This window comes from Gymnoscopelus braueri, assembly GCF_963280865.1.
Source record: "Gymnoscopelus braueri genome assembly, contig: SCAFFOLD_35, whole genome shotgun sequence".
NCBI classification, from domain to species: Eukaryota; Metazoa; Chordata; class Actinopteri; order Myctophiformes; family Myctophidae; genus Gymnoscopelus; species Gymnoscopelus braueri.
The window spans coordinates 823,545-895,633 of record NW_027660596.1 but is presented as its reverse complement, the minus strand read 5'-3'; the positions used below and the strand labels follow the sequence as shown (position 1 = coordinate 895,633).

At 42.4% G+C, this 72,089-nt stretch overlaps 1 protein-coding gene, 1 long non-coding RNA gene and 1 pseudogene across 3 annotated transcripts in view; all 3 read right to left on the bottom strand.

The window, feature by feature from the left end:
- Positions 1-3,476, bottom strand: part of LOC308081399 (piggyBac transposable element-derived protein 4-like) — a gene marked incomplete at both ends in the record, with an annotated part of 9,745 nt that extends 6,269 nt beyond the window's left edge. The window contains 4 exons of the mRNA XM_080457772.1: positions 309-1,726; positions 1,855-1,920; positions 2,449-2,517; positions 3,173-3,476. Of these exons, the coding sequence (XP_080313898.1) occupies positions 309-1,726; positions 1,855-1,920; positions 2,449-2,517; positions 3,173-3,476 (1,857 nt within the window). The remainder of the gene's footprint in view (positions 1-308; positions 1,727-1,854; positions 1,921-2,448; positions 2,518-3,172) is intronic.
- A 37,878-nt stretch (positions 3,477-41,354) lies between these two features.
- Positions 41,355-58,597, bottom strand: LOC308081398 (centrosomal protein of 57 kDa-like; annotated as a pseudogene). Its single transcript has 7 exons — positions 58,574-58,597; positions 45,272-45,346; positions 44,682-44,776; positions 44,172-44,294; positions 42,660-42,764; positions 42,071-42,215; positions 41,355-41,736 (listed from the first exon to the last, which is right to left on the bottom strand). The product of its transcript is annotated as a centrosomal protein of 57 kDa-like (transcript).
- Positions 58,598-58,804: 207 nt separating this feature from the next.
- On the bottom strand, positions 58,805-61,928 carry LOC308081397. Its single transcript, XR_013932843.1, has 3 exons — positions 61,868-61,928; positions 59,690-59,739; positions 58,805-58,891 (listed from the first exon to the last, which is right to left on the bottom strand). It is a non-coding gene; the product is annotated as an uncharacterized lncRNA (long non-coding RNA).
- Between the last annotated feature and the right edge of the window lie 10,161 nt (positions 61,929-72,089).

Below are 72,089 nucleotides of genomic sequence, written 5' to 3'. Positions count from 1 at the left end.
TAACAAGCCCAAATAAGCAACTACACTTTAGAAACAAGCCCAAATAAGCAACTACACTTTAGAAACAGACATTTGAGTCAGCCGAAAAACGTGGCATATTTATTCAATACATGGGAGTGTTTCCCATAGAAAAAACAAAAAAAAACAAAGAAGACATTTCACATTGTGTAGGCATAGTGCAGATCATTGTGGTACTTTGCAAAGCAGTTTCTTTTGCACAATGTGACGCCGCAAGGAGGACACCACCACCGTGACTCACGGCGTTCGCCTGATCGCTGATGAACCCTGCATTTTCTCGTAGGGCGTACTTTCCTGGGGGTGGAGGGAAGATATGTCAGCTTGTGTGCTGTTGGCACCGGTGGGACGTTGGCATTGAGCCTGCTCTGGGGGTCAGTCAGCCTAGGAGCTATCCGACGCTGTGGAACCCGTCTCTGGCCGGTCCACGCCCTCGCCACACTCATGGTGAACTCCATGCTGGTTTTGCATCTGCCCTGAGGGTTTTTCTTTTTGTACAACACAAATGCATTGGCCATACAAATTTCAAATAAATAAAAGATGAACTTGTTGGTCCACTTGGAGTTCTTCCTGGTGAAAGGGTAATAAGAGAGGGCCTGGTCCAGCTTGTCCACGCCGTTCATGTTGTTGTTGTAGTCGATAATGCAGGTAGGCTTGCCTCTGGTCACAAGGGCAGCGGGCACCATGCGTCTCCGTTTCCGCCACACCTTTACCTCTCCCATCGTGTCCGGATGGAACGTGGAGACCATTCTTACGATGTTATTGTCCCGAAAGGCCATCACCATCACCTGGTCTGTGTGACGTACCAGTCTGTCCCCTACAGCCAGTCTGGCCGTGGAAGAGTCCTGGATCTCTTGTGGTGCGCCCCTGTTGAGGCGCAGTGTTCCACAGACATGGGTCTTCTTCTTCAGGAGCAGACCACACATGGTCACACTATTATAGAAATTGTCCATGTATAGCCGGTAACCTTTCCCTTCTAGACCACCAAGAAGAGAGACAATTGTGTCTGCAAGGCTCACATGTGTTCCGCAGTATGGCCTGAGGTTGTGACAGTAGCCGGTTTTTGAGTCACATAAAATATAAGACTTTATCCCATATCTGATAGGCTTCATTGGATTGTAGACTTTGAAGTTCAGTCTTCCTCTCCAAAGGAGCGTGCCCTCGTCTATCGAAATGTTTTGATCTGGCTGGTACAGTTCCTGGAACTTCTGCACCAGATAATCGAGAACTGGCCGTACCTTGTGCATTCTGTCACGGCCAGTATCGACACTGTCACTGAAGTGAAGGAACCTCAGGATGAGCTGAAATCTATTTCGAGCCATTGTCTTGCTGAAATATGGTGTAGAAATCAGCTCATCCTGAGCCCAGTACAGTAACAGTTCTGGCTTTTTCACCAGCCCAGTAGTGAACAAGAGACCCAGGAAAATCTTGAGTTCCTCAACAGTGAGCGCTTGCCAGGCATTTACCCTTGACTGTGGCAGGTCGACCTTCGCAATGCACGCCAGCGCGTACACGTTTGTTTGTGCCACGATAGCCGTTAGCAGTTCATCAGTCATGAAGAGCTGGAAGAAATCTACAGGTTGATCAGAGTCTAGCGCTGCAGCACTGTTCATGGGACCGGGACTGGCTGTGAAGGGGATGTCTTCGGGGATCCAAGACCTATCCTCCATGGCATACCAGACAGGAGGCTTGGGCTTGCCACGTGCACGTCCTGTAAATTATAGAAATACATAATTAGAAACACATAATTATGTATGCATATAAAATACATTTACAATACAATGATTTTTTGTTTTGTTTTTGTGTGTGAGTTTGATGAAAAATAAACTTTGTTCTTACCTTTACTGGTTCTGCCAGTGCCAACATTAGGAGATAAGAGTTCCTCCTCACTCGTCATCTCAGCATCTAAATATCAGAGTAAAATATCAAATAGTTATGATCAGGGGTCATCAATGTGTCCGTACACAGACAAATGTGTCTGTGGCTAAACTTGGCATTGTCTGTGGCAGATTTGTGATTATTTACTATGACTATGTACATTTCGTTAGGTTAGGTGTCACTTTTCATTACAAATGGAATCAATAATTGCTTTGCTTTTGTTTACACTATATATGGTATTTTTTATTACAACAAATGGACCTAGGGTCCATTTGTACACATAGTGTAAACAAAAGCAAAGCAATTATTGGTTCCATTTGTAATGAAAAGTGACACCTAACTCAATGTACATAGTCATAGTAAATAATCACAAATCTGCCACAGACAATTTGCACTCTCAGAGTTGTAATAATAAATACCATATTTATGGTAAATATGGTAAACAAAAGCAAAGCAATTATTTTTACACACCAAGCTTGAATTAGAGAAGACTGAGACAGTCTTAGTTGTGTTTAGCAAATGAAAAAACAAAGCAGACAAAAATAAGAAGCTTACCTCCACTGTCTTCATCTGGTAACATGGGGACACCAGCCATTGCCTGTTCCTCACCATCTGACTCAAAGTCTAAAAAAAAAAATCACAACAAAATAGTTTGGTATGTGATGTGTAGCCATAGTTCACCTGACGCTCAAGCGTCATGAAGCAACCTTTTCCTGTTTTTTGAATGGTCTCCATTTACAACCCAAACATCTACATAAACGTTTAAATTTCAAATATAAAGTGCTGACCCCACGGCCACAGATATAACAAGTTAGAACGCCTGGGTCTAAGTATCCGTATCTTCCGTATTGTTCATTAGAAAGCATTTTTAATCTGATCGGCGGCCATTTTCTCACAGAGTTATAACAAGTACAATACACCTTCCAACCGGTAGGGTCGCGTAGTTGAACGCATATGGAGAAAATGACCACCGATCGGATTTAAATGCTTTTATTGATCAATACGGAAGATACGGGTACTTAGACCCGGGCGTTTTAACTTGTTACATCCGTGGACGTGGGGTAAGCACTTTATATTTGAAATCTGAACGTTTATGTAGATGTATGGGTTGTAAATAGAGACCATTCAAAAATAAGGAACAAGTTGCTCCATGACTGAGGGCTAGTATGTGATTTAGTCACACGAGATGTACAAAAAAAAAACACAATCGATTTACAATTAGGCATTTAGCAGAGACTTATCCAGAGCGACTTACAGTATAAATATAAAATGTACTAACCAGGAATAACTCCGGATGTCTGCTCAATGCTGTCGGTTTCCTCCGGCCTCATGGGGGTCCAGTCTAAATCGTCAAGACCACCACACTCTGACGAAGCGCCGTCTGCAGACAGCCCACTGAGGCCGGACACTGAGTTGTATGGGCTCTCCACGACCTCCCGACGGGTTACAGCTCTGGTACTGCGACGAGGACCTGGTGATGCTGGGTCGATCCGTGCCGTGTCCTCACCATCTGTGTCCTCCCCATCCGAGTCGGACAAATCAGACTCCGTCTCCGGCCGGAGCGCCTCGACACGGCAAAACATCTCGTCAACTCGTTGTTGCCCTGGTCCAGGTGTTGGACGACTCCGACGACGACCGCGCGCGCCGCTGGGTCTGGACCTAGGACCGACGGCGGAACGACGAGGGTGGGGGTCGATCAGGGGGGGGCCAAGACCCCTGAGGCTGGATCCTGGGAGTGGATCTACCGTAGATCCACTACTGACTACTGCTGCTATCTATGACTATGAATGACTATACAATACTTACTGACCAACAAAAATACTATACTACTGACTATACTGCTGCTATCTACTATACTTACTAAAGACTATACTTACTGACAAAACAACAACTCAACTCTCCTCACCTCACCTCACCTCTTTCTCAACTCAACTGGATAACTGGACGACTTTCTCAACTGGACGACTTTCTGCGACTGTTTGCTTAGGTTGATCTCTCAAAATGCGATACCAGGTAATGTTCCCGGCCTGCTTTTATACCCAAAGCTTCTGTTTTGATTGGTGTCCTTTGATCGGCGTTGTTTATCATTGTTTTTCTGTGATCGGATCGCTTGTTTTGGTTCACAGAGAGTCCAGAGAGGACCACACTATTGAAATTGGTGAGAAATAGCGCCATTGTTTACATGGGGTGAGGTCGGGTAGCCCTGAACAGCTGTTGTTTGATCACGTGGTTGACGGCTTTCCTCAGATCTGCATTTGTTTTGATCGTGCACGTTTAGGGTCACCTGACGGTCAACCTACATGTTTAGGAATATTAGCTCTATTGTGGTTGATGTGGTGATTTTGGCTTTCCTTTGATGAAGCCTTTGTTTTGATTTCTCGCTCTGATTTTTTCACAGGACCGCCAAACTCAGTCAGGAGTTGGGGGAGGGTCCCATATAGCATATTCACAAAAAAAGGTTTAGTCGTTTTAGTCGTTCTAGGCAGTCGGGGCTTATGGGCCAAAAGTCGTTTTAGTCGTTCTAGGCAGTGAATGAGTTAACAGACGACGTCACACTGATAAGAACCAGTATGTGCACGCAGGCCGGCACCAAATGAAACCCATTCTGTCTGGTCTTGCTAGGACGCTTCTCAGTAGCCAACCCACAAGAGGAAGTTGAATGAACTGAAACCAGTGCACCCCGAAACAATATGTTGGGAATTGATCGCATGAAACAATCACCTGTGCGTCCAGTCTCAATGTTGGTAAACAGATAATTGGTCTATTGCTACACTCATTATTAATATGCATTAGACCTGGGCCGTTACAGTTTAAGGTTTTACATAGATTACATCTAAGCTGGTCAAAATCTATTCACATGTTTTGGTTTTGTCCCAAACTGACCTAATTTTGGACAGATATATTCAATAGTTTTTCATGTATGTGTAACACTGTTATAGATCCTGATCCATTATCTGCATTGTTTGGGACAGTCCTGCAGAAACATTCGATACTAAACATAAACTATATTGTGTTTGTCCAGCGCAATTGTTATACAATATTGTCAAAAATCAATACAAATATTTGTATAATAAATATATTATTATTTGTTGTAATGGTAGCAGCAACAGAAGCTGTAGCAGCATTGGTCCTCTTGGATATGACGTTGTGTAGTGTACACATCATATTGCATTTATTGTAATTGTGTTTTAGATAAGTAATCCGCCATACTTTTCATTAATTCAACCTTTATTTAAGATTCTCGGAGAGATCATTGAGGGAGACCCTCATTTACAATGATGCAGAGATTACACACATATAAATAACATAAGAACAACAACAAGAAAAAAAATAAAGTTAACACAAACAGTTAAAACAGTTGCATGTTAACAGCAATCAGTTAAAACAGTTGCATACAGGTAATGCACGGTTATTATATACATTCCTAAAATGGCCAATAGATGCTAGGGTATTCAATTTAAGCTCTTGTTGCAAGAGTTTCCAAGACTCAGGTGCACCAAAGCTGAAAGCAGTCTTTCCCAGTTCCGAACTGGCAAAAGGAACCAGAATGACTAGCCAATCGCTGGAGCGAGTTAGAATGTGACAAGGTTTCTGACGTAGCATGGAAGATATATAAGGTGGTAATTTTCCAACCAGGGCTTTATAAATAAAGAGGTGCCAATGATTATTGCGCCTCTCAGTCAGAGAAGACCAGCCCACCTTGTCATACAGGGCACAGTCATGATTGTTGTAGCTATCACCAGTACTAAACCTCAGAGCTGAGTGGTAGACTGAGTCTACGTTTTCAAATGTATACAATGCATAGAAACCTTTTGAAAATAGCAGATCTACAAACTCACGGCTATTTTAAAATGGCCGAAATATAGGGTTGAAGTGGTTAATGTATGTTTTGTAATAATAATCTACAAAGTAACGAATAACTAAAGTTTTCAAATAATTGTAGTGGAGTAAAAAGTACAATAATTTGCCTGAATGTAGTGGAGTATGTAGTGGAGTAGAAGTAAAAATACTGAAAACTGGAAATACTCCCAGTAAAGTAAAAATACCTCAAAATTGTACTCAAGTACTGTGCACTTGAATAAATGTACTTAGTTACTTTACACCACTGCTCACTGCACTGATATCCAGATGGCTTATTATGGCATCATTTCTCTCTTCATCAACTGCCTCTCAATTCCATACATGTTGCATTTCAAACCGTCTCTTCCAGTATAGCACCACCGTCAATTATTAATTCTTCCATTATCAGCAGCGACTTGCCCGCTCTACATTCATGTGAGTTCCTCTCTCCCTCTTCGACTTGCGCGGGTCTGAGAGACGACCCTGTCCACTCATATAGTAGATATGACATAAATTAACCCATTAAGACCTGAGGCCGATCCTATAAAATTTTTCATGTCAAGGACCCCCCAGAATTATATGTATTCGTTCGCAGATCTTCCCCGCATCTCAAAATAGTTTGTTCCAGGGAAACAAAGATTTTTTTGTTTTGTTTTTACTTAAACTTTTATCCCACGATTTTGTAACCCCATTTTTTACACCGAGTGCCAATTGTCTATGTAATCCTGGGCACTACACTCCCTCTGCCAACCTAGGGAGGCCAGGGCCGAGCTCATGCCTCCTTCAATGCATGAGAGCCAACTGACCTTCTTGTCATCTGACAGGGGGGAGTTTCCCCGGTTGGATGTAGCACGTGGAAGGAACATGTTATTCCAACCAGTTCCTTTCCCCTCCATCAGGCGCCCCGGCTGGCCAGGGGGAGGCAGTATAGTGACCAGGATTACTGCATGTTTTTGTGAGGGTAACCTACCCTAGGGAACACGGGGAGAACATGCAGGGAAACAAAGATTTAAGTTAAAAATATTTCGTTTAAAAAATATATATATATATGCTTTTTTTTTTACACACACACACACACACACACACACACACACACACACACACACACACACACACACACACACACACACACACACACACACACACACATGTATTTGGTCTCCCTGCTCTTCTGTTGAATATTCAAAGATTTGCCCACAAGTGACGCGCTATGAGCTTGTATATCTGCTCTATTAGACAAAGACTGTCACCTTGGACTCCAAACTTCTCATTCCTCTCTCAGTATAAGAGAACAGTGATGGATTGAAGAGGGTCGCACTCAGTCTTCTATAATTGTAGCTTTTTATGAAAAAAAATGACTCATCTCTCCTCTCATTCAGCCTTTTTTCTGTCTGTCTCTCACTCATTGTGATTATATTCTATCATTTCTTTACATTGTGTCAGAAATGTTGGAGTAAAGAACCTCTACATTCAGATACTTAAGCCCTAGAAACCAATGCACCACCCAACTTTTTGTAGTTTGTTTTTCGCAAAATTAACACCTTGATCATACTATACAGCATCACACAGAAGCATCAAAAGTAGCAGATCCGCAAGCTGGAAACGGGGTGCGAAGCGAAACGTTTTTTTTAGCTTGTAGATCTGCTACTTTTGCCGTTTTTAAGTAACAGTTTTGGACTGTATGAGGTTTCCCCCCGACAGAGACGATATGTTAGCCTTCACAATCCTCCTGCGTTTAAATGGGATTCAGGCCTGGGACTCAGACATGGAAACTGCAGCGCTGAGAGACTGACTCAAGGGTCGTGTCAAACAATACACAGGATCTTAATGTCTCAATAGAAGAGCAGGGACAGTTGTGGACGTGTGTGTGTGTGTGTGTGTGTGTGTGTGTGTGTGTGTGTGTGTGTGTGTGTGTGTGTGTGTGTGTGTGTGTGTGTGTGTGTGTGTGTGTGTGTGTGTGTGTGTGTGTGTGTGTGTGTGTGTGTGTGTGTGTGTGTGTGTGTGTGTGTGCGCGCATGCGTGTGTGCGTGTGCGTGTGTGTGTGTGAATAAAACGTTATGTTGTCCAATCTGTATGGGAGAGTAAAAAACCTTGTATAATGCAGCCTTAATCTTCAAAATAACTCCAGCATTGTAACTATGGAAGGCTTGGGACTCACAAACAAAGAACCATGTGTATTCAGAGACTCTTAACAGTAAGGGTCTATATTCCTAGAGCGTCTCAAGTGGTCTGTTTATACAGAGTTCTGTTTACTGTTTGAGTATCCAGGGACACAGGTTGTGGTTCAACTCTCCCAACAAGCTGCTGTTGTGTGTATAGTCATCCATTAGGTGACCTGATGCAGGAACTCATTTAGACATGATCACAAACTTTTTTTGTTGCAGTCGGGCAATATCTCCATATTTTGTTCATTTATTTTTTTCATAAATGAATGCCCTACTTGATCATTCTACAGCGTCACACGAAAGCAGTAAAAGTGGCAGATCTACAAGCTTCTGAGGATTCTACAAATGTCTTCTAAATCCTTAATAGTTTTTTGAAAATAACGTATGTTGCTATAATATCAGTGGTTCCTAAACGTTTTCATGTCAAGGACAACCCAAAATTATATGTATTTGGCCGTGGACCCCCATCTCAAAATATTTTGTTCCAGGGACCCACAGAAGTTGTAACAGAGTAAAAAATGTTGCAGTTGGGCAAAAAAAAACTCTTATCTCCATATTGTGTTTATTTATTTTTTTCATAAATGAATGCCCTACATGATCATTCTACAGCGTCACACGAAAGCAGTAAAAGTGGCAGATCTACAAGCTGGAGTCGCGACAATTAACCAGCAAACATTAATTAAAGCCAACATTAATTAATGGTGGCTTTAATTCAGGGGGATTTATGGACATCCCCCTGAAAAGTGGGTGTGACCCCCAAAAAAACCTAGCTATAGACATCTCACAAGTTGATGTTGACCCATTTAAGATGGACCAGTTTTTTTGCCTATACTGTATGTGTACATTTTGTGAATACATTGGTATATATTGGTATATAATAAAGCTATTGGTAAGCATATACAGCTACAATGTGTACACCAGCCATTCTCAACTTTTTTTCATTTAAAGCACCACCAGTTTGATATGCATTAGGTCACGGACCCCCATTTGATGCAATTTATTTTAATTATCTCTAGGACCCCAATCAACACTGAAAAATCCTCAGTGTTAATTTAACTCTGGGTCCATTCGGTTACATTTGAACACCCCAGAGTTACAGACCCATAAAAGGTTCATTTAGAACCTTTGGGAAGAAGCATGGGAAAATTCTCATTCTACTTCTCTGCCACCAAAATGTGGAATGCCCTGACACCTTCCATTAAAGTAGTAGGATACGTGTTATCGCCGTTTTCTTTCAAAACTGGCCTGAAAAGACATACATGTAAATTCCCATCGAAAGGAGGTATCATTCACTGCCGCCGTTTTTCCTTTTTCTCCTTTGCACACGGTGTTTGTATTTGAGGCTTGAGTGTGGAGGCGGCTGCATGACGGTAGATTATATGTCCGTAGTCCAGTACAGAAAGAAATGTGGCTTCAATAATCCTTTTCCTACAGAGCATGGGGAAACTAGTTTTATTCCTATATAGGCAGCCAATCTTTTGACAGAGTTTTACAACAAGGTTATCTATGTGATGTTTAAAATTAAGTATTAAAATGATCTATCTGATGTGAAATCATCTATGTGATGTTTAAATAAGGGGGGGTTTCACCTCCCTTATTTCATTAATATATATATATATATATATATATATATATATATATATATATATATATATACACACACACACATACACACACACATAATTCTAAAAACAGGCAACAATCTCAGTCAGGTAAATTGTGTATATTGATTTAAAAAAAACTGTATATGGTATATATGAACATTTCAACCCATTAAAACCGGGAATCAGTTATAGATAGGCTAGATATATTTTTTTAAAGCGAACATTTCTAACTCCAATATTTGCTTTTGGGGTCCATGGAACAAAGATATTTACTAAGAACTAAACTTTTTTTTTTTTTGTCATCATTGTCCCACAAAGGGGACAATGATTTTTCTGTCAAAATTGCAGTTCTGTCTCTCATGCAGTGTCTCGCTGAACGACCAATCTGCTTATCTTTCTCTCTTTGGAGTCCCTTCACCAAACTGGACAACTTAAAGGTCCTTACACACCGGGGCGAATTCTTCATGCGAATAAATACGTTTTTTTTTTAAACCTTATAAAGTCAATGCAAGCGTCCACATCAGTTTCGCGAAGCGAAAAAGCGTCTTTTAATTATTCGGAACAAGTCAGAATTTTGCATATATTCGCATATTCGCCGGTGTGTAAGGACCTTTACAGTTAGGGTTGTGTAAGAGAGCTAAAAATGAGCTGCTGTCCCAGTGTGTCTCGCTGCACACGGTGGTGATGAAGGGAACGCGGGTCTCTTCGGTTTTCTTTCCTCTCCTAAAGCACCCGGGATAAAGCAGAAAGCTCCCCTTCTCTCTTGGGTGGAGGTGAAACGATCCACACTGCCTGTCCATCTACGATGCCCTCCTCTTCATCTGACATTATGAGAAGCGTCTGGCTGCAGACCTATTCCACGAGACGAGCTCAACACGGACGAGGTGGTGACGTCACGTTCCAGCAGAAGAGGTCCTGCATAATTGTGTTTTAACCACTGGGGGCAGTACCGTTGAGTTCTTCTGATTCTCCAAACAAAGAAGAAGGAGACTTGGACAAAAAAAAATAAAAATAAATGTATATGCAATTAAAATTGAATGAAGAAATGTGTAAACAGAGCGGTGTAACATTGCAACTTTGCAATTACATTTATGTAGAAAACCTAAAACGAAAAGAATAAGTACAGTGGTCCCAATTTGCCAAATAAACAAACAATAATGTATTTGTGAATAAAATGTAATTTAATATAACAGATTTTTCCAAAACGTGGGAGCCAAGTTTTGTACCACCAGGTCCACGCGGTGCTTTGGCCGCGGCCTGCCACTTCACTTAACGCCCGCCGAGGGGTGCTTAAGAGTGGGTCCACGGGACCGCCTGGAGAGCCGGGTGTCCCCTGGAGGCGTGGGTCCCCCGGACTGGAGCGAGTACCCTGCTTCGAGGCTCCCTGGGCCGGGTCGAAGCCTCCCCGGGGGTCCCTGGGGGTCCCCGGCCGTGGGTCTGGAAAAAGGACAAAGTCCTGCGGTCGAAAAAGAGCAGATCCACAAGCCTGGATAGGCGGCGGCCTGTGGTGGCCGCGGGGCGCAATACCGCCGGTGTCCACAAGGCGGCGCCGTCCCCGGTCCCTGGTCCCCATCGGGGGTCCATGGACCACCTCATACCCAGGGACGGTGGCTCCCGGGGCGGGTAGAGCGGGCGAGTGTGCACCCGGCACTGTGCTCCCTGGCCCTTACCCTGTGTGAAGGGGAGAGCCAGGGAGAAGGGCCGACTGGTGCCATCTCGTAGGTAGGGACCATGCCCAGGACAGAGGCACCTTCCTGGGGCAGCGATGGGCCACGGACCGCCCAAAATCCTGGTTCTCAAAAAAAAAAAAAAAAATGTTTCTAAGTCCAGAGCTCCCAGGAAGCTTTGGGCTCGAGGCCTCTCCCCTGCTTGAAATTTCGCATGGGGGGAGAGTGGCCACTTGTACCATCGGATAGGTAGGGACCATGCCCAGGAAGAGGCACCTTCCTGGGATAGCGATGGGGCGGCAAAGACCCCAAAATCATGGTTCTCAAAAAAATAATCGAAAATGTTTCTAAGTGTCTGCGTGGGCTCCAGAGGTCCCCGGGGACCCCCTGGAGGACCCCCAGCCGAAAATCTCAACTTTTTTAGGCTTGTTGATCTGCTCTTTTTCGGGCCAAAACGGCCGGTACCGACCGGGCCGTTGGTCGCCCGGGGCCGGCGGAGGGCTCGTTGGATCCGGGCCGGGGCTGCGCACGCGTCGGTGCCCCCCCCCCGGGTCCCATGGATGCCGCCCGGGGTAACTGCGGCCGAAAAACGCTCTGGAGAGCCCAGGAGCCCAAAAGAAAAGAAACACCCCTTTAATACATTTCCGTTTCCGTTTTCTGGACGAGGTCCACGAAAGGAGGTTTCCATCAGTGGAGGTCCCGCCCCCCGGTCACGTGCTCCTCTCCAATCCCCTCCTCTCCTCTCCTCTCCTCTCCTCTCCTCTCCTCTCCTCTCCTACTCCAAGTACTTTCACATAATCAAAGGGAGTTCTCAAAGTGCCGTCCGGGATCCCCAGCGGACATTGGGGTCTTCCCAGGGGGGCCCAGGTAAATGATTGCTGACACACACACACACACACACACACACACACACACACACACACACACACACACACACACACACACACACACAGTTGCTCTGTGAAACCTTGTTAGCTTGGATATCGGCTATTCCATCTTTCCTCTCATTGGCCAGCAACCAGTGTTTATCGAAGAGTTGTCCGGGGACCATTAGGGGTCACCAAGCCCCGCCCCCTGTAGTAACACTATTTTGGGTCTCCAGCCAGCTGCAGGCACACTTTACATTTCTTAGAAATTGTGTTTCTAGTTTTGTAAATATTGTTTGCATACAGATCAGTCCAACATGGTGGAGATGAAACAACTAGTGAAGAGTTACAACCAAGTACTGGCCAACCGGACCAGAGAGAGAGACCAAGTACTGGCCAACCTGACCAGAGAGAGAGACCAAGTAGTTTACAGGAACAACATCCTGACCAGAGAGAGAGACCAAGTGCTGGCCAACCTGAACAGAGAGAGAGACCAAGTACTGGAAAGGAACAACAACCTAGAGAGGGATTGCCTTAAGAGGATGCTCTGTGGTCAGTGAGACATCATCACGTGTTTTTATTCATTGTTATATCATGTTGTTCAATATTTGTCATTACTTTCAATGGCCATCTTTATTGTTCTGTTGCTAGAAACACCTGGATGGCAGAAATTTTACAGAGGTTGCTATTACATCTCTACTGACAAGAGAACCTGGGTGAAGAGCAGACAGTGGTGTAGAGACAGACAATCAGACCTGATTATCATAAAGAGCCAAGGAAAACAGGTAGTGTGTGTGTGTGTGTGGTGTGTGTGTGTGTGCAGAGCTGCCAACTCTCACCCTTTGAGAGTGAGAGTCACACAATTTAACCTCTTCTCAGGCCTCACGCCACACTTGCCATTTCTCACGCTTTTCCCCCCCTCTCACAGCAAAAAAAAAAAAAAAAGAGCCACCGGGTGGAAAACGGAAGACTCGTCCTAAAACACACTGCCACCTTTTTTTTCGCGGACCGTGGCCGCCGGATTAGACCGGGGGCGAGGGTGTTTTAGGACGACTTTTCCAGATTTGGGGAGGTGCGCTGCGCGATGGGATGGACTGTAGCCATGGTTCACATGACGCTCGTCTCAGTCGTCTGTCACTAATACAAACCAATCAGAGGCAGCTTAAGGCGGGTCATAGCGTCTCTCTAGCCAAGGAGAAGGATTTAAGGAAGCACAAGTTTTATTTGATGGCCTTCTTTTTGATTGGCCTTTATTACAGGCCCTACCAGCCTGTAGGGGGAGGTAGAGAGTAACATTATAATACCAGCCTGTAGGGGGAGGTAGAGAGTCACATTATAATACCAGCCTGTCTACCAGCCTGTAGGGGGAGGTAAAGAGTCACATTATAATACCAGCCTGTAGGGGGAGGTAGAGAGTAACATATTATAATACCAGCCTGTAGGGGGAGGTAGAGAGTAACATATTAAAATACCAGCCTGTAGGGGGAGGTAGAGAGTAACATATTATAATACCAGCCTGTAGGGGGAGGTAGAGAGTAACATATTATAATACCAGCCTGTCGGGGGAGGTAGAGAGTAACATAGTATAATACCAGTCTGTAGGGGGAGGTAGAGAGTAACATATTATAATACCAGCCTGTAGGGGGAGGTAGAGAGTAACATATTATAATACCAGCCTGTAGGGGGAGGTAGAGAGTAACATATTATAATACCAGCCTGTAGGGGGAGGTAGAGAGTAACATATTATAATACCAGCCTGTAGTGGGAGGTAGAGAGTAACATATTATAATACCAGCCTGTAGGGGGAGGTAGAGAGTAACATAGTATAATACCAGTCTGTAGGGGGAGGTAGAGAGTAACATATTATAATACCAGCCTGTAGGGGGAGGTAGAGAGTAACATATTATAATACCAGCCTGTAGGGGGAGGTAGAGAGTAACATATTATAATACCAGCCTGTAGGGGGAGGTAGAGAGTAACATATTATAATGCCAGCCTGTAGGGGGAGGTAGAGAGTAACATATTATAATACCAGCCTGTAGGGGGAGGTAGAGAGTCACATATTATAATACCAGCCTGTAGGGGGAGGTAGAGAGTAACATATTATAATACCTGTGCTCTAAGTGAAACCTGTGTCCAAACCCAATGTTGAATAAATGTGACTAACAATAGCATAATGTAGTCGTGTTTTTCATCAGAATTAATGAATAAATGCAACAAAAAAAAACGGCGCGCGGGCGCATGAGTCTCCCCTGGCCTAGCACCAGGCCTAACTTTTTTCCTGCAGGAAACCCTGTATTTGCTTGCTTTTGTAACTTTATTACAAATCCAAGGTTTTCAAATTGATTTGGAAACGTAAAAGATTCTGACAATATATCGGTCAAAACATCGGTATCGGTGGATCATTTCTACTTGTGCTGGTCAATTATTAACACTATATAAGCATGAGGGGGCCGACAGGGAGAGCAGCTGGCATGGGGGTGAAGACATCAGTCTTAATGTTAAATTCCTCTAAATCAGCGTTAAAAAGGCCCCTTTTCTTTTTCCAAAAGTCAAAAAAAAATTCGTCGAACGCATTATGACAGTAAAGTCTCACTCCTAGAAATTTCTGAAAGTTGGCAGCCCTGTGTGTGTGTGTGTGTGTGTGTGTGTGTGTGTGTGTGTGTGTGTGTGTGTGTGTGTGTGTGTGTGTGTGTGTGTGTGTGGTCTCGCTTCGCTTTCGGTTTGCATGTCGCAGTTAGGTTTCGCTTTCGATTTGCGTGTTGACACAAACACCCGTGTTGCAATGAACGTTGACACGCTCTGCTGTCTCTGTCTCCGCGGGCCAGGCTACTAGACGAGAGCCACACGCAGCGGCTAGACGGGAAGCCACGCAGCGGCCCGAACCTCTAGTATTTGTACAGTTTGTACATCAGTAACCAAGAGTTTTTCTGTCCAGGACTTTGTTGCCAGTTTCTACATGGACGTGTGGCTGGGTCTGAGTGACAGAGACAGAGAAGGATCTTTCCAGTGGGTAGATGGAACACCACTGACCACACCATCGTAAGACTGATCATCTTCATCTTACCTTGAACCTGTATGTGTGTGTGTGTGTGTGTGTGTGTGTGTGTGTGTGTGTGCGTGCGTGCGTGCGTGCGTGCGTGTGCGTGTGTGTGTGTGTGTGTGTGTGTGTGCGCGTGCGTGCGTGTGTGAGTGAAGTCAGTAGGATGGTTGTCTTGAATCCCCTAAATCCAAATCTCTGTGTCTGTCTGTCTGTCTGTGATCCCTGATCAATATGACATCAAAGTACTGACATCATAGACTGGCCTCCAAATACTTATGATACTGCAATAAGTACTCTGACAATGGGTACAACGGATATATTGCATAACCAAAGGGTCACGTGTTCATATGTATTATGAAGTCAACATGCATATTTTAATCTTGTTTCCTACAGATCATGTTGTTTTGTATTTCCCTTTATTAAACTTCAGCTCTCTGTTTTCTTTGGGGATGGATGAGGCGTGTGTAGTGGTAATCAGCCTAGTTCTTCTAAATGATATTAAATGTTATAAAATAAAAACTATGGATGTTAACACACTCACCGCCAATACCGAGAATTCTCGGTATTGCAGTCAATGGCGTTAAACGCCAAAAGGGAGAATTATCGGCTTTAGGTCTTTTTTTGTGTTTTACATTAGATTGAGTCCTTATGCAGATCGTCAGTGAATATCATTCATCTAGACCACAGAAAAGTTGGAACATCACGTGATCTGGTCACGTGATCACATAAAACACGTTATTACAAAACACTAAAGCCTGATCGGTTTGATCCGAGCCACTCCGCTCGGATCAAACCTAAAGCTTGATCAGCACAGCACATTCTGAGTCTAGGCTGCCTTTGATCAGAGTGAGAGCAGGCGGGGCAAGCGTGTGCCCGTCACATGCTCGCGCTCGTGATCGTATGTGCAGACGCCCGGGGGAGGGGATGAACTTTTCCTGACCCAGCCGAAACCTAAAGTTTACACAGATCTGCCGGTGAGAAGTGAGGCAAGACGACTTGTTCCACACCACAGGCAGGCACGCGCACGTTACCCCTCCAGCTGTGATGTGATAGTCGCCATCATTGTTGTTTAGAAAACAAACAAAGAAAGAAAAACTCACCATCTTGCAACCATCTTGCAACCCGTCACCGCGCGCACCGAGTCCGTGGATGGAATTTTATTTCTTCATATGGAGAGATCCGTTTACCATGCGGATTGTAGATACTGAAGGTAGGATCGCCGCTCGCGCGCGCGTGCGTGTGTGTGTGTGCGCGCGGGTCGAGTGCGCGAGTGTCCGCCGCAGGCTCAACGGGCGCGCACACACCCACACATGGACTGTCTGCCGTGGATTGGACACGGCTTACTGAAGGTAGCCTCGCTCACGTTTGTGTGTGTGTGTGTGTGTGTGTGTGTGTGTGTGTGTGTGTGTGTGTGTGTGTGTGTGTGTGTGTGTGTGTGTGTGTGTGTGTGTGTCTTCTGGGATACGGTACGGCCGTTGGCGCACCACTTTCTCCGCCGTGGTGCGTATGTCGTGACGTATGGCGCTCGTCCGCCCAGGTAAGTCGGAGAAGACGTCACGGCTCCATCCCAGCAGCTCCTTGATGTCCTGGGACTGTGCGGGGGAGAGGTCCTCTCCGAGGGGAGCCGGGGGCAGGCTCGGCGGGGCGGCTGAGGCGAGCAGGGCGGGTAGGGCCAGCGGCGGGGCGTCGTTCCACTTCTTCAGGATGTTTACGTGATAGATCTGGTGACCCTTCCTCCGGCCGGGCTGGCACACCTTGTAGTCGACGGGCCCCATCTTCTCTACCACTTCATAGGGTCCTTGCCATTTTGCCAGGAATTTGCATTCGCTGCTCGGGACGAGGACCAACACCTTCTCCCCCACCTGGAACTCGCGGAGCGTGGCGCCGCGGTTGTACGTGTGCGCCTGGTCCCGCTGTGCCTGCTCCATATGCTCGCGCACCAACGGCCAGATCGCCTTGGCCTGGAGGCGCTCGATATGGTCCACGACGCTGCGGTGGGGGGAGGGTTGGCTCTCCCAGGTCTCCTTGGCGATGTCAAGCAACCCACGGGGTCTCCGGCCATACACGAGTTCGAAAGGCGAGAACCCCGTGGACGCCTGCGGCACCTCCCTGATGGCAAATAGGACAAATGGGATCAACTGGTCCCAGTCTTTCCCGGCGACATCAGTTAGTTTTTTCAACATTTTTTTAAGCGTCTGGTTGAATCTCTCAACGAGACCATCAGTTTGTGGGTGATAGACAGAGGTGCGTATACGTTTTACTTTTAGCCATTTGTACAGTAGTGTCATTACTCTAGACATAAAACATGTGCCTTGATCAGTGAGGACCTCTTCGGCTATTCCCACCCGGCTAAACATCATCATCAGTTCGTGGGCCACTGCTTTGGCCGAGGCGGTCCGTAGGGGAATAGCCTCTGGATAGCGAGTAGCATAATCAAGTATTACCATAATGTAGCGGTGGCCCCGGCCAGACTTCGGTAGTGGTCCCACGATGTCCATGGCAAGCCGTGAGAACGGTTTGATTGATTGATTGATGTAGTTTATTTAGAAAGACATGAGAATAGTACATGACAGTACATAACAGTACATGGAAGTACAAATTCACAATACAAGGTCTACTAAACTGGAAACCCTCATTAAGCACTAAGCTTGTTTAAGATGAGAACCCCATGCACACAAATCATGATGAAATATAAGAGGCAGGCAGATATACACACTACTATACAGAATGTCATACAATCAGATTTCAGGTTACTGGTATGACGAGAGAAAAAAAAATAATATATATATATATACAAAAGAGGAAAATGAAGGAGGGGGGGGGGGGGGGGGTAGGGGGGGGTAGGTTAAGACTTAGATAGGGGCCATTTTCGAATTGCAGCCTCCTGAAGGTGTATCTTTAGGGCAGTTTTGAAAGTGAGTAGGGTTTTACACTCCTTTACTCCTTTTGGTAGGGCATTCCACATTTTTGTTGAATAGCATGAGAACGAGTTCATACCCTTAGTTGAGCCAAATCTGGGTTGAACATGATCCGTGGAGCTGCCTCTGGTGTTATGATCATGGACTGCATTAACATTTTGGAAGTATTTTGACAAATACAGGGGGATCCCAATGTTGTGGTGTATCTTGAAGACCAGGCCCATAGCAAGTTGCTGTACTCTGTCCTCAACCCTAAGCCATCCAATCCTAGCAAATGAGCAGGGGTTAGATGGGTTCTGTGATTGAGGCCAAGAAGTAGCCTTACAAGTTTGTTTTGGGATGTTTGGAGCCTTGTTTTTAAGGCCTTGGAGGTGTTGTGATACCATGAAGTGCATGCATAATCATAATGACCTTGAATGAGGGCCCCTGCAAGAATCTTCAGTGTATTCTTACTGACTAGGCGATCAATCCTCCACAAATAGCGTGTTGTTTGGTTGACATTTTTGATCACTTTTTCCAGCGTTTTTGTTACCAGAGAGGTTTGCCTCCAAGATGGAGCCCAGGTAGGTAATTTCATCCTTTCTTTTGATGACATCATCACCCACTTTGATCGTGAAACTCTCTGCCTTGCTAAGGTTAGGACTGGACCCAAAGAGGATGGATTCAGTTTTACCCAGGTGTAATGAAAGTTTGTTGTCAGAGAGCCAGATGCAGATCTTGTTGAGTTCGGAGCTGAGAGTTTTCTCAACCTGCAGCCTGTCCCTGTCCGAGACTAGCAGGGCCGAGTCATCTGCGAACAGGAACAGCTTGCAGTCGCAGGCCGATGACATGTCATTCACATATATCAGGAACAGTAAAGGTCCTAGTATACTTCCTTGTGGGACACCACAAGTCACAGGGAGGGGGGGGGACTGGGTGCCGTTTACTTCCACCACTTGCTCCCTCCCTTCCAGGTAGGATCTCATCCAGTTCACTGACGTATCATCAAAACCTATTGCTTTGAGCTTATTGATCATAATTGGGTGATTGACGGTGTCAAAGGCCTTCTGGAGGTCCAGCATGACCATGCCGCAATATTTGCCCTTGTCGACATCTTGTTTGATAGAGTCGTTCAAATAGAGAAGGCATGTGTCAGTGGAGTGGTTTGTTCTGAAACCAGATTGGAATTTGTAGATTAGATTTTTTTCGGCAAGATACTTATCGACCTGTTCATAGACTATTTTTTCTACTTTCGAGATGGAGCTAAGAATAGAAATAGGGCGGTAGTTGCCAGGGTCTAATTTGTTTCCTTTTTTGTACAGAGGGGTCACCCTTGCTTTTTTTTAATCGTTAGGGACCCGTCCCTGTATGATGGAGAGGTTTATTATGTGGGTAATGATTGGAGCAATGGAGGCGGCCGAGTCTTTTAGAAATTTGGCGGGGATATTGTCGAGGCCTGTGGCTTTGTGTTGATGAAGAGCACTAAATTTTTTAAACACCTCTTCTGTTTTCACAGGGGAGAGTTTAAAATCATCTTTGCGTACACCCTGTTTTTCGTAAAATGAGTCAACATGCTCTTCACCATAGCACCCAGAGTGAGGGGGTAGTTTTTCAACCAAATCTGAGGTTATGGTCGTGAAGAATATGTTGAGGATTTTACTCACTTCATGTTTGGATGTGATGAGAGTGTCATTCACCTTGAGGCTTATGTTTGTAAACCTGGTTTTCAATTTCTTGCTGCAGACTAGTAGGTTGTTGAATAGCTTCCAAAGCTCTCGTGGTTTGCTTTTATTTTAACCTTGTTTCTTAGCTTGTTTCTTTCTTTTTCAAGTTTAGCTACGTGGGATTCGAGACCTTTGTTAAAACACCTGGCGAGTTTGATCCTACCTTTATGAAGCTCAGAACACTTTTTGTTTCTGACCTTCATGGCAGTAAGGATGTCCGAATTCATCCATGGTACCGGGCGGGTTTTGACCCTGATGGTTTTCATGGGAGCCACACTGTCCAAAATTTGAATGAATTTGGTTTTGAAACCAAGCCAAGATTCGTCTACCTGTGTGCTGTTTAGTACGTCAGACCAGTCCAGTTCCTCTAGCCTGTGATCTAAGTCCTCACTCTTATAGTTTTTGAGGTCTCTGATCGTGACTGATTTGTGGTAACCGGTCTTAGGTTTACGTTTCTTTCTGGTGCAGAAGATCATGTTATGATCAGATATGCCACAGGTAGAAACACCACTATTGAGGATTTTGTCCTTGTCCGTTGTTAGAATGAGATCTATGGTAGTTTGAGTGGAAACACACAGCCTTGTGGGCTGGGTGATCAGCTGGTGGAGTGAGTGCCGATGACAAAACCCCTTGAATGACTTATACACTGACGCTTCCTTACGGAGCATGTCTGTGTTAAAGTCACCAAGAAGTCTCCGCACACTCCACCTTAGCTAAACACTCCTCAAGTCTTTCATAGAAATCAGTCTGGTTAGGAGGTCTGTATATGGTACCGACTAGCACAGGCTTGGCATTTTCTCGACCCACACAGCTTCAATGGCTGCATCCTTCAGGTCTTCGCGAAGGATGCACTCATTGTCATTATGTACATACATGCATACACCACCTCCGTTTCTCCCATTAATGCTCCTATCATTTCTGAAGAGTTTGTAGTTTTCAATTTCAATCTCAGAGTCCTCTATCGTATGATCAAGTTTAGTTTCAGAGAAAGTTAAAATGTCAACCTTACCATCATAAAACATCTGCCTGATTTGTGTTTTTTTGTTTCCTACAAGGGAATTCACATTGAGGTGAATCATGTGCAAGCCAACACCAAACGATTTGATCATTTGATCAATGGAGAGGTGTTTGTCCACTGATATATCAAGTTGAGGAGCAGTATCGGGGGGGGAGGGGGGTGTTGTGGTGTTAGCGTCCATCAAAGCATCTGTTCCGTCGTAGGCAACCAGCTGTGGGGGTTGTGGGGGGAGGGGTGGGGGTTGTGGGGGGAGGGGTGGGGGTTGGGGGGGGAGGGGTGGGGGTTGGGGGGGACCCTGCACGGTCTCAGCTCGGACGCTGGCCCTGGAAGGAACCGTAGGTTGAAAACGGTGCTTCAGGGCCTCTGCTCCGGTAGAAACAGCTAGGTGACTCCTTGGTTCCGCGTCTTCAGCTACGCTGCGTCTCCCGGTTGATCGCCGTGGTATGTCGGTGCAAGCGTCCTCGTCGACGGCTGCGGTGGAATCAACGTGGGTGTTTCGGTTGATCATCGGGGTTGATTCGCCTAGTTGAGTTGGCCGGGAGCCATCGGTGTTGTCGACATAGCTAGCGCTGGTAGCAACGTTAGCTCCAGTGATCCGGAAGTCCTTTGTTGCAGTTTGGCTTTGTTGTTCTCCGTTGCTGATGGCAACGTTAGCCTCAGCTGCTAGCCTGTTAGCTTCAGCCGTAATCCGAAAGGATTGCCTTGTGGTTACTGGGCCAGGGTTTGTGGCAACGTCTCCGGAAAGTAGTAGTATTATGCAGAAACAAGTCTTGCGATTAAATCTACCATTCAGGGGTTTGTTTCTTCGCTTCGGGTTGGCTGTGAGGATCGAGTGGATCGCTGCAGTGCCGTAGCCAGGATGTTTCTTCTCGGATCCAGTGACTAGGTAGAAGTCACTGTGTGATTCCACCTTTTCTTTCTCGTACAATTCCTTATCCTTCTGGTGTACAGTCCATGCGGAGTTGAGGTAGGAATCCATAATCCACAGGATGAGAATAAGGAAAATGACGGGGGGACGCAGTTGGGTTCTCCTCAGAAAGACTAGTCTTTTTGTTTTGTTTTTCCTGGAGAGCTTGCGGGAGCTTGCGAGAGAGCGTTTTTCTATGCGACTGCTCATCTCGGCTGCCGGAAGCAACACACCGGAAGCATGCCGGTGTTGATGATGGGCAGCGGGACCAGTGGGTTATGAAACGTGGGTCGGGGGGGCGGTTTTCTGACACTCCGGGCAGCCCTTGCAAAAGTCCTCTACGGCCCGTTTAACACCGGGCCAGTAGAAGCGGGCCAAAATGCACTCGTATGTCTTTTTCACTCCCAGGTGGGCACCCAACTGGTGCGTGTGCGCTAGGTACAGGACTCGTGACACATATGTTTTAGGTACAAGCAGTTGTTCTATCGTTTCCCCCCCCCTTGTCTATCACCCCTCTATACAACAGTCCATTTTTTACAAGAAAGTACGGGGGATTCAGCGTACTCACCCCATCATATTTCTTCCCGTCGATGGCGGCCACGTTCTGGCGCGCCATGTCCAACGTGGGATCGACCCATTGGGCGGTGGCGAATTCCCCCCCCCCTCGGGGCTTCGGGCGTCTCGGGCCTGGGGAATTCGGCAAACGGGTCAGGGTCACTCGCCGCAGTCGAGGCGTCGCGGCCTGGCGGAGACTGGACCTCCTCTTCTGCTGCACTCGCCTCCTCTTCCTCCGCCGCTGCGGTGTGTGGGGCCTCTTCGGGAGAGGTGCCACTCTCGGAGCCGGGAGAGGTGGGGCGAAACGCCGGGCAGGCGTGTAGTGGAGCTGGGGGTCCGCTGCGCACAGCGCGGCGGCGTCGGCGATGTGGCGGTTTCTTCTGTAGGCCAGGTTTCCAGTATCGGTCGAAGAGGACGCAGTCCACTCCGATCAGCAGTGGCACGGGCAGATTTGGTACCACTCCGGCTGGTACCACGGCGTCACCCCGTGGCGTCTGGACCCGGAGCTGCGTCACCGGATAGTGGCGGACATCGCCGTGTACGCAGGACACGGCACCGTGGTGGTGGAGAGCCGGCCCGCCAGGTCGGCGCGGACCAGCATGACAGTGCTCCCCGAGTCGAGGAGCGCATGGGCGTCGGCACCGTCGATCTTCACCGGCAGGCGAGCGTGGCGGCGAGGTCCAGTCCCGGTGTGCAGGCACGGTCGGGCTGCGTCGGAGCTGGCAGCGGTCCCCATCGAGCCGCCGCGGTCCCGGTCGGGGCAGGACCAGGAAATGTGGTCGGCCTGACCACACACATAGCAGCGCCGCTGCTGTGCGCCCCGGCCGGGGCCCTCTGCGACGGCCGCGTCGGTGCGGGTGGAGGACGGGTTCGGCTGCTGGGTCCTCCGCCGGTCGCGGCTGGGCTTCTCGTCGGTCGGCGCTTTTGGTGCATCGGCCCGGGTGGACTTCATCATCTCCACGCTGACTTGGTGATTTTCTAATAGAGCTACTAGTGCCTCCAGGGAGCTCGGGCTCACCTGCGAGGCGTATCTGCGGGCGTCGGGCGGCAAGGAACGTATGCATCTATCTATGACGATTCGGTCGATTATGGGGGGCTCTCCTCCGCTCGTCAGCCAGCTGTGCGTAATGCGTAACAGGCTCGCTACTTGGGGCCGAGGTGGCTGGGCCGCCTGGTAGGCCCAGTGGTGGAAACGCTGCGCTCTGGCGGGCAGGCTGTAGCCCTGGCTGGCCAATATCGCTTCCTTCAGCTTACGATAGTCTCTAGCGTCTGCCAAGGTCAGGTCCCGACAGACCCGCTGCGCTTCACCTGTGAGGAAAGGTGCCAGGAGCGAGGCCCACTCTGCCGTCGGCCATCTCTCTCTGGCTGCGGTGCGCTCAAACACCTCCAAGTATGCCTCTATATCATCGTCAGGTGACAATTTAGTGAGCACCTCCCGTGGTGCGCGAGTAATAGAAACATCTCGGGAGATTCTGTCAATTAATTTTTGTACCGCTGTCTGCAAGTCAGTTTGGCTTTTCAGTAGCGCCGTTAAAGCGGACGCGTGCTCCATGCTGTGGGTTCTTGACGTAGATCAGTGTACCCGTATTCTCCACCATATGTGGGACACTGATCAAGCCCAAGACACAGACAGGCAGGGTACAAACCCAATAAAGGGCATTTATTGCAGGTTTGGCTCAGAGAGCATTGTTTATGTTTTTCTTTTCAAACTCAAATCATAAAATAACGCAACATTAACACAGGTTCTTCCCAGGGTCGGGGTTTCCTTTCACATTCACAATCCATGCATTTTAGTACGTTCCGCAGGTTGCCTATAAAATAAAAGAGACATTCTTTTAGTTTCCAATTTCACTTTAGCAATGTCACATAGGTAAAGGGAAATAGTGGAGTTTCTCACTTACCGCCCGAGCACCTGTCCATTTACCAGGAGAGCCAGTGGAGACTGAGAGAGAGAGGCTGTGTTTGTAGTTTGGGTGCCACACCTAGCCGGTCATCGCAGGTGCGCTGAGTTGGGGCTGATTCATGATGAGGAGAGGTAGGTACCGCCCCTCGATGACGTGGCCTAGGCTGTGGTGCTGTCTGCCAGGTCTCTCTCTGTCTCTCTCCCACTGTTTCTCCCTGGTGAGGTGCCTACCTGTCGGGCGGTTTCCCAGTGAAACTCCACAATATATATAAAGGCTAGATGACTCACCCGCGCTGCTGGCCAATGGAGTACGACGTTGCCACATGGCGGCCTTCTTGCCACAGTCATTCATAAGATTATGTCTATGGTGCATGTACTTTGAAATAACCATAGCGTGCTCAATTTTCATCCGATTTTCAAACGGTTTGGTGTGTTGTAAACACCAACGCGTGAGCTTGTAGATTGACTATTTTACAAAAAAAATACTTTATTGGTAAATGTTTTGTGAACCAGTGATCTAGAGTAGTTAGCGAAACAGAGGCTTGGTTCATAACGGACGGAAAAACCTATAGATATCAACAGACACCATTAGGGAGGCCATATCTCTAGCTCAATGAGAAGAGAGGCAGCCTGTGAATCCATAGGTCGCTGGTTTGATCCCTGTCCCCAACAATGTGTTGAAGTGATCATCATTTGGAATTCTTAGTTTTACAAATAGTGTTTCTTGAGGTTATGTCGTTGTTTTACTGAGGTTAAGGTTAGTGAGGGTGGGTATAGAAAAGAGTCATCTAGTCAGCAACCTTCCCCCTATTCTCATGGATTGGATCCACCCCTCTCACCTGCTCTCACTCATCACACCTGTCTTCACTCACAACTCATTAGTGGCCTGGCGGCTTTTTCTTTGAAATAATGTTTAGTTTTTCAAATATTTAACTTTAAGCGCCCAATGCCACGCTATTGGTCATGGCCATTTAAAGGGTAGCAACATTAACAAACAACTGAGTCTATACCTGTAACAATGCTCTATACACCAGGGAACCAGATTACTCTATGCAGTGTTGCCTTTGCCAGGATTCGACATTGCAGTTTAGAGTCAAGAGCTCTTCCAACTGAGCTACCCAGACACAAGACACAAGACACAATATACATTGACATTTGATGAACGTGCAACTTTTACACTACAGATTTTTTTACATCACTAAATAAAATTAATACAAAAATCTAAGCTGTGTGATATATACATTTTGAGTTAATACCATTAATATCAACCCATGTTCCTCTGCACTCTTCATTACATTACAGTCATTTAGCAGACGCTTTTATCCAAAGCGACTTACAATAAGTGTATTCAACATAGGTAGGGAACGAAAACTACTAATCACCAGAAGTCTTTAGTGCATTTTCTGCAAAAACAAGCAACCAAGAGTATACCTAGCGCTAAGGTAAAAGTGCAATATATCAGCTACCTATTTCCTTAAACAGATGAGACAAAATAGCTAAATCAAATGAGCATGAGCTAAAACAAACAAGCACTCTAGCAATTAGTGCACCTGGTGATACCTAGCCTGTCAGTCATTGGCTCCTCAATGGTGCTGAAAAGTGTACATGTACATTTACTCAAGTACCAATACAAGTGCTTACAAAGCACAGTACAATTTTGAGGTACTTTTACTTTACTTTCCATTTGTGTTACTTCTACTCTACTATAATTACAGCATATGACAGCTTTAGTTACTTGTTACTTTGCAGATGTAATTATTAATACAACACCTATAGTAACCACATACAGCCGATCTACAATGTGACGCGTTATGAGCTTGTATGTATATAATAAGCAACCCATGCTGTATGATTACTTACCACACATGAAATCCAATTCTGTCTATCCAATGGCTCAGTCAGTACACTGTCTACCCGCAAGTCTGTATGTCCCTGGTTCAAACCCCAATTTAACCAGTCCAAATATAATTTACTGAACAAAAATCATGACTTTGTTAATTAATGCATGTTCACTTCTTCTCTCTCTCACACTCTCTCTCTCTCTCTCTCTCTGCCTCTCTCTCTCCCTCTCTCTCTCTAACTGCCTCTCTTTCTCTCTCTCTCTCTCACTCTCACTCTCACTCTCTCTCTCTCTCTTTCTCTCTGCCTGCCTCTTCCTGCCTCTGCCTTTTCCCTCGAACCCGCTTATTGCTGCTTACAGCTATATTTATTATTTATTATTATGTGATGTATATAACTTGAGTTGAAAAATTGTTTGAATAGTAAAAAAAGAAAAAACTGACAGACTGAAAATAGTCACTCCAAAGTTCATGTTCATTCACTTTGGAGTGAAACAGAGCAATAAATGTACAATCAAAAGCTTTTTTTTTATAAACAAGTATTGTTTACATGACTGATGTCAATGAAGGCGCAAAATAAATGTCAAAGACTTTTGAAATCATTTTATACTTCTAAAGTGTGTCCTTTCACTAAAATGCTCCAATTGAACTCTGAATCTAAGGAAAAATTTCTGTTTTTAGTGAAAACAAGCTGTACTGAACTACCTCTAGCTTAAAAAACTGAAAGATGCTATCAACTCACTTCAGATGAAAGAAGACATTCTAATCTTTGTTTTGAGATATTCCATGTGTTCATAGTCATAGCACAAAATATTCTGTGGGCCCTCAAAGATGAGTCAGAATGGTCAAAATGCCTGGCAGTGGGGCAGTCTGTTCTAAAAGAACTCTGGCAGTGAATGTGTTAACAATTAATCCACTGTTGATTACTTGCCGATAAGTAAGTAAATCAAACAATTAAACAATTAATTGAACATTCTGTGGTTCTGCAAATCCATTCCTAAACGCACTTATCTGCAAGAATGTACGGTAGCCTACAGCTATCTTCCAGGACTTCCTGGAAGTTATGTGGATAGGTTAAAGATCAAAACAAGAGACAAGTGTGTCCATCTGTTTACATACTGAATGCATGTCACCCCGCTATTTTCAAGAAAAAATGACAAAAACATGTTTTTTTTTGGACATACAAGGTTTCCACCCGACAACAATGATATGAGAGTTTAATATCTTATACTGTAGTTGTACATTCATTTACAGGGACAATTGTGTTTGGTTAATTTAAACACAAGAATGTTTAGGAAAGATTATTTCAGTCTCTCATGTAATATTTATAGATGTTGTTTGTACTAGTAATAGTAAATTCAGTTTGTCAGGAAAATAATTGCTTATCAATGAATTGATGATTGATCGATAAGGTGAACCAACTATTGATTAATGTTTTAATTAAACATTTTGCATCCTTAAACCTGCTACACTGTCACTAAGAGATTATATTGTCTACTTCATTATCCAGTTAATTGTTATCTAATATCTAGAATATCACTTGAGGTCATGATTAAAAAACAAAACATTTAGAGTGAAAGACCATCCTTGTAAAAGTATTGTACTAATTATATATTCATAATTCTACAGGTACTGGGATTCTACTGCAAATACTCACCAACAAGCAGAAAGAGATTGTGTTGTTGGGTATTATGATGAGTCTAATCCTTCTTCTATCAGAGGATGGAATGACCTACGGTGTTCTATTGGTTTCAACTACTGGATCTGTGAAAGACTTTTCTGCTGAAACCATCATGTTCACAATGTATCAGTTAGCTGGTGTGTTGGTACAGCTATGGCTGTGTTTAGTCTGTGTGTTTGCTTTGGTTTGTCTGCCTTGCAGTTCTACCCAATATGCACTGTAGACATTATATTACCATTTATATTCATATTTTCATTATTTAGTTAAAGGGGAGCCTATATATAATCTAGCAGATAGTGGTTATCCGTTTTAATACCATGTTTCATGTAGATTAATACATCTTTAGTCTTAAATTCTTAAATTAATGCACAAGAAGATACTCTATTTCTCACCATTTTCTCCCCATATCACAGTTTTGCCATTCATTTTATTTTCTATTTAAATGTCTTATTGATTGAATATGTGCTTAAGAATTTTAACTGTTTCCTTTTGAACTTTCCTTTTGTCTCTTTTTATTGCAAATCACTGTTTATCTTTGATGCTTCCTTTACAAATGTATTCCTGTTCATCTCATCTCTTTAATGTAAAGCAATTTGAGTTTATGCTATACAAATAAAGTGTATTAATGCAGTTGTTGTTTTTATCATTATTATTATTATCATTATCATTATTATTACGGGGCCAGAGCTCAGCTCTGGACCTGTTTTAATATTGCCTGTATTCTTCTGTTTCTGCCACTTTTCGCAGTTCTGGCTGAACCGTGCTGTCGCTTTTTACGAAACTCGGCCATATGGTAGATGGTCATGAAAAACAAGAAAAAAATCTCACAATCTTTCGTCAAAAAAGATGGTGGCGCTATAACACTCAATTGAAAATGCCAACTTTGAACAGGTACAACTCATGCCCTGTTTGACCTACAGCCATAAAACTTCAATACACACATCGTCTACTCATGATGAACAACTTTAACCCTCTGACTTTTGACCTCTGACCTTTAGATCTCCCACCATTTTGAATTATATGAAAAGCAGCTAAAATCTATCTCCTCCTGGGATTTTTGAGCAATCTGCACGAAACGTTTACACATGAACTTTGGACCTATGCCGACAAACCTGTGCAAAAGATTTTCCATAAGTGAAAAAATGAAGCTTTAATGAGCCAATGAATATTGCAGTTTTATGACAATTATTCATCTGCCCCTAACACATACATGCAGACTCACATTTCTTTGAAACTTTGCGTTAATGTTGAGGGTCATTCCAAATATTACTGAAACCAATCTTACTCCAATTGGTCAAAGGGGGGCGCTATAGCGATTTTTTGAAAGTGCAAACTTTAAACAGGCAAAAGTCATGCCTCGTTTGGCCGACAGCCATTAAACCTGCTTACAGATGTGCCTTGACTCATGAGGAACACATGTATCACGTTGACCAGTAAGCTCCGCCATTAGATTGTCCGCAATTTTGAGCAGTTTGAAAAACACTTAAACCCAGGATTTTTCAGCTATTTGCGTGAAACGGTATCATCTGTGTGATCTCCTTTTTCACAGGTTCTTGTCTGTTGCTCCAATGGCTTCTCCCTTAAACGTGTGCCTCACGACCGCAAGGTTGCCGGTTCAAGCCTCACTTGATGCAGACTCATCTTAGTGTTAGTGTTAGTGTGAATTCTTTTTTCACTGGTTCTGGTCTGTTGGTCCAATGGCGTCTCGCTTCAGCATCAGCCTCTGGATCCAAGGTCGCCAGTTCAAGCCTCAACTCTTGCTGGCTACTTCTCAATTGTATCGCACAAAACATGACTGTATCAATTAATGCATGCGCAACTGTTAAAGGTAACATGAAATGCTTCTTGGAGAGAGTATTTTTTGCAATATATGACAAAATTGTGAAAATAGCCGATCTACAATCTCACAACTTTTCAGATAGCAACGTGTTTCTGAGCTTGTAGATCGGCTGCTGTGTTATCTCTTTTTTCACAGGTCTTGTCTGTTGGTCCAATGGCTTCTCCCTTAAGTGAGTGCCTCATGACTGCAAGGTTGCCAGTTCAAGCCTCACTTGATGCATACTCATTTAAGTTGAATTGCAAAAAACATGTATGTATCAATGAATACATGTGCAAAGGGTAAAGATAACATGAAATGCTTATTTGAGAGGGTATGTTTTTGCAATGTATGACATACTTCATTCTGAAAATAGCCGATCTACAATCTCAAAACTTTTCAGATAGCAACGTGTTTCTGAGCTTGTAGATCAGCTACTTTCACCAGTTTCAGCCAGGGGCTTGGTTCATGACAGAAGGCAAAAATGTATGATCTTCAACAGACAACTTCAGCCTGGACGAAGCTGTAGCACTACAGGTCGTGTCTCAGCCTGTGAGTCCGAAGGTCGAGCGTTCGATTCCTGTCAATAGCAATAGGTTGAGGTGTCCATGTGTGAGGTTCTTAACCTGGGATTGCCCCCCTGCGTCCTATGTATGTCCACCTCAGCTGGGTCGAGCTTAAAAGTAATTTCACCTGTTGGAATCATTTGCTTTGTCTCAATTTCAATCTATTCCGTTTCCATGTCTTATTGTGCTATTATTGCACTTTGCTTTTTGTCTGTCTGTCTCTCTGTCTCTGTGTCTCTCACTCTGTGTCTCTGTGTCTCTCTGTCTCTGTCTCTGTGTCTCTCTGTCTCTCTGTCTCTGTGTCTCTCTGTCTCTCTGTCTCTGTGTCTCTCTGTCTCTCTGTCTCTGTGTCTCTCTGTCTCTCTGTCTCTGTGTCTCCCTGTCTCTGTGTCTCTGTGTCTCTCTGTCTCTCTGTCTCTCTGTCTCTCTGTCTCTCTGTCTCTCTGTCTCTCTGTCTCTGTGTCTCTGTGTCTCTCTGTCTCTGTGTCTCTGTGTCTCTCTGTCTCTGTGTCTCTGTGTCTCTCTGTCTCTGTGTCTCTCTGTCTCTCTGTCTCTGTGTCTCTGTGTCTCTGTGTCTCTCTGTCTCTCTGTCTCTGTGTCTCTGTGTCTCTGTGTCTCTGTCTGTCTCTCACTCTGTGTCTCTGTCTGTCTCTCACTCTGTGTCTCTGTGTCTCTGTCTGTCTCTCACTCTGTGTCTCTGCGTCTCTGTCTGTCTCTCACTCTGTGTTTCTGTCTGTCTCTCACTCTGTGTCTCTGTGTCTCTGTCTGTCTCTCACTCTGTGCCTCTGTCTGTCTCTCACTCTGTGTCTCTGTCTGTCTCTCACTCTGTGTCTCTGTCTGTCTCTCACTCTGTGTCTCTGTCTGTCTCTCACTCTGTGTCTCTGTGTCTCTGTCTGTCTCTCACTCTGTGTCTCTGTCTGTCTCTCACTCTGTGTCTCTGTCTGTCTCTCACTCTGTGTCTCTGTCTGTCTGTCTCTCACTCTGTGTCTCTGTGTCTCTGTCTGTCTCTCACTCTGTGTCTCTGTCTCTGTGTCTGTCTCTCACTCTGTGTCTCTGTCTGTGTCTCTGTCTGTCTGTCTGTCTGTCTGTCTCTCACTCTGTATCTCTGTCTGTCTGTCTGTTTGTCTCTCACTCTGTGTCTCTGTCTGTCTGTCTGTCTCTCACTCTGTGTCTCTGTCTGTCTGTCTGTCTGTCTGTCTGTCTGTCTGTCTGTCTGTCTGTCTGTCTGTCTGTCTGTCTGTCTGTCTGTCTGTCTGTCTGTCTCTCACTCTGTCTGTCTGTCTGTCTGTCTGTCTGTCTGTCTGTCTGTCTGTGTCTATGTCTGTCTGTCTGTCTGTCTGTCTGTCTGTCTGTCTGTCTGTCTGTCTGTCTGTCTGCCTGCCTGCCTGCCTGCCTGCCTGCCTGCCTGCCTGCCTGCCTGCCTGCCTGCCTGCCTTTTTTTCTCTCAAGTTGAGTGTTCTATTCTTCTATGGCTTATTCTGCAAATTACTTATCGATGGCCAAAACGCAAAACCTCCTATCTGAAAAATTGACATTGTTGGGAAAATGAAAAAGAAAACTACAAAATGTTGTATCTTTTTTGCACAATGCTATTTTTTTATGATACCCATCACATAATTCACAGTTTCTGGATTTCTGGATTATATTACAATATTTTATGTTAATTACACTGATCTCATATTGCAAATGCAGATAGGAGGTTTTTCCCCACTTTTCCTGGATAATTCTGCAGATAGGAGCTTTTGCACTGTGATGTTAAGTGATTGCATAACTAAATAATGGTAAATAGTACAGGCTGTAAATACATACATTTACAGCTGCAAACAGTTGCATCAGTGGTGTGGTCTAGGTTTGTTTTTTAAGGTATACAATAATCATTCCCTGCACGAGATGCGCGTGGTCGTGGGTATACGCTAGCACATTTTCCATGGATGAAATGGTTAGTAGACTGTATACGCTTTTTTCCAAAAACAACAACAATTAGGTGGACTACAAAACAACTGGCCCAGGCACCCCTTGACATAATCCTCCCTATACCCTCAACTCCATCACCTGAAATACCCCCCCACTCCCACAACCCCCATTCCCCCCAACCAGCACAACACACCCCCCAAACCCCACCCACCCAAACCCTCATGCCCTCCAACTCCCCTAACTCATACAACTGGATCACCAACCTTGTGTCCGGTGTGGATAGTGGAATAGTATGTAAGATCATTGAATGTCTTAAAGAGCCTATAAGCAAGGAGGAAAGACGGATGCCTTGACCCTAGAATCACCACAGCCAGGGAGGAGATGAGAGCAGCACACAGGGACTTTGTCGCTGACCAAAAAGGAGAGGGTCTGAGGGAGGAATATAAGCGGAGGAAGGAGGAGCTATATCAAGTGTATGCAACTGGAACAACGGGAGCTGACCCAAAAGATCAGGGACATTAAAGAGGTGCATGTTAACCAGAAACATGGCAAGAGCTGGAAGCTCATCAATGACATTTCTGGCAGAAGCTCTTCTCAGACTTCCAAGATCTGGGGAGAAAGCGCAGAGGAACGAGTTGAAACATGGTACCAGCACTTCAAAACACTCCTAGGAAATCCTCCTTCAACCGAAGAAGAGGATGATCCGATGCTCCTGTCTTCCATGACCTTCCCAAACCAGACGGTTCACCATGGATGAGTACCAGAGGGCCAAGGCTACTATCAAGTGAGGCAAGAGCTGCGGGGAAGATGGAGTGACAGCAGAGGTTCTGATGTATGTGCCCATAGACGAGGTGGTGTTGGATTTTATCAAGCACACGACACACGTCTAGCAAGCTGCCGAAGCTGTGCAGCAAAATGATCATCAATCCAGTACCAAAGTCAGGCGAACTCACCAAGGCATTAGCCTGAGCTCACAAGTTGCCAAGACGGCTAACAGGAAGATCCTCAACCGTCTTAGACCCATCTTAGACCCTGTAATGAGAAACTCGGGCAGATACTGGTGCTGAGGAGGATACTGGAAGGAGTAAGGAGCGGAATCTTTCAGTGGTGATCACCTTCATGACTTCCAAAAGGCTTTTGGCACCATCCACCGGGGGAATCTGATGAACATTCTCCGGGCCTATGGAGTTCCTGAGAAGATGGTTCAGATGATGGAGACAAGCTACTCGAGGCAGTCCAGGACTTCTAATAACCTGGGCCTGGACTGCTTCAATGGAACAGGACCTGAAGGTCCGGAGGGCACTTGACTGGAATGCCTTGCATGGGATGAGGAGAGTGTGGAAATCAGACATGGGAGAAGACCTCAAGAGGGGGCTGTTCGTATAGCTACAGTGGAGTCAGTACTGCTGTATGGGGCTGAGACATGGACCGTCACAGCACAACAGGAAAGGGCCTTGGATGGAGTCTACACAAGAATGCTATGAATGGCACTAGGAGTCACATGGACGGACCACATCAGAAATGTGGTCCTCTACAGGAACCTACCATGGGTCACAGACAAAGTCAGAGAGAGAAGGATGAGGCAGGGTACTGCGTCAGGGACCCATAACTAGTGGCAAGCAAACTAACACTATGAGAGCCAACCCAGGGCAAAGCCAGGAGAGACAAGAAGTGCACCACCTACGTAGATGCACTTCGTCGTAACAGCTTAGCCAACAGTACTGTAGAGCTCAAGACCCTGATGCTAGATAGGAGAGTGTGGAGGGCAGCGATTCAGGAGTCCCAAGTTGGTGTTGGCTAGACCACACTCACACATCGCATCGCAAAGACCCTATTCTATATGATCCGGCCTAACTGATCCGGCCTAACTGACTGGGGAATTGTGAAGACAACCACAACAGCCTGGAGTAAGCAAGACGCACTGGAGAGATTACTCTATGAAGGACATGCATTAGTGAGGCGGGATCCGGGCTTTCAGCGCCACAAAACCATGCCTGCCACACGCATACATTATACAATATACAGTGCATATATAGAGAGACAGAGAGAGAGATTATGGCCCAGGCTTTTTTTGTTACATGAGTTTATCCAACTGAGGGCTGTTCTTACTGCCCGAGGTTGGATATTGATTATTTACATACCCATAGGCGTACTGGCCTATAGCTGACCAATCAGCGTACACTTATTACCCTGTCGGTTCTGTTATATAATCCCCACCCAATGTTATATACACGGTAAATTATCGACCTGCTCATTGGGAGCAATTAGGGGTTCAGCGTCTTGCTCAAGGACACCTCGACACTAACTCTGGGGGGAGCCCGGGTTCGAACTGGGAACTTTGCGGTTCCCATCCGCAATATATAAAGACATACAAAGACAGCAATATATAAATAAATGGGAAATTTATCGATAGTTTTATATCCTTGTGAGCTGGTTTACAAGAAAATATTGGAATTACAGTCAGAATGATTTATAATCTATTGTTCAGGCTAAGGCTGTTTAACTCTCAGCCCCACTATGAATATTTCATGTCTCCCTTTTTCGCTCGCTCGCCTGTCGGTCTTCGTCTCTATTTTACACACACACGCACACACACGGACACACACACACACACACACACACGGACACACACACACACACACACACACACACACACACACACACACACACACACACACACACACACACACACACACACACACACACACACACACACACACACACACACACACAGACGCACACGCACAGTATTATTTTTTTTCCTCCTTGAAGATAGCTGTTTTTATGCTAATCTGACAACTGCATTAATTTTCTTCCTTTTTCCCCCTCCATAATTTTTTTTCCACCAGAGACACGCACAGGCAGACATACTTCTCTATTCTCGGGAGAAAATGAATTGAAATACCACATCGTAATGAGACTTGTTCTAATTGCACTGAAATAGGCACTGATTTGATTGAGACAACTCCTCCGCCACCATGAAGCGCAAGAAGGCTGTGGCGAGCTTCAGAACGAACCTGTGACGGCATCATTATAGACTCTTATTATAAATGACTCTCCTCCTATCTAAATGTATTATAACTAGATATATATATAAAAAAATATCGTCCTCCCATCTGTTTGATGCTTTGAATAATCTCCTCCCTTTAATTAGTAGAGAAAGGCTTATTTCTAATCTTCCATTTTAACCCTTTAAGACCGGGAACACATCTGTGTAACCACTTTAACCATTATTTTATACTTTGGGCTATTCAAAAACAGCAGATCTACAAGCGCGTAGCGCGGCACCGAGTGCCACGCTATGAGCTTGTAGATCTGCTATTTTTAGAAAAATCGTGAACATTTGTGCAAATCTTTGAATATTGGAGCTTGTAGATCTGCTACTTTTGATGCTTTTGTGTGACGCTGTAGTATGATCAAGTAGGGCGCTAATTTACGAATAAACACAACAAGTAAGGATATGGAGATAAGAGGTGTCTGCCCGACAGCAACGATATATATACATATAAACTAGTAAATAATGTGGATTTCAGGATCCATGGGAACTCTGTGGCTCCAATGTGGATCTGACTTCATGTGACCAGACTGAGACATCAGTCATGATGTCAGTCATCTATGACAGAGGGTCTCAAATTTTTCAGGCCGCAACCCCCCACCACCCCCCCATATTTGAACTTGGGACCCTCCACCCTGACAAGCACTTGGAAATGTAGGAGTTGAGGCATTACATTTCACTTTTCACCGATAAATATTGTGAAAATAGCTATAAGCTACAAGTTTGGCTATTTTTTAAATGTTTGCCTCTCATATTTTACAATTTGACAAATGTTTTTATAGTATGTTTTAAAAAAAATGATTATGTCATGTTAGCGGTACTAGCGGTTCGGCCCACTAGCGGCCCTCGCACCTACGTCGCACCACCGATCCGACCAATTATGTCTGAGTCATGTCAGGAACAGAAGGTGTTGGACCCACAGATGCAGGAAATGAGGATCACATCAACTTAATGTTATTAGTATTTTTTTAATTGAATTTTTTACATGTCTACACAGATTTAGAGGAATATCTCATTTTAAATTAACACTAGGAATCTGATATTCTAGGATTATACTGAAAAAATAACCCCACAAACAGTAATAATATTTATACAAAAGTTACAATTGTTATAATAGCACTGGTCTGATATTTGCTTCTTTTCTCTCTCACTTTCATCTCACCACATGCTCTCCCTGTGGATAATTCAATATCATGATGATGAGTGACTTGCAATTTAAAGGGGGTTCTGGTACAAGAACACAGCAACCAATGGTAAATCAAAAATGAATATATTAATTTCATGTTATTGCCTAAAATTGTAGCTTGTAAATTGAGTAGCTAATAAATAAACACAACAAGTTAGGATATAGAGATAAAGGTTTCTTCCCGACAGCAACGATATATAAACATATAAACTAGAAAATAATGTGGATTTCAGGATCCATGGGAACGCTGTGGCTCCAATGTGGATCTGACTTCATGTGACCAGACTGAGACATCAGTCATGATGTCAGTCATCTATGACACACAAATCTATGTCGCACAAATCCCGAGGGGGACGGGGGGGTTTCATCCCCCCCAGCTTCAGATTGGACCCCCCTAAGTCATTTAGAATAATAAAAAATAATGTTAAAATAATTATTTTTTTGATAATAAATCAGGAAAATCAGGCAAAAATAAGAATTAAATAACATAACCCTAACCTAACCCTAACCCTAAATAAAGTAACCGAAAAGAAACTAACAAAATCGCGGCCGATGAAATCTCATTAAAATACATGTTTTTCAACGAGACCGTCCTGACCTACCGCGAGCGACAACGAACCATGCAGCGACGTCGTCCACCCCTCCTATTTTCGCTCGCAGGGTCTCTATTTGAGCGAGGTTTCGCGGCTGTGCCCCGCCCCCAAACACTTTTTTATTGTTTTTTATTTATTGATTAAATACTTTATTAACAGAGAGATTTGTGAACAGTGTAGAGGTAGGATTTTACTATGGTTGTTAAAAGGGTAACACAAAAAAAACTAAAGGAACTTGTTTCCATTGTGGACCTGATTGAGATCTGCACACTGCTTTGTCATAGAGTGGAAAAAAAATAGTGCTTTGTGCCTGTTCGATATACTACATCTATAGTATAGGCTATTATTTTTTATTGTCAGACGTTTTATAAAGAGTGGAGGAACTTGGATTTTCAAATACCTATAGTGGACGGACAACACATCAGCTACTGCACATCACTTTGTTCTTCATATTTGAGGATTGTTCTACTAAACGCAGTAGGCTAGGCCTATAGTGAGACCCTCATTACTTCATATTTTATTTATAGCCTATAAAGTTCAAACGACCACCATCAAACAGTAGGCTACAGTGAGTGAAAAAAAGCTCCGCTATTCAGTGGTGGAAGAAGTAGTCAGATATCATATTTTACTTAAGTAAAAGTAGCAAACAATGTGAAGAAATAGGCTACTCTACAACAAGTAAAAGGCCAATGTTCAGTAAAAGTAGGCTACAAAAGTATTGGCATCAAAATATACTTAAAGTACCTAAAGTAAAAGTAGGCTACTAAAATGTTTGAAAATAGGTACAGATCTACAAGCTCACAATGCATGGTGATGCATTGTGAGCTTGTAGATCGGCTATTTTCAAATATCCTATGTATAAAATTAGGCTAAAGTGGTTAATGTATGTTTTATAATTTAATAATGTATATCTGCAAAGTAACTAAAGTTTTCAAATAATTGTGTAGTGGAGTAAAAGTAGGAATATTTGCCTGAATTGCCTCTCAGATGTAGTGGAAAGGTATTGAAATTTGGAAATACTCCAGTAAAGTAAAAAATAACTCAAAATTGTATTTAAGTAGGCCTACAGTACTTGAGTACATGTACCAGTTACTTTCCACTTCCACCACAGCCGCTATTTATTTATTTATTGCTTCTTCGGGAATTGTCCTGAAAAATTGGGATCTATACGCTACAGTACATGTTTCCTAGCTGTAGAATACAACTCTCGTAGACGTATTTATGATTCTGACGTTTTCAATCTACGAGAGTTGTAGGGTTCACGGTCACCCCCCATGGACACAGGGACTTTCAGCACTATACCCGGCCCGTAGACACTCCAAACATGTACAAATTGAAAAAATGGTGCTTACCCCCACGCTATGTTAACTCTCTCTACGGGGTAGTAGTTTAATGTAATAATTCATATCTTTTCAATAAAGAAGTGTTTTAATGCCGTCTGTGGCCGAACGCCATTTTTTCACCCTCGTTTACTTTCTGTTTACATTGAGTGTAATTCCGGGTTTCACCAGATGGGCGCGTCACTACCACCCATTGGGAACTTCCGACAGAATCGGCCACAGACGGCATTAAAACACTTCTTTGTTGAAAGATATGGATTATTACATTAAACTACTACCCCGTAGCGAGAGTTAACATTTGGGACGTGGGGGTGAGCACCGTTTTTTTCCTTCAATTTGTACATGTTTGGAGTGTCTACGGGGGTATAGTGCTGAAAGTCCCTGTGTCCATGGGGGGTGAACCCTACAACTCTCGTAGATTGAAAACGTCAGAATCATAAATACGTCTACGAGAGTTGTATTCTACAGCTACATGTTTCCTAATGAAAATGTAAAATTTCTGATGAACTTCTAACTGATCGAAACGTTGACAGCAATACATAAATAGCGGAGCTTTTTCTACCAGTGTGCACTTATTTTTTCTATTTGATGAACTGTTGTTTGTCCTGCACCTGCGGGTGCGGGACTTGAGTGGATCATATGCGTGCACTATGTATCTTTTCATACAGTGAGTGAGACCCTCACTTCATTTAGGCCACGTTTATTTCAGTCAAACAGGCAAACATATGCCATAGAGGTTGTTTAAGAAGAATTTAAGTGGTGTGTTTGTGCATGATGCGTAGGCCTACTTGCGTAGACTATCATGTGCAGCATATGGAGAAAAGGAGACTGTGTGTGTGTGTGTGTGTGTGTGTGTGTGTGTGTGTGTGTGTGTGTGTGTGTGTGTGTGTGTGTGTGTGTGTGTGTGTGTGTGTGTGTGTGTGTGTGTCCTTTCCACAAGTCCGCTCCTATTATTTATTCATTTAATAGTGGTGGAAAGTAACACTCAAGTACAATTATGAGGTATTTGTGCTTTACTTGAGTTTTTACAATTTCCAATACTTTTACTCTTAGAGGCATATATTGTAGCCTACTTTTGCTCCACTATACAATTATTTGAAAACTTTAGTTACTAGTTACTTTGTAGATTTGATTATCATTACAAAACATACATTAACCACTTCAGCCCTATATTTCAGCCATTTGAAAATAGCAGATCTACAAGTGATGCAAGGCATTGTGAGCTTGTAGATCTGCTATTGTTTATAGATTTAGTATAAGATTTGTATACATTTGTAAACTTGAAATGGGACATTCTGCACCATGAGTAGCTACTTTCTACTTTTGGTAGCCTACTTTAACCTACATTTTGATACCAATACTTTTGTACTTTTACTCAAGTACATTTTTTATTCCGGACTTTTGCTTGTAACAGAGTATTTCTACATCGCAGTATTGATACTTTTACTTAAGTCCAAAAATATAGTACTTTCCCCACCATTAATATGATTGGTTAATGCTACGTCGCAACGCGATAGCCGACGCTCCACATCGCCCCAGATGAGGACAGTTTTTCGCGCGACGTCGCCGTCAGAACGCTCGCTCGCTGGCAGTGCGGATGAGGTGTGAGGTGTCAAGCCAGATTTTCGCCCCTGATCTATGCAAAGGGTGTTAGAATAAAACATTTGCTCAAAAATCTAATGTGTAAAAACCTGTTACTTTACCAATGAAAAACCTTAAAAGCTTAAAAAGAAGTACAGACCACAACTTTATATAATAGGGTTTTGTATTTCAAATAGGTTTGCACAAAACAAGAGAGATGGAGGCAGTTAAAAACAGGACAGTCTAAATGCGATTTATTCTGATGGTTGAAAAGTTCTCTCTCTGCTCTCGATAGAGCAGAATTGTCCATATATTCCGTGATTATTGAGTGGTTTGTTTACAGTCTGATTCACTTCATGGAGTCCTAGGCAGATTGGAGGGTCCGGAATCCAAAACACTCCACAGTTATCAACGAGATGGCAGTCATAACTCCAGGTGGCCAGGATAGGAGACCAGCGTCAAGACCAATAACAACATTTCAAATTCTGGCTGCACACTTGGTCATGGTCTAACATGCACTTTAACGTTAAACCCAATAAAATATGTCTTATACAAAAAAACATTAAAAATGGATATCAAATAAACCTATCAGAGGGTCTCAAACTTTTCAGGCCGCGACCCCCCCCCCCCCCCACCCCCCCATATTTGAAATGGGGACCCCCCAAAATAATCATATTTGAACTGGGGACCCCCCACCCTGACAAGCAATTGGAATTGTAGGAGTTGAGGCATTACATTTAGTTTGACTCTTTTTCACAGATAAATATTGTGAAAATAGCTATAAGCTATGTTTTACATGTCTACACAGATTTAGAGGTATATCTCATTTTAAATTAACACTAGGAATCTAATATTCTAGGATTATACTGAGAAAGTAACCCCACAAACAATATAATATTTATACAAAAGTTACAATTGTTATAATAACACTGGTCTGATATTTGCTTCTTTTCTCTCTCACTTTCATCTCACCACATGCTCTCCCCATGTCTTACACTCCAACAGACAGATAGAATAGCAACACAGGCAGAAACACTAGGCTAATGTAATAATAATGACTATCATTATTATTATTATTATTAACTGCATGGCTGCCTCTTTTAATACCTCTATTCATAATCTCTTATCTGCCTCTTTTAATAACTCTATTAATAATCTGTATTACTCTACAACAGTGGGACACAACTTTGTTGCCCTGATCGTGAGGTACATTGACGAAAACTAAACACAAATATGCAGCATGTACTTACAATGTTTTAGGACCTAAGTAACCAACATTTGAAGCTAACATTGTAGGGTTTTTATGTCTTCTGGAAAAAAGGAAAATGTCCAGCTTTATGGACACATACTTGTGCTTGAACCTCTATTGCCCTCTGCTGGTAGAACATGTAAACAACAAGCAGGGTTACACTTGCGGTACAGGAGGAACAACTTTCATTTGCAAGATCAGAACCGATACACACAGTTCTGCTCTGGTAAATAGGAATTGTTCCAAGACCATGCACATTACAAGTAGGTGAATGTTGCACCAGAAGCCAGACCTGCTATCTGATCAACGCAAATGTGTCCATGAGGTTACAATTTTCATTATTTGTTTAAAAAGTGATCTTTAAAATTGATTGTTGACATCAGGTTTGAAATAGGTCAGTGATTCTCAACCTTTTGAATTTCACAGAGCTGCAGTTTTATATGCATTAGGCTTGACCCCCATTTGATATGATTTCTTATCTCTGGGACACCAATTTACATTGTACAATCCTCACTGTCAATTAAACTCTGAGAGTATACAAATGGTTCCATTTGTAACACTCTCAGAGTTACAGACCTGTAAGAGTGCATTTAGACCCAGACCCAACATGGAGAACGAGTAATATAGGTAGTGGTTAAGTAGGTAGCACCAATCTGCACAGTTTCCATTGTTGTGTTGAGGTTCAGGTCCGTAGTGAGCTCTGCAGAGCTCTCATGTCCCTCAGCAGTCTCAGGTTCTTCTTGCTCCGCTCGCCTGGTGCCACCACTTTCACCGTCCCCGCAGAGCGACCCCTGGTGGCTCGCTCCTCTCGCCCGTCTGGCTCCCACTGGCTTCTCTGCACAATTTCTTCATCTAGTGCCAATGAGACAAAGAGGGAAATGAGGTATGACATAACTGTAATCATGTACAGTATTTGCACACACATACAATAATAGATCTCAAATATCAAATAGATAATCAATCAATTATCAATTTGAAAAACTTTGGATTTGATTCAAGGTTTTTCAAAAATAGCCGATCTTCAAGCTCACAACGGGAGATTGCCTTGAAGATCGATTTCACCCATAATGACAGATGATAGAATGATCGAATTTTACTTTAGTGTACTTTTATATAAGGTAAGAATACAAATCTAGAATCTTGGTGTGAATGCATGCATTTACGTATACCTGTGTTTTATGTCTGTAGAGCTTGTTAATCTACTCTCCTTTCTTCTCCATCTTCAGCAGCAGCATCTCTTGGTCTCTCTGTAGCTCTTTCCTCTCCCGCTCCGACACACTGGCTTCACCCTGCCTCATCAACTCGTCCTGCTCTCTGCAATCACACACACACACAGTTCTGTAGAATTTACTGGCATTCATGACCAACATAAGAAAGTGACACGAGACGCGTGTGCACTCTGCTCAGAAAGAAATAGAATCACGTGGATGTCGGGACTCAAATGGGAACGGTGTCACTCGAATGTGACTTCATGTGGCCAGCCTGTGATATCAGTCATGTATGACGGCAGACCTCTGTGACATTCAAATTCGGGCAAGGTTTCAGCCTGACCATAGCCATTATAAAATAAAAGAACATTTATTTGACTTGATCAGTCCAGTGGTATCCACTCCGGACACACACACACACACACACACACACACACACACACACACACACACACACACACACACACACACACACACACACACACACACACACACACACACACACACACGGCTAGACTCCTGTAGAGCCACACTGCAATAGACTCCTCACATGCTCATGAGTCGGAGCTCTTCCTGTAGTCCGTGCAGAAGCTCTGAAAGCTCCTCCCCACCGCCGCCAGACGAGGAGGAGGAGCTGCTGTCTGATTGGCTGTGACTGTCGGTCATAGGCACAGCCAATCTGTGGCTATTACCACAGATTGGCTATTACCAGAGCAGAACTGTGTGTATCGGTTCTGATCTTGCAAATAAAAGTCGTTCCTAGTAATGCAAGTGTAACCCTGCTTGTTGTTTACATGTTCTACCAGCAGAGGGCAATAGAGGTCCAAGCACAAGTATGTGTAAAAAAAGCTGGACATTTTCCTTTTTTCCAGAAGACATAAAAAACCCTACAATGTTAGCTTCAAATGTTGGTTACTTAGGTCCTAAAACAGTGTAATTACATGCTGCATATTTGTGTTTTGTTTTTGTCAATGTACCTCACGATCAGGGCAACAAAGTTGTGTCCCACTGTTAATTTTTAAACTTTGTTTTATTGTTTTTTCTGCACATTGATAACACATTAAGTGGTATTCGGTTCATGATATGTGCTATAGGGGGAAAGGGAAAGGAAAACGTACAGGCCTTCACATTGAAGGAACCTCAACAGAGGGAAAGAAAACAAAACAAAACAACTTGACAAAAAGACAGCATTAAAGCAACAGGGGAAACAATAAAACAATCCATCACAAAACAAAAAGCAAGCCCAAAAACAACTACTCGCACGCATACACACACACACATACACACAGTGTCACTTTGGTCTCACCCTAGCTCCACCCCTTTAAGTAACAGATTCAATCGGGAATAACCGGAAAAGTAATTCCATCTGCGTAAACCAAGAAGGGATCCCATAGTCGTGGAATTTTCTAACAGAGCCTCTCAATGTATATCTAATTTTTTCAAGTTGTAAGTTATTAAAAATGTCTCTTATCCATTGAGTATGGGAGGGTGGAGTAGTCGATTTCCATCTCATGAGTATTAGGGGTCTTGCCAACAGTGTTACAAAGGCTATCAAGTCTGCTTGAGTTCTAGACAGAGGCAGTTGGGAGGTACCAAACAGCGCGTTAATGGCGTTAGGCTCAATGAGTGTCCCAGCTAGTTCTGTAAGAGTATTTCAAAAATCTCAGTCCAATATGTGCTCAGAGAACCGCATGACCAAAACATATGTACATGTGTTACAGATGACTGGTGGCATTTTTCACAGGCGGGGTCGATGTTATCGAATATTCTTGAGAGCCTAGCTTTCGTCCAGTGGGCCCGATGGACAACTTTACACTGGAGTAGGCCGTGTCTGGTGCACAACGATGAGGTGTGAACCCGACTCAAGATTTTTCGCCAAAGACTGTCAGCGATCTCCTCCCCCAAATCCTCCTCCCACAGGTCTTTTACACAATTAACAGGTGTAGCAGATAAGGTTTGAATCAAATTATAAAAATGTGAAATTATGCCCTTCTTCCCCGGAGCCTGAACGAGAAAGCTGTCCAATGGACATTTCTCAGGAAGGTTAGGGAAGTTTGTGTACCTGTTACGGACAAAACTCCGAATTTGGAGTCGGAGCTCTTCCTGTAGTCCGTGCAGAAGCTCTGAAAGCTCCACCCCACCGCCGCCAGACGAGGAGGAGGAGCTGCTGTCTGATTGGCTGTGACTGTCGGTCACAGGCACAGCCAATCTGTGGCTATTACCACAGATTGGCTATTACCAGAGCAGAACTGTGTGTATCGGTTCTGATCTTGCAAATGAAAGTCGTTCCTAGTAATGCAAGTGTAACCCTGCTTGTTGTTTACATGTTCTACCAGCAGAGGGCAATAGAGGTCCAAGCACAAGTATGTGTCAAAAAAGCTGGACATTTTCCTTTTTTCGAGAAGACATAAAAAAAACTACAATGTTAGCTTCAAATGTTGGTTACTTAGGTCCTAAAACAGTGTAATTACATGCTGCATATTTGTGTTTTGTTTTTGTCAATGTACCTCACGATCAGGGCAACAAAGTTGTGTCCCACTGTTGTAGAGTAATTCAACAGTGCTTGTGAGACAGAACCCGGCTGTTGCAGAGCTGGGGCTGGTGCTGCTTCAGCAGAGACAGAACTGACTGGACGTTGGCTCGGACCGAGTGGCTTCCCCCTACCGACTGGAGGGACAGAGAGAAACATAACATGTATTATGAATTAACTAATGATGTTGGTGGGGTCAAGGAAATGCACCTTTAACCACTTTCAACCAGGTCTCCCTATTTTAGGCATGTTATTATAGGTAACAATAATACAATACAATACATTTTCAAAACTAGCAAAGAAAATAGCCCGTCTACAAGCTCATCGCGATGCGACATGTTGTGAGCTTGTTGATGGGCTATTTTGTGTGACAAAAACAAAAACATTCAAGGCTTCATGGGGTGTGTAATTGATAGAAAATAAGCCATCTTTTGGGTGAACTACTCCTTTAAGCTGGCACTTCGGCACGTGTCAGCTACAGAAGGTTGGCATGTGTCAACTACATAATAATAATAATAATAATAATAATAACTTGGATTTATATAGCGCCTTTCAGAAACCCAAGGACGCTTTACAGTACACAAAGTATTGTACCACATAATGGTGGTACAATACGGTGTGTGTGCTCATACCGTTCCGGTCACAAAGGGTACATCCCCGAGGCTCAGTCTGTAGTGTAGCTGTGTGTGAGAAGACTGCTGCAAAGACTTATGGAAAGAGGTAAACAAACAGCTTTCACATGAAAACAAGCACGTTCACACTCAAGTGAATAGATGACACAAGCTATCAGTCATCTCCATATTTAGGGAAAGTTTCAGCCCTAGCCGACCTCCTCTGACTTCCAATATAAAGATGATTTATTTCATAAAGTATAAAACTTAAGGTGAGGATCAAGGGGCACGGTGGCGCCTGCAGTAACTTCTTTGTCTCTTCTGGGCAGCCAATCATGGTCCTGCAGTCACTGCTTGTGGTCCTTAACTCCCTGCTGGATTTTCTGGTTCACTGACCAGTTAAATCTTTCCCCCAACTCCCGGACCCGCCCCCGTCAGCAGCGGCAAATCTCGGTCCTGTATTTATTGTTTCACTGACCAGTTAAATCTTTCCCCCAACTCCCAGACTCCATTCCTAGTTGAGGAAGAAGGAGGAGCATGGTGAAACAGCACAGAAATGATTAAATAAAAATAAAGATTGATTTGATTGATTTTTACACTTTGTCAGCTTGTTCTTTTGTCATTCCATGGTACATCATGATCTAGTAATTGTATTCGGTTTTTTTACATAACCTGCAGTCCATTTGGAAATTAGTTGGCTGTTCATTGCAAGAGGAAGTTACAATCTTTTCTATTTTGATTATCTTACTGCCTTCAAAGTACCCAGGCTGTGCTCCAGTATTTTATTTATTGTGGGTAATGTATTTGAGAACAGCAAAACCGATCATGTATGAGTTTATAGGTCCGTGTATTTCCTGGCAGTTGGATTTTCTTTTGGTAACCACAAACAGAAATCCGCCCATTGCGCTCGTTTTTCATTTTTCATTTTTCATTTAGGGTCGCGTCGGTTCTTTCGCTCCCGTTCGCTCCCGTCTTTCATTTTTCATTCTTCATTTTAAAACAAGTTACGTTCGTTTCGCTCCCGTCTTTCATTTTTCATTCTTCAATAAAAAATAAAAAATGAAACGTAAGAAAACAGGGTTTTGCTTTTTCATTCTTTCATTTCTCGATCTTAATCAAAGATACTGTAAAGACAAGACCAGAAGCGGAAGTAGATTTAGTACTTAAAAATAAAAGTGATATATATATATATTAAATATAAATTTATACCGTAGGCTACATGATTATAACATTACTATGGCTACATCAATGTTAGACAGATGGACATATAGATAGATAGATAGATAGATAGATAGATAAAGATAGATAAATAATATAAATATATTATAGGCCTACTGTAGGCTACACGGTTATAACATAAACATAATTATGATAGGCTATATTATTATATTAGGCTATTAACATTATGCAAGCTAATTATATTTACCATGGTTACGTCAATAAGAAGACAGACAGATCTATATCTGTCTGTCTGTCTGTCTGTCTGTCTGACGGACGGACGGACGGACGGACGGGCAGATATAGGCCTACGTGATTCTCTTCTTTTCATTTAGACATGCGTTTTTTCATCCAAAATGTGTGTTATATTTATATTATTTAGTTGCAGCATGATTAATTAATAGCCACTCATTGTCATCAAGTGTTTCAGAATCGGTATAAACAAAACGTGAATACTATCAATACAAAAGATACAATGCAACTTTGGACTGGTACATCAGAGCTTATCAATATTCGGTGTCTGTCTGTCTGGATGGACAGACGGACGGACTTACGGACAGATTGATAAGTAGACTTGATTATAGCCAATATATTATTTTATTTTCATTTACACATGCGCCTTTTCACCCAAAATGTGTTATATTATTAATAGTCCCTGTTTGCGTAGCCCCCAAATCGGGCTCCCCAAGTTTTGCTCGCTGTGTGAACTGTTCAAAGACGCAACAACAAGCTCCATAGCACTCGGTGGTACTGGTGCGTCTCTGACCGTTTCTGTCTGTCTGTCTGTCTGTCTGTCTGTCTGTCTGTCTGTCTGTCTACTCTGTCCACAGTAGGCCTATAGAAGGATATAGACCTAGGAAATCCAGGTGTCCAAATGTAACAATGTTGATATTGCAGTAGTAATTTTAAATCGAGTCTTTACAACTGGCTGGAAATCTGGAATCTCATGAACTTGGATGTATAATAGTTACGCTACAATATTCAGACCCTGCCCTATGGCACACAGTGCCCGTGATGGGATCATTCCTTACAAATGGTTACATACGGTTGTAGCCTATGTTTGTCATAATTGTAATACTTTTGGAATAATCACCATGAACGATCGAGCTCAATCTCTCCCCTCCATTGCGCACTGGAGTCTGGACGTTTGGTTGTTCATTGATTACAAGTTACTAATACTACTGGTTACTCCTACCAATACAATATGAACTACCCCCCACAGTTAAGAGGTTCACATCTCACTAGTCTGGGCAGATCTGTTCTTTTCGGTTTCCTCGATTGCCATGGTTGGTAAACACTGTATGACTTAAAGTCGTCAGGTTGTATTACTATTAATCATACTGCAACTAAAGCCAACACATTTTGGATGAAAAAGCTGATGTCTAAATTAAATAGATTGGCTAAAGTACATGTGCATCTTGATATATCTGATTCATAATAGTGTTGCAGGGAGAAAAACAACCTTTGTAACTGCTGGGGATTTCAAAAACATTATAACAGTTGGGTTAAAAATGTTCAGTTGGCCATTAGTGGGCCTATTTGAAAGCAGACATCGTTAGTTGTTGCTATAATCTATATAATATATATACAATATACGCAGGCCAACCCTTACCTCTATTAATGGCCTACAGCCGCACGAAGTGATCAGAAGCGACACTATCCAGGCACGCACCTTTACGCATCCTAATTTATGTTATCCTACAGTGTATAGACCAATTATTTGTTTACTAACATTGAGACTGGACGCACAGGTGATTGTTTCAACCCCCTCCAACCCCCTCTTGTGTGTTGGCTGGTGGTGAGACGCGTCTTAGCGAGACCTGATAGAATAGGTTTCATTGCGCGCATACTGGTTGCACGCATACTGGTTCTTATCAGTGTGACGTCGTCTGTTAAGGGGTCTATATATAGGCGCGTTCATTAATTCATTAATAGTGCGTGCTAAAAACAAGGCATTTCGTACCATAAACAGCACCGTCCGCATTGATATATTGTTCAACAGGTGTGTGGGGCAATGTATCCCACTGACGACGAGCACCTGCAGAGCCAGGACTACACTCGGGGTTTTGCTTAGCCTAATTTATAAGAAAATAAACAGTTAATAAAGCACATACAGTAGGCCTATACCTTCAATGAAATGCTCCCGCACAACACACCACCAGGAAGAAAGAACAAGCCAGCTAACTGGCGGCTGCGTAAGGCTTTGAATTTGTTTATGCAGTTATTTTTGTCAATAGCTGACAAGCATGCTCCAGATAGAAAACAAACTAACCTGTATAAGAGCACCTTGGATTGGAAATTAAGAACTGCATGGCTTTAGAAACACTGCAAAGCAAAAGGCAAGTGAATCTGTCAGTCTGGATGACTGGCAGATCTACTGTAAATTAAGGAATAATGTGCCAAAAATGAATAGAAATAATTTATTGAGCCAATGATAGATGGCCCTCTGTTTCATGGTAATTACCTATACTACACGTCACAGCCTCAAGGTAGCGACAATCAGTGGTGATTGGGGTTGGCTCTGGGTATGGACTATTAGACATATTGCAAAATATATACAAAATAGTAAAACCATATAATGCCATATCAAGATAAAGTTAAAGCAGTGTACATATAGAAATAAGGGACGGAAAATATTGGCCAATACCAAAACATGTTAGATCTTTTTAAGACACAATGCAAAAAAGAGAACATTTTCAAAAATGAAAGGCACCAAAAACACAAAATACACATGAAAGCCTCAGGGACCGTCTACAGGAAGCAAGAAAGGCTCTGCTCTTCGTTTAGAGTAGACCATGGGTGTTAAGGTTGTGGATCCATAGTACTTCTCTGCGAAGCAATTTATTAATGATGTCACCACCCCGTGATGAGGCTGCAAGATTTTCTCTATTCCCCAGAATTTAAGGGATGCTGGGGAGCCATGCTTTGCTTGTTGATAGTGCCTGCCATGGCATATTCAGGGTTGTTAGTAGGAATAGCAGTTTTGTGCTCACCAATACGAGTTTAAGTGGTCTCTTAGTTTGACCAATGTATGCCAGTCCACATGCAGGGACATTTAAGCATGTATACCACATGGGTTGAGTTACAATTTATAAATAAGGATATTTTATATTTTTTACCAGTAGGTGGATGGGTAAAACATTTGGTATTTGACGAATTAGAGCACTGAGCACAGTTGCCACATTTATAAAAGCTCTGTGGGGGATTGGGAAGCCAGGTGTGGGGGGGGGGGTGGTTCATATTGGTGTGACATATTTACAAATGACATGCCACTGGTCTTAGACAGGGCCAATAGACCAATTATTTGTTTACAAACATTGAGACTGGACGCACAGGTAACTGTTTCATGTAATCAATTCCCAACAGATCCCCAAACCTGTTGTTTTGGGGTGAGCTTGTTTCAGTTCATTCAACCTCTTCTGTGTGTAGGCTAGTGGAGTGCGCCCTGCAGGCAACACATATATACTCCATCGCGTAACGGCATTGCGCACCGAGAACAGCTGACATACAAGCTCACAACCGCGTCACGGATGCGACCGCTGTGAGCTTGGAGATCTGCTATTCTCGGCCGTTCTCTGTGCGCGACACCTTCGCGGGACGGAGCATAAATTAGTCTTGACGCTGCGCGAGCCAAGCAGGTTCTGGTGCCATGATCATAGAGCGCTCTCTCCGTTCTTATATGACAGTTGACAGCCACTGGAGGTGGAGTTTTGAGGACAACTGCTTTGAATTGTTATTATTGTTTACACACAACAGAAACCAAGGATTATATATTTCAAGAGCGAGAGATCAGTAAAAATCCTAAGCATTCTTCCTCCACACTGGGAGAGAAACAGCATCTGAAAGTTTGATGGGATGCATTTTTACACGTGAGACTGTGACCACTTTTACATTGCATCTTATGAGCGGTGGGGTTCTTTTGCTGCCGACATGCGCGCGCATACTGTTTCGTATCAGTGTGACGTCGTCTGTTAAGGCGTCTATAGCCATGTATTCTGACGACACAACTTTGTCTGCTACTATGTGGAAGACCTGTCTGTAGCTCTTAACAAGGAACCAATATCAGAGTGGGTGGTGGTCCTGAACATCTCAAAGACAAAATCCATTGTATTTGAATCACATAATCACAGTATCATTCACACAGCGAGCAAAACTTGGGGAGCCCGATTTGGGGGCTACGCAAACAGGGACTATTAATTAACTATGCTACAAGTAAATAGTATAACACACATTTTGGATGAAAAGGCGCATGTGTAAATGAAAAATGAAAAATAATATAATATAATCAAGTCTACTTATCAATCTGTCCGTAAGTCCGTCCGTCCGTCCGTCCGTCCGTCCATCCAGACAGACAGACAGACAGACACCGAATATTGATAAGCTCTGATGTACCAGTCCAAAGTTGCATTGTATCTTTTGTATTGATAGTATTCACGTTTGTTTATACCGATTCTGAAACACTTGAGAGTGCTTCATTTAAAAAAAAAATGTTTTAGGTTACTGCATTAGATAGATAGATAGATAGCACCGGGAGCGCACGTATGGTACCCTCAGTCTGTCCATTCTGAGTGTGTCCCTTTGCCTATATTGCCTCCCCAGCGCACCACAGCATAGAAAAGGACGCTGCAACCACTGTCTGATAGAACATCTGCAGATGTTTATTATTGTGTATTGAGGAAATCTAACATGCTGTATCTATAACATGACCTGCTGAGCTTTAAGGCTGCTTCATCGTTGCAGACGGCAGTGCTTTCTACGGGCATAATATTGTCAAACCCTTACACTGATGACTGACAGGGCATTAGTGAAAGCAGTACCAGTTATTTGAAGATATTAATCTGTTCCGCTATATAGGCCATTTCAATTGTAGGCTACTGTGTGGAAATAACTGCAGTGTGTATTTATGTATAGGCTAGTAACGGTAACAGCCAGGATAGGTGGGCACCAAAACATTCTGGGCACTAGGGATAACTGGGCACCTTGGACGAGTGGGCATTAGGGACATGTGGGCACTTGGAAGAGTGGGCACTTAGGGGTGGAGAAGAGTGGGCGCTAGGGAAATCTGGGCACCAGGAAGACTGGGCACCAGGAAAACTGGTGTTAATAATCATTGTTAATAAAGAATTCAATCTCTGCAGGCAGTGCACACATGTACCCACTCTTCCTGGTGCCCAGATGTCCCTAGTGTCCACCTATGCTGTATCCGATTAAAACGTCAGCAGAGATGTAATTTCGATGGTTCAATGAGTAGCGACGCCTATAGCTCTCAAGTCTCTACCCAACTTTCCAAGTTCAAATTATATAGGTAGATTTGTTTCTGTTTTCCTATTCCGTAATATTGCTATTAATTAATCATGCTGCAACTAAATAATATAAATATAACACACATTTTGGATGAAAAAACGCATGTCTAAATGAAAAGAAGAGAATCACGTAGGCCTATATCTGCCCGTCCGTCCGTCCGTCCGACAGACAGACAGACAGACAGACAGACAGACAGACAGACAGACAGACATAGATCTGTCTGTCTTCTTATTGACGTAACCATGGTAAATATAATTAGCTTGCATAATGTTAATAGCCTAATATAATAATATATCTTTATCTATCTATCTATCTATCTATCTATCTATATGTCCATCTGTCTAACATTGATGTAGCCATAGTAATGTTATAATCATGTAGCCTACGGTATAAAATTATATTTAATATATATATATATCACTTTTATTTTTAAGTACTAAATCTACTTCCGCTTCTGGTCTTGTCTTTACAGTATCTTTGATTAAGATCGAGAAATGAAAGAATGAAAAAGCAAAACCCTGTTTTCTTACGTTTCATTTTTTATTTTTTATTGAAGAATGAAAAATGAAAGACGGGAGCGAAACGAACGTAACTTGTTTTAAAATGAAGAATGAAAAATGAAAGACGGGAGCGAACGGGAGCGAAAGAACCGACGCGACCCTAAATGAAAAATGAAAAATGAAAAACGAGCGCAATGGGCGGATTTCTGTTTGTGGTTACCAAAAGAAAATCCAACTGCCAGGAAATACACGGACCTTTATAGCCCTGAAACATGACTGTCATATCGTGACCGACCGTCATGGATGAGCTCAACTTGGTATTTAAACTTTCTCCCTTTTTGGTCCGTACATCTACATGAACGTTCATATTCCAAATATAAAGTACTTACCCCATGGCTACGGATTTTACAATTATGTACGTTTCCTCAGAAGTACCCGAATATTCTGAATTGTTAAATAAAAAGCATTTTAATCCGATTGGTGGCCATTTTCCCCTTATTTTCTTCATATGCTTTCAGTTACGTGACCCTATCGGCTGGCAGGTGTATTGCACTCTGGTACATTATAACTCTATGAGAAAATGGCCACCGATCGGATATTTTAATCCGATCGGTGGCTTTTTATTGAATAATACGGAAAATACGGGTACTTATTGAGGGCCCGTACATAATTGTAACATGTGTGGCCATGAGCTAAGCACTTTATTTTTGAAATCTGAACGTGTATATAGATGTATGGAGCAAAAAGGGAGAAAGTGCAAACACCAGGTTGAAGTTCATCCATGACCGATCTGCTGTTTGTGGTAGCCGGCTACAGTGCCTCCCCGAACCGAATCCACAGACAGCCAATCCGTGTCCCAAGAGAAACCACGCTGCTGATAGAGTAAACAACAACAGAGCCCATCCCCCAATACCTGAGTGTACTCCATAGAGTAATAATATATCAGTCTAGGCCTACTGTACAGCCACATCACCTCCCCCCACATAACAGCAACTCGGCAAGATCTTTTTCCACTCTGGCTGAGTGGAAGGCTGAACAAGCAGCCAAAGGGTATGGGGAAAAAAAGGGACTATGATCGGATCCCACCGGCCAAATAGAGGGGTTACTTTATATTACTTTGTATTTTATGTTATATAATATAATGCATAATATTGTTGTCAGGCAGACAACAATATCTAAATTAACGCCCTACTTGATCACTACAGTGTTACACAAAAGCAAGATCCAAAAGCTCTAAAGCTTGTAGATCTGCTACTTTTGCTATTTTAGAATTTAGGCAAGAGATAATATTTTTTATACATGCTAAATTGCTGCTATACGAAAACGTATTGTTACTGTTTATTTTTATTTTTAATAATGTCACTGACATCGGAAGGTGTACAGTATATAATTTGTACTTTTACTATTTACAAGCTAAAAAGCACAATATGTGTACAAGCTAAAAAGCACATGCTAAAACTACCTCAAAATGTAGAGTTGTATTTTATGTTATATTGTTGCTGTCAGGCAGAAATCTCATCTAAATTAACACCCTACTTGATCATACTACAGTGTTACACAAAAACTTGTAGCTCTGCTACTTTTGTTACTTTAGAATTGTTATCCTTAAAAGTAACAGTTTTGGACATAATGAGGTTTCCACCTGACAGACAATATATTTTGTACATGCAAAATTGCTGCTATACGAAAACGTATTGTTACTGCACTGTTTCTTATTTTTATTTTCATTTGTAATAAAATGTCACTGACATCACAAGGTATTCTTCATTTTATGTATGGTCCAGTAGGCTATATTATTAATTCATATCAGTCACTGTATTCCAGTGGGGCAAGGCAGCCTACTGTAAGTCTTAAACAAAATAGATGTTGCATTAATAAATATATATAAAACATTTATCCATATTAAACCTCAACAGTGAGTCAGTGGGTGACCGTCATGGATTTACTTCAACCTGGTGTTTGCACTTTCCCCATTTTTTTTTTACCCGTTCAGATTTGGATGGCCATGGATGTTGCAATTATGTACGTTTCCTCAAAAGTACCCGTATATTCCGTATTGTTCAATAAAAAGCATTTGAATCCGATTGGTGGCCATTTTTCTCCATAAGCTTTCAACATCGCGACCTTATCGGTTGGAAGGTGAATTGCACTCCAATACGTTATAACTCTATGAGAAAATGGCCACCAATCGGATTAAAATGCTTTTTATTGAACAATACGGAAGATACGGGTAATTCTGAGGGCCCGAACATAATTCTAACATCCATGGCCAGCCCTTTATATTGAAATATGAACGTTTATGTAGATGAATGAAGCAGTAAGGGAAAAGTGCAAACAAAATTGAAATGACATTTCCGGAGGGTTTACCAGGCTACGCAAAGACATGGCTAGCATGCAGACAGCGTAAGACCGCATGGCTCATTTGCATATTCTCGTGAATTTTAAGTAGCCATGCGGTCTTCATTTACTTGTAAGTTACGTAAATGAAGACCGCATGGCTACTTACAAGTTGTAACAGAGTAGCCTATTTCTGTATTGCGGTATTGATACTTTTACTTAAGTAAAAAGATTGAGTACTTTTTCCACCACTGATTACTAGCAATAAGCAATAACTTGGATAACAATGACACGATTGCTAAATGTCGGCTATTTATTATTACCTACATAACTAAACGAGTTTAGGGAGTTAGGGGAAACAAGAGCTTGTCATAGTGTCAACATTATATTATATAAGCAAAATATAATGTAGGCTAGATCTGCAGTCATGCTGACACATAGGATAAGTGTCGAGCGCCTGTGAGCAGGCTGCCGTTTCATCTGCTCTTGTTTGAGTGTCTTTTGTGAGCTTTTTCTTTTCCTATAAGGGGACTTTTTGTTTCCTTGGCTCTTTATATATCCTATGGATAAGGACATTGTATATCATTCACATTCATTCATTCCCATTGGTGTAATGTTTTCTTAAATGTTTACCATGCTTCTTTTTATTGACCTCTGTATGAATGTATTGCACTGGAGCCGTTGAGCAAAGCAAATTTCATTCGGGATTAATAAAGTATATATCTATCTATCTATCTATCTAGGGGGTCCTCGTAGTTACTACAGGGGGTCCGAGATATAACATTTTCTCTCTCTTTTTTTCTTCTTTTTTTTACGCAGCATCCCTATTTTGCGGGGTAACCTACATTCACCGAAAATAGCCAATCTACAAGCTGACAATGCGTCATGCTGCAACAGCTTGTAGATATGCTATTTTTGGTTAAGAAGTTTGGTGGCAAAAAAACAAGTACAGAGCCAAATGTCGAATGATTAATGCTTTCATCTCAACGTCAATTTTAATGTTTTCCGAATGAGAAATACAAATGTATTGGCTACTATAATAAGCACATCATGCTGCTATTACCCTGACATTATGCAGAGTAGGCTATAGGCTATAAGCATGAATATTCTTCTTTGTTACATAACTTACAGAGTTTGGGTAGAGTTAGGGAAAGCGTTCACAATCACACTCTACAATTTTATTACACTTCTTCTTCTTATCACATAGCCAAAATATAATGTAGGCTATACACTTAATAGAAAATTGGACACTGTTTAGCTGTATGTCGGAAAGAAACCATGCAGGAACATTAAGTCAGCCAGTAAAAGCTCACGTTCTGCTTTGATCAGGTTAATGTTAATGTTATATTATCGGCTGCCTACAAGCATCGTTGAACTCGTGGCTCAATGTGCCCTCGGTGGCTCGTGGTAATTATTAATGCTTTGATCATCTCATCAATTGTAAGTCTAGAATGACAGACGCAATGAATACAAGAGTATGTTACATTATATGTACAGTATATATATGCTACAAGCAAGCAGAGCCAGTTGAAGAAAGTTGGCTCAGGCAGGAGTCGATCCCGTCCTCCCAGTGCGTGTGCTTTTCTTTGATTGGCCGAACGTTGATATTATTGCGCTCCGACCTCGACAAGCAGGCGATGTCTTACTGAGATAAAAGACATGCATGTGTTGCATGCACGGAATTCATTCTTGCTACCTACTGGCAATCACTGGTCAACCTCCATTTCGCTGAAGGGAAGACAATGAAACATGTATTAATACATAGGCAGGATAATAGTGTCCGTTTTTTCTGGTTAGGTTGTTTTCATCTGGATCTCAATGCGCTCTAGTATGGGTCAGAGGTATACTGAATAGGGCTGGCAAAGTTCGCTTGGGTGGGGGAGTGATTTGGGGGGCGTGGCCAAGATTCACCATGTTGGTTGGGTCACTACCAGTCTACAGACCCATCCAACAGGGTACACTACTATATAGCTTGTACACACAGCGGCACATACAAAGAATGACATCAACAATGTTAAAAGCCAACTGCAAAAACACACTTTCAAATGTATAAAATGTATAATAATTTGAAAATAGCAGATCTACAAGCTCACAATGCTTGTAGATCGGCTATTTTCAAATGGCCGAAATGTATGGGCTGAAGTGGTTACTGTATGTTTTGTAATAATAATCTAAATCTACAAAGTAACCACTGTAAGTCAACGTCACATGAAGGTGTCTTTTATTTGAAAACAAGGTACATTTACAGGATACTATGTGTATAAAAAAGGAACCTCATCAGGCTCAAAGAGGAGTAAAATGGTCTCTGCCCATCCATATTATAATGTGATCATTAACAGGTCAGGCAACTGGTGACTTGAGCCATCATCATCATCAGGATTCGGTTATATTTGCATTGAATGAAAGCACTGCATAATAATATAATGGCCTATGCATTTTAGCCATGTGAAAGAATGCGGTTCTATTTGCATATAATCATTTTATGTAGAAAGACTATGTATTTTATTTGAAAACATGTACAGGTTACTATGTACATAAAAAGGGAACAGATAATGTATCTACAGAGCATAACCTCATGTCTGCTTTTACTATGCAGAAGGGTACTATTAAAAATAGTTTCAGACGCTCAGACAACTTTGTCAAGGATTGTCATGTCCTGCCCACTCCTGGTTTATGCTAGCCTGATTATCAGCCTGTTTGGAACCAGGCTAGGTGTATGCATCAGAGTGATGGGTACCCTACCATTTAATATATGGTACTTGTTGCGTATAGTGCCTATAACTCTCTCTACATGGATCCTGAGGTGTGACTTAGGCCCTCATTGGAAACATAAAAGTCCGAAAGGACTCTTATGAACGGACCTGTTAGACAAAGTATTTTAAATGTAACTGTGCTGTTTTACATTTTTTGCCTAATAAAATATTCAATCAATCAATGACAACCAAGCCATGCATCGTCTCTTTGTTACGTCGGGAGACCTGGCTGGCTTCCATTTGGGAATGCGGTGAAAAGATAGTCCGTTGTCCATTTTAGCCCCTTTATTCTCAACTCGTCGATGGTGAGAAGCCGTGGAACAGTTTTCATACAACAATTCATTCCCATTTTGGCGAAACACTGCTGAAAGAGCACCAACTAGCAGGCTACTATTAGCGAACCTCAGAGTGAAGGGAGATGTTGACCCCACCGACCGGGGGCGGGGCTAGCCGCAGCCGTGGAGTGACACCAGCCTTGCCAGCCCTATTATATTAACTCAGGAGGAAGGTGACACGCATTATGCAAATAAGTCAGTTTGAACAAATATTATGTTTTGGTGTCTGTCTGTCTGTCTGTCTGTCTGTTAAAAATCTAAAAAAATCAAAAGAAAAATATTAAATGAAATCAAACGTTATTTATATAGCACATTTAAAAACGACTGTCGCCGACCAAAGTGCTGTACAGGTCAACAAAACAAGAACAGGTACAAAATACAGTCAAAGTACAATTAAGTCATGAACAATTACAACACATCAAAGTTTAAGGCTTAATTTTGGTTAAAAGCCAGGTCAAAAAAGTAAGGCTTGAGTAGGGACTTAAAAACCACAATGGATCTAATGAAAAGGGGTAGATCGTTCCAGAGCCTGGGGGCAGCCACGGCGAAAGCGTGGTCACCCCTGGTTCTCAGTTTGGCGGTTACTGTGGGAGTCATTAAAGAGAGGTGAGTTGACCTTAGGGCTCTAGGTGGGTCAGTCCAACTACAGCTAGCCACACATGCTCACAGTCTGTAGAGGCTGTTGCACCAATGTCTCCAAATCATGGAAGAGAACCGAGTAGAACTCATCACAGGGTTAATTAAAATTGTAATGACATGATTGTCAGACTCTTCAAGACGACATATGAATTCATACATTACATTTCTTAAAAGGGCTTGACAGGTAGGTACCCCCAAGTTAACAAACAGCTGGCTGGCACTGTACCATCTTGGTACCCTCACCAATAACCCGTAAAGCATCGTTGTATGCAACTTTTAGTTTTTGCATGCTGCTAGCCTTGTAGTTACTCCACAGGTGAGCCGTATACAACGGTGTACAGAAAGCTTTAAAAAGTGATACCTTGACATCTACAGAGCATTTGTGAAAGAGTGTGTGTGTGTGTGTGTGTGTGTGTGTGTGTGTGTGTGTGTGTGTGTGTGTGTGTGGGTGGTGACACTCACTCTGTGTCAGAATGATTCCCAGTGTCTGGGGGATCCACCTCCATCGGAGTCTGTTCATGTTGTCCATGAGGGAACTGGAATGCTCTCACTGAGCTACAATGCATACACACAAAACCATCAAAACCATTTACAGGACAATAACACAGAATGTAGGACGACTCCTACTACTGCAATATGCTGTAGTTGTGTGTGGTTTGATTTGGTTTGGCTCAAATGTATTGTCTTGTGTCAGGATTGAGTGAAGGGAAGGACCCAAAAGCAGACGAGTCGGAATGCAGGATAAACTTAACGTATTTATTGAGCCGAACAGGCAGTTTAAACAAGACAGGTAAGTTCAACTTCAAAATGGCTAGCTGCCAAACACAGAACACACTTGACAGTGGTCTACGGACCAACAAGAACATAATGCCAACACAGGGTTTAAATAGACAAGGGAGTAACAGGACGCAGGTGAACTCAAACTACAATCAACACAGTGATTGGCTGGGGCACAACAGGACACAGGTGGAGAACATAACTAATCAAGGGTAAGAGAGACAAGACAGGAAACAGTAAACAAGGCAGACAGGAACCAATACTACAAAATAATATACACAACATCAGGGCAAAAGGCAACAGAGTAACAACAATACAGATAGAACATGAAGTATGCAGAACATACAATAAGCAGAATACAGAATATGCAGTATGCACTTTAGGCCTAACCGGCCTAAAGTGTCCACGACCCTATAAGGGCATTCAAGGTCTAAATAATAAAGTCAAAGTCCACGGCCCGAGGAGCGGACCGTGTCTTGTATTGTATTTTAAAACATGTTGAATTACTTTTTTATTTCCTTAAAAGGTACGGTACAAACTGTAATTACAAAAAGTAGTATGGTAAAATCTACTAACCTTAGATGACCTTGTCCATCACCAAAGGGTCACTGCGATGCATTGAACTCCTAGTCAGTAAACACACAACATACAATTCAATTCAAAGGGCTTTATTGGCATGAGAAAACATACGTTTACATTGCCAAAGCAGAAAGCATAATACAACAATACAGCAATACAATCAAAACAAAAAATATGTACATTTGAAAGTCAGAATCTTCAATAGATCAATTTCTATGTACCAAGATCACTGGGTGTAGTTTTAGTGCCGGAATATACCCAATGATTAGTCTTTAGGGTGGTTGTGTTCCGTTTGATATCCTTTTCCTATCACAGCAACTCACGAATCTTGCTGCTGTGTTTGCACATTGTTGTACTTCGCCCAGCAGATATGGGAGTTTTTTGTCATTGGTCATGTTTTCAAAATCTCCGTGTGTGGTTGTAATCTGTGGGAAGTATGTGTCTCTGATGTCTTGGTACAATGGACAGACGGTTAGGAAGTGTAGCTCGGTTTCCACTTCATTTTGTGTGCAGTGGGTGCATAGTCTGTCTTCTCTCGGGATACAGGTCTGCCTGTGACGACCTTTCTCGATCGCAAGACTGTGCTCACTGAGTCTGTACCTAGTTAAGATTTTTCTTTGTTTTGGGTCAGTCACGGTGCTCAGGTATTCTGCCACTGCGTATTCTCTGTTTAGGGCCAGATAGCATTCTAGTTTACTCTGCTTTTGTGTTGCTTCTTTCCAGTGTGTCAGGTAGTTTTCCTTTTGCTGTTTTATAATTTGGTTTAGTCCAATGGGTTTTCTATCTCGTGGCTCTGTTTGTGTTTGTGCCCGGAGTTCCAGGGCCAGCTGGCTGAGGGGGCATCTCTCTAGGGTTTCGCTGTGTGTGAGTGCCTTGTTATGGAGTGCATCTAGGTCGCTTTCTTTTAGGTGGTTGTAGAACTTAAGTGCTCTCTTTTTTATTTTGATAATTAGTGGGTATCGTCCTAATTCTGCCCTGCATGCATTATTTGGTGTTTTTCGCTGGGTACGGAGAATGGATTTGCAGAATTCTGTGTGTAGGGTCTCGGTTTGGTGTTTATCCCATTTTTCAGGGTCATGGTTTGCTAATGGTCCCCAGATCTCACAACCATAGAGGGAAATTGGTTCTATCACAGAGTCCAGTATTTTAAGCCAGGTTTTAATTGGGATGTCTATTTTGATGTTTCTTTTGATAGCATAGAATGCCCTTCTTGCCTTGTCTCTCAGGTCCTTTACAGCTTGGTTGTAGTTCCCTGTGCTGCTGATGTTTAGGCCAAGGTAGGTATAGTTTTTTGTTTGTTCTAGTGGGATTGTATTTAGGAAAAATTGATGGTTTTGGCGGCTGGATCTTTTTTGAAATATCATGATTTTAGTTTTAGTTAGGTTCACTGTCAGGGCCCATGTCTGGGAGAATTTGTGTAGGAGATCAAGTTGCTGCTGTAGTCCTTCCTTGGTTGGAGACAGCAGCAGCAGGTCATCTGCAAAAAGTAAGCATTTGATTTCTGTGTTTGCCAAGGGGATGCCTGGAGCTGTGGACTGTTCTAACGTTTTTGCTAATTCGTTGATATATATGTTGAAGAGTGTTGGACTCAGGCTGCATCCCTGTCTAACTCCTCGGCTTTGGGGGAAAAAGTCTGTGTGCTTTTCGCCTATTTTAACTGCACATTTGTTGTTAGTGTACATTGATTTTATGATGTCATAGGTTTTCCCCCCAATGCCACTCTCCAACAGTTTGTACATCAGACCCTCATGCCAAATTGAATCGAATGCTTTTTTGAAGTCGACAAAGCAGGAGAATAATTTGCTTTTGTTTTTGTTTAATTGGTTGTCAATTAGGGTGTTTAGAGTGTAAATGTGGTCTGTTGTGCGATATTTTGGTAGAAAACCAATTTGTGATTTGCTCAGGACATTGCTTTCTGTGAGGAAGTTTAGAATTCTGTGGTTGAGGATCATGCAGAGGATCTTTCCGAGATATACAAAGCACCAAATTATACACGCATGTATGCACACACACACACACGCACACACACACACACACGCACACGCACACGCACACGCGCACACACACACACACACACACACACACACACACACACACACACACACACACACACACACACACACACACACACACACAGGTTGATTGAGTATTTTTTTACTTTGTCAGATAACTCACCACCGAGAAGGAAAATGTCTTCTCCTCATTCACAACTGCAGGAACTCCAGATTGATTGTCAACACATTGGACTGAAAGCTGCAGAAACGTAAAAAGTATGTTGTTTTATATTAATCCTTGTGGTCTTTTCATGTTATTTACTTTACTGTTCAATGTAGAAAAAAAGCCCAATCCATCCATCATTATACATATCACCTGATGTTTTATTACGTCTTTATCAACATTAGTTCTGTTAATTGTGACGAGTTCTATTTGGCCTAAACTTACACAACTTGTTTTTGAGTGAAAATAGCAGTTGATGGACTATGTGTGCTACAGTATGTATCACATAGTGCTTTGTGTGACTATGAAAGCCAGAACATTTATTTTCAAGTGGTACAAAATATCTGGTTGTCATAAGGGATCATCCTGATATTAGCAAAGAAAGGACACAGGCCCAAATTATTATGTAATTTCCAAACAACACAATCATCTATAAACAATGCAAAAGTATACAATACAAAAAAAAGGACAAGACAATGCATACATAAATCATCATGTAACAACGGTGACAGTTAGTGTATATGGTTTGATTGATTGAATATTTTATTAGGCAAAAAATTTAAAACAGGTCCGTTCATAAAAGTCCTTGCGGACTTGTTTCCAATGAGGGCCTTGGTATTCAATTCATAGGCATATATAGTGGCACCACAGTTCAAATATCATTACAAAATAAAGAGCAAAAAAAATATATAACACTATGTACAACAAAAAAATAAAAAAGAGGGGAAAAAATATATGTACAAGAACAGGGGGGGGGGGGAGGGTCTGCTGTCTAACGGGAAAATGGTACTACCTCCTCCTTTGGCCTCCTGAAAGGTGATTTTTTTAAGGCTCTTTTAAATGAGCCCAGCGAACTGCATTTTTTTGAGGGATGGAGTTAGACTATTCCAATCCTGGGTGGCAGTGCTGTAGAAGGAGAATTTGCCCATGTTTGATTTATGGGTGGGTGGTACCAAATTGTTGTTAACGCTCCCTCTGGTATTGTGACTGTGGGTGTCGCTAACCTTTTGGAGGTATTTACTCAGATATGCGGGAATAGGGGGCATATCGGGCAAATTTGCATTTACAATTTTGAAGGCCAGTCCCATTTTTAGTTGTTTAACCCTGTCTTCCACCCTGAGCCAGCCTAGGCTGGCAAAATGGGTGGGAGAAAGGTGGGTCATGGGTCCTGTGGCCTGATGGGCCAGAGCCTGTTCCTCACAGACTGCAGACAGCACAGAGTGGACCTGCCTGGTAGACTGCATGAGATCTACTTTAAATGTTGAGAGGCCAGCCCTCCTAATTTGGACAGATTTTTGTTTAAATCTGATTGGGCCTCACAGGCCTAGTCATTTTTATCCTGAAGAGTTCTGTCTGAAGCTTTTTTGTCTGAAGCTTTTTTTGTGAAAATTGTGAAAAGTATGTTAGTGCAAAATGCAGTTATATATCAAATTGACAGATTATTTCAGTAGTTGGAGATGCAATACAACATATATCATTGATTGCTGTTGTTCATTAACACATGATCCACTAGTGACTTTGAGTGATTATTTCACACTTAAAAGATCATGCAGGAAAAGAATATTAATTCACATTAACTTCATACATTGATTGATATACAACCAAATTAGCTGGACTCCTTTTACATAAAAGTTGATTTCAGGACCAATTAGAGAATGATCAGACCTGTTTAAGCTCATCAGAAGTGCCATAGGCCTACTCAATAAACTGGCATGAAGTGTGCATTAACACACACACACACGCACGCACGCACGCACGCACGCACGCACGCACGCACGCACACACACACACACACACACACACACACACACACACACACACACACACACACACACACAGACACACACACACACACACACACACACACACACACAAAATAGCTTTACGAACAGCAAAATATTATACTTATCCTATTCTACAGATTATTTTTAATCAATTAATTGCTATTTCTGTCCAAAACACGATGCTTCGAGGGTGCGACCACTTGTGCATGAGTCAGTGGCCCCTCTGAGACGCTACCACACGGTCATATTATGTAATAAATATTAGTAAGCAGTAATTGATTAAGTAATGTCACTCCATTGATGCAGAATCATCTACGTCTGTATCGTTATGCGTCTTTATTAATTTACACAGCTCATAACCACAAACAATGCTATCACCGTAGCAAACAATGCTATCACCTTAGGCCCGACATTTGTTGTGGAAGCAGCGCTGGCTCGAAAACGATACAATCACTTGACTCTGCTACCCACTAAAGACAGTACGATACAAAAACATCCTACAATAAGTAACAAGTAGGCTACTTGGCCATATAACATTAAACATTTTGTTACATTAGCTAGCTACATACCTTCAATTCAAGTTTAGCCATGATTTCGGTTATATTTCCTGGTTAGCTAGGGTACCAAGCTAATGTCTCATAACTAACGCATAACTGTCGCACATCTGTCGCAAAACGAGCCAAAACCTCACACGCATGCCCATTTACAGTATGTCTGTATGTTTTTGAGTTTTGAGGTCTAAATGATGTTGAAATTTAAGTTTAATTAATGTGAGCTGTCTAAACCAAAAGTTTTCTAAATCAGTGGTTCTCAAACCTTTTTGGCTCAGGGCACCACTGAATTACATTGTTACTTTTTAGCACCTTACATTTATGTCATGTTACGGTATGTAAATATGTTAATCTTTCCCTAAGATACAGTATGTCACGAGGAAAACTCTGCATTAGGACAGATTGAAAATAACATTAATTGACATTTAACCACTTGTACCTCAGCATTCCTATTCTGGGGGAACATTTGCCAAAAATAACAGATCTACAAGCTCATCAATGCGTTGTATTGCAACGCATTGTGAGCTTGTAGATCTGCTATTTTTGGCAAAGAGATTTGGTGTAGATTGAAAAAGAACGCACGAAGTACAATGTAACCCAGGTCCATTTTTACTATAGACTCAAAGTGGTTAAACTGAAGTGATATTGATAATATTAGCAAAGTATTCTGAGGCACCCCTGGCCTTGTGTCACGGCACCCACTTTGAAAAACCCTGCTCTAGATCGCTTTCACATAATGTTATACAGTATTAAAAAAATGCTTCTGATGACATTTTAGTTGAGAAATAGGCAATGAAGTTGCTCAAAATTTATTATTTTTGCAATTACAACGGTGTTATGTTAGTGCTTCATAATAACTACTGTACCACGATACAGCAGCCAGATGATGTCGCTAGTCCACCATAGGTACCATCATATAATCATTGTCAAGTACTACGTGTTATTTTGAATAGATTATAAATGATTCCCAACCTAATGGTGAAGTTGTCTTCAGGGTGCAACTTGGAGGCTGGTCAACCTACTTCTTTTGAGTGTATTTAATGAAATAAAGATTAATTTATTTACAACAAATACATACATTTGTATTTATACATCTTAAAACAGCACCGTCCGAGTTGCATAGGGGTTGAGTGGGAGTCAGTTATAATGTATTTCAAAATTGCACATAGTACAGTACTTGACAATGATTGTTGCGTACAGATGCATTTGCATGTAAATATGGTCTGTTTAGGGCATCCAGCAGCTATACTGTTAGCCTATCTCCACATTTGTGGAATAAACTTCCTTTGGAAGTTAGACAGGCTACCTCACTGGCCACTTTTAAAACTCTTTTAAAGACTCACTTGTACAGAATGGCTTTTAACTAGAGGATTAGACAAAGTTTATTATTATTATTATTGGCCTTGAGACTGTTGTCTCTTCTTCCCAGTGCTAGACAGTAACACTTAGTACATTTACTTGAGTACTGTACTTAAAGGAGTAGTTCACCCAAAAAATTACTTATTTTCTATCAATTGCACACCCCATGAAGCCTTGAATCCATGGATTTATTTTTGTTCTTGTCGCATTCCTAAGCCAATAATTTGATTCCCGTCTCCTACCGGCTAATGTATCCGGTAGGAGACAGAAAGTAGATTATTTGTGTCTCCTACCGGATACACACCCGATCATCAAATTATTTCCTTAGGAATGCCACAAAAACAAAAATAAATCCATGAATTCAAGGCTTCATGGGGTGTGCAATTGATAGAAAATAAGTCATTTTTTAGGTGAACTCCTCCTTTAAGTGCATTTTTTTGTATCTGCACTTTACTTGTATTATTATTAATATTATTAATATTATTATAACTTTCACATATTGTACATTTGAATCCATTTGAATCCAGTTTTCTAGGAAAACTGTTTTCTTTTTTGGTATTTGTTTTTTTTTTCCTATAAAATGCTTCCACCTCATTTGTTTACTCGTAATAATTTAAATTTTAATAATTTTAAACTGGAACTCACCAGACAATGTTGTCACCGTAGGCCCGACATTTGTTGAGGAATTGGCTAGCACAAAACTAGCACATGACAATGGTACAAATGCTTATGACAGATGGCGCTGCAATGAGCACTGCAGTTTCAAAATCACGAGATACTGAGTTGCACTTCCCTATTACATTGGCTGGAACGAAGCCAATGTACTTCCAGCCATTGGCCAATGTACTTCCAGCCACTAGATTTCAGCAAATGTAATAGGGAAGTGATTTTGTGCAATCTCATAGAGTAACTAAAAGTGGGTTTGGGTTTAAACTACTTTGTATCTATTTGATTTCACAGGCAAGTTGTGACAACAACTATGGACTGTATTAGGGCAGCTGTGTGAGAGAGGCTGCATGGGGTGTGTAATTGATAGAAAATAAGTCATTTTGGGGTGAACTACTCCTTTAACCCTGTTAACCCATTAAGACCTGAGGCCAATTCTACAAATGCCTGGTTTTGTGCCAGGGCCCCCAGAAGAGAAAATGAGTTTATCCATGTGCAGTGGTGTAGTAGTAGCTAAGTACAATTACTCAAGTACTGTACTTAAGTACAATTTTGAGGTATTTTTACATAACCGGAGTATTTCCAATTTTCAATACTTTTACTTCTACTCCACTACATCTCAGAGGCAAATATCTACTTTTACTCCACTACAATTATTTGAAAACTTCAGTTACTAGTTACTTTGTAGATTTGGATTATTATTACAAAACATACATTAACCATTTCAGCCCTATGTACACTTAGGCCATTTGAAAATAGCCGATCTACAAGCTCATAATGCATTGCGATGCGACGCATTATGAGATCTGCTATTTTCAAAAGATTTTTATGCATTTGAAAACTTGAAATGGGATATTCTGCATAATGTGTACTTTTACTTTTGGTAATTGATGAACCTTTTCATGCCAATACTTTTGTACTTTTACTCAGGTACATGTTGAATTCCGGACTTTTACTCGTAACAGTGTTTCTATATTGCAGTATTGATACTTTTAAATCTTAAAACATCTGAGTACTTTTTCCACCACTGTCCATGTAATATCCAAAGCGCTCCTCTGCTCAAAAAGGCTTGCTGTGTGGACACGGCCTGGTCACTTACACTAGGCTTCTTCAGTAGAGGTTTCACAACAAAAGTTTTGAAGCACTTAAAGCATTCGATACAATTGACATAAATGTCATGGTTGTTTGACAGACGCAAAGTTATGCAATGAAGGAAACCACTGGACATTCTACCTCGCCCTTAGATTAATGACTCATTCTCACACCCATGACTCTAGTACTACGCGTACATGTTTTGGTACTTTTGGGTTCTGTACAGACATTAGTTTATAGGCTTGCGAAGGCAAATGCCATTCATTAAAAACATTTTCACAGTGGTTAGATTGCATACTCTTACGGTCCATTTTTATAACATCACTGCACGCACGCACGCACGCACGCACGCACGCACTCGCACACACACACACACACACACACACACACACACACACACACACACACACACACACACACACACACACACACACACACACACACACACACACACACACACACACACACACATTTGTCCCTGTAAAGATACATTGACAACTGGGGGGTTTTCAGTGATTTTATTTTTTTGTATTCCTGCCCAGTTTCCTTTCTTCCTGTTTCACCATGGCAGAGGCCAAGCAAGAGGTCTGTAGTTCTCACTGTTCTATTTCAGTATCTCTCTGCCTCTGTCTCTCTCACTGTCTCTCCTCTCTGTCTCTCACTCTCTGCATAAATAGTAAATATAGTAAATATAAGATAATGTAAGATGTTTATTATACTGCCTTTGTTCCTGCTGTTATTTATAGCTGTTGCTACTACTTGTATAATTGTCATTGCTGTGTCTGCCTTATGTTTCTTCCAGTTAAAGGGATATTTTACTTTCAAACATGTTTGGGGTCATTTTAACGGCTTTTGTGTTTCACCCCAGACAGTTTTTAAGTTACTTGATTCAGTATTTAGATATTTGATGTTTTGATTTGATGTGTTCATTTTATCAGACACGCCGCGCTTCAAACTCCATTTTAACTATGATAAATTCATCAAGAACACCCGTTCTTGGTTTTGGTGACTGATATCGGCCTTCTAACACGTGAGGGGCCGTGGTTTTTCAATTACTTTTTTTCATTCTTTTTCTTTTCTTTTTTTCAAACAAATTATAGAAAAGAAATGAAAAGAGTAATTGAAAAAACATGGCCCCCTCACACATTATAAGGCCAATATCAGTCACCAGAACCAAGGACATGTGTTTTCGTTGAATCTAACATGGTTAAAATGGAGTTCGATGTTACAATGGGTTCGTATGGGGGCATGCCTGATAAAATGAATATCAAATATCTAAATACGTTAAAATGACCCCAAACATGTTTGAAAGTGAAACATCCCTTTAAGGGGGAGTTTTTCATTGTCTCTGTCGCAAGCATTGCTTGCTCAAAGTGGGAAAATGTCGGGGTCTCTGCTCTATATGTAAAGTGCCATGAGACAACTTGTGATTTAGCACTATAATACATTTGAACTCAAATTGAAAAGTATCTATCTATCTATCTATCTATCTATCTATCTATCTATCTATCTATCTATCTATCTATCTGTCTATTTGCAATATCTGCCTATCTATCTCTATCTATCTATCTATCTATCTATCTATCTATCTATCTATCTATCTATCTATCTATCTATCTATCTATCTATCTATCTATCTATCTATCTATCTATCTATCTATCTATCTATCTATCTATCTATCTATCTATCTATCTATCCATCTATCTATCTATCTATCTATCTATCTATCTATCGTTTGTACTGTACAACCCTGAACTTGTGTAACACTGAAGTTCATGGAATGAACTCAAATGTGCGTCACTGAATTATTTTGGTGTCATTTACCGATTGTGGAAACACCCTGTGGTTTCATTACGGGGCCAGAGCTCAGCTCTGGACCTGTCTTATTATTGTAGGTATTCTGTTTCCGCCACTTTTCGCAGTTCTGGCTGAACCGTGCTGTCGCTTTTTACGAAACTCTGCCATATGGTAGATGGTCATGAAAAACTATCAAGAAATAAATCTCACAATCTTTCGTCAAAAGGTGGCGCTATAGCAAAATGCCAACTTTGAACAGGTACAACTCATGCCCTGTTTGACCTACAGCCATGAAACTTGGATACACATATGCGTCTCTTCGTGCTGAACAACTTTCACCCTCTGACTTTTGACCTTTGACCTTTATATCTCCCACCATTTTGAATTATATGAAAAACAGTTAAAACCTATCTCCTCCTGGGATTTTTGAGTAATCTGCACGAAACGTTTTACACATGAACTTTGGACCTATGCCGAAAAAATTATACAAAAGATTTTCCATAAGTGAAAAAATGAAGCTTTAATGAGCCAATGAATATTGCAGTTTTATGACAATTATTCATCTGCCCCTAACACATACATGCAGACTCACATTTATTTGAAACTTTGCGTTAATGTTGAGGGTCATTCCAAATATTACTGAAACCAATCTTACTCCAATTGGTCAAAGGGGGGCGCTATAGCGATTTTTTGAAAGTGCAAACTTTAAACAGGCAAAAGTCATGCCTCGTTTGGCCGACAGCCATTAAACCTGCTTACACATGTGCCTTGACTCATGAGGAACACATGTATCACGTTGACCAGTACGCTCCGCCCTTAGATTGTCCGCAATTTTGAGCAGTTTGAAAAACACTTCAACCCAGGATTTTTCAGCTATTTGCGTGAAATGGTATCATCTGTTTGACCTCCGTTTTCACTGGATCAGGTCTGTTGGTCCAATGGCTCCCCGCTTAAGTGAATGTTTCATAACATCAAGGTTGCCGGTTCAAGCCTCACTTGGTGGAGACTTCATTTAAAGTACATTGCAAACAACAAGACTGTATTAATGAATACATATGCAATTGATAAAGATAACATTAAATGCTTATCTGAGAAGGTATGTTTTTGCAATGTATGACATACTTCATTCTGAAAATAGCCGATCTACAATCTCAAAACTTTTCAGATAGCAACGTGTTTCTGAGCTTGTAGATCGGCTGCTTTCACTGGTTCAGTTTTATCTTCAACAGACAACCTCAGCCTGGTCAAAGCTATAGCACTATAGGTAGTGTTGCAGCCTGTCAATCCGAAGGTTGAGGGTTCGATTCCTGTTAATGGCAATAGGTTGAGATGTCCAATCAATCCATTCTGCTTCCATCTCTCTCTCTCTTCAATCTATTATGTTTCCATGTCTCTCTCTCTCAATTAATGCATGTGCAACTGTTAAAGGTAACATGAAATGCTTCTTGGAGAGAGTATGTTTTTGCAATGTATGACAAACTTCATTGTGAAAATAGCCGATCTACAATCTCACAACTTTTCAGATAGCAACGTTTTGTGAGCTTGTAGATCGGCTACTTTCACTAGTTTTCGTTCCGAGGAGACACAAAAATGCCTTTATTGGTAAATGGTTTGTGAACCAGTGATCTAGAGTAGTTCGGGACACAGAGGCTTGGTTCATAATGGACGGAAATACTTATAAATATCAACAGACACTACCAGTAATTGTGTCAATTAATACATATGCAATTGATAAAGATAACCTGAAATGCTTATTTGAGAGGGTATGAAGTATGTATGACATACTTCATTCTGAAAATAGCCGATCTACAATCTCAAAACCTTTCAGATAGCAACGTTCTTTCTGAGCTTGTAGATCGGCTGCTTTCACTGGTTCACTTTTATCTTCAACAGACAACCTCAGCCTGGACAAAGCTATAGCACTATAGGTAGTGTTGCAGCCTGTCAAATCGAAGGTTGATGGTTCGATTCCTGTTAATGGCAATAGGTTGAGATGTCCAATCAATCCATTCTGCTTCCATCTCTCTTCAATCTATTATGTTTCCGTGTCTCTCTCTCTTCAATCTATTCCGTTTCCATGTCTCTCTCTCTTCAATCTATTCCGTTTCCATGTCTCTCTCTCTCTCTCTCTCTTCAATCTATTCCGTTTCCATGTCTCTCTCTCTCTCTCTCTCTCTCTCTCTCTCTCTCTCTCTCTCTCTCTCTCTCTCTCTCTCTCTCTCTCTCTCATTCACCAGGTCAGGTCTGTTGTTCCAATGGCTTCTCGCTTAAGTGTGTGCCTTAAAACCTCAAGCCTCACTTGATGCAGACTTCATTTAAGTTGCATTGCACACAACATGATTGTTGCGAACGCGGAAGGAGGCCTCCAACCAAGTGGAGCTTACTATATCACCGTGCTTGGGTTGTGTGTGTGTGTGTGTGTGTGTGTGTGTGTGTGTGTGTGTGTGTGTGTGTGTGTGTGTGTGTGTGTGTGTGTGTGTGTGTGTGTGTGTGTGTGTGTGTGTGTGTGTGTGTGTGTGTGTGTGTGTGTGTGTGTGTCTTATTTATGGTCTTTCCGTGTGTGTTCACGCTCTCATTGGCTCGCGCCCCCATGTGACTCGAAACTCCGTGCTGAAATGCCAGCAGCTGCACCATAGATATTAGAAACCTACGGCACTTCCGTCTTCCGCAGGGAACCTGTCACTCAAAGTGACTACTGGCCAATCACAGCGCTCACAGTGCGTTGACTACTGGCCAATCACAGTGCGTCTTTTCCGGGACTTGTCAGTGCAATGGTTCTCAACCAGTGGTCCGGGAACCACCAGTGGTCCTTGGGGGGGGTTCCAGGTGGTACCCAGCTAAATGATGGAGAGTTGATAACCAAATGGACCCTTATAGATCTTTAAATCTTGAGTATAACATTTCACACTGTCAAGAGTCAAATTGTTAAA